We start from the raw sequence: 60,948 nt of genomic DNA, 5'->3' as shown, positions 1-60,948 counted from the left end.
AATATGTACCAAGTTCTTTCCATCTTGGGTTTTTGTACATGCTGTTTCCTCCACCTGGACTCCTCTGGTCATTGACCGTCTTGTAGTTGATTCCGTATCATTTAGTTCTCAGTTCAAATATCAGCATCTCCACGCAGCCTTCCTTGATGGATCTAGATCCACCCCCCCACCCTAATACTCTCGTTACTGTGTTTTATTTTCTTTATTCTCATCACTCTGAGTGTGATGTTACTGTAATTTATTGCTTACTTCTTACCTGTTTCTTCCCTACGTGAATGTGGACTTCTTGAGAGCAGGGCTTCTCCTATGCCTAGAAAAGCGTGCCTGGCACATAGCAGCACAATTAAAATTTTATTGAATGAATGAAAAATTTCATGTCACTTTAACATTATATTGTGAATATTTCCCCACAGTCTTAAATATTCAGAAGAGAAGTGGTAAACTCTTGATCTATAGTCCAGATCTGGCCTAAAGGCGCATTTTATTTGGCTTATTAAACAGTAGTGGTGTTTGAGGTATAACTGCCATTCAGTCAAGTGCACAGGCCTTAAGTGTACAGCTTCATCATGAATCATCCTGTTGTGTGTGCCTAAGTAGCCATCTCTCAGATCAAAGCGTAGGTGGTGCTCTGATCTCCCCCTTCCAGCTGTTCCCCCTTCCACTGGATAACTTGCATAGTTACTCTTTTTAATTAGCATCTAATATTTAAAAATTGGGAGATTTCACATAGAAATCCAGAATTTCAACATTTCTTAAAAAATGGAAAGATGTATCAGCATGGGAATTGCTTTCTCTTTTGGCCACAATTTATTGTGGCTGGGAAGCAGCTGTCCAAAATGTTGACATGTGTTCTCCAGTTTGCCTGCAGTCTTTACCTCTCCTCTTCCTATACCTGACCTTGAAATCAATTTCCAGTTGCTGTTTATAATTTCATTTGAATTTTTTTTATGGTGGAGAAATAGTTACTACTTCCATTATCTCTGTAAAAAAGTAGAGGCATCGGGCTTCCCTGGTGGCGCAGTGGTTGAGAGTCCACCTGCCGATGCAGGGGACACAGGTTCGTGCCCTGGTTGGGGAAGATCCCACATGCCGCGAAGCGGCTGGGCCCGTGAGCCATGGCCACTGAGCCTGCGCGTCCGGAGCCTGTGCTCCGCCAACAGGAGAGGCCACAGCGGTGGGAGGCCCGCATACCGGAAAAAAAAAGAAGTAGAGGCATCAGTGATAGACTAAAACGGTTATGTGTTACTTAGTCTACTTTATTCATATGCATTTCTTAACTTTTGTGTATTTGTTAGCCACCCTAATTCTACGTGGCTGTGTTTAAAGTTTACATGGTATTCGAGCGTATAAATGTATTATTTATGTAACCAGTCTCCTACTGTGGAACATATATGTTATTTCTGGGTTTTTTTTTTTTTTTTGGTATTGTAAAGAACAATATGTAGGTGAATCTTTGTGAAAATTGTTATTTTATTAGGATAAAATTTTAAAAGTGGAATTCCTGGATCAAAATATATTTTCATTATTAAGACTTTTGGTACATATTGTCAGATTGCTTGCTAGTAGTATAAATTGATCTAATTTTTCTGGAGAGCAGTGTATGGGAGTATTCATTTCATTACATCTGTGCCAACACTAGGCGTTGTAATTAAAAGTTTTGTTAGTATAGTTAGTAAAAACAACAACAAATGGGAATGCTGGCCAAGAAATTTTTCATCTTTTCATCTACGTAAGTAGGAATTGTACTTTAAACGGTGTAGTTTGGAAATATTTATTACTTAGTACAATTCTGTACCTTATATTGTGAGTCAGATCATGTACCATGTACTTTGTGTATGAAGTAATGTGAATACCTTAGTATAACTCGAGAAGCCATTTACCTTGATTCAATGTACACACACACACAATTATTATTATTAAGCTCTACCATATTCTGTATGAGAGTACAGGAGAGTAAATAATGCAGAATCCATCTGTTTTGAAGTACATACAACTAATTCTTACACATTGGCTTTATATTTGCTTTCATATTTTTAATTAGATGCTGTTATTCTGTGATTTGTTTTCTAAGGAGATGCCTACATAGAAGAGTGACAGCAGCTGGGCTGAATGTTTCACTGCTGAACTGGTTCCTCAGGTATCCTGGCTCTGGCGATTGCTATGGGAGATTGGATGACTGTTACAGATCCAGGTCTGTCTTCAGGTAACTGAGTTTAGAATAGTTGTAAGCAAAAGCCTTAATTATAAAGGTTAATTTTCAATGACACTGTAATTACCAAAAATATTGAAGATGTAACTAGAGAGAGATATAAATAGTTGTAAAATATATAATTTTCATCTTCAGTAAAATTATCACAGAGAGCTAAGTATTGTGCCTAATCAGTGGGGTTAAGTGCTTTGGCTGAATAGTTGATTACTTGAGGAGGAGACTTTTCTGCATTTGAAATAAATTCATTGGCTACTTCAGTACATTTCTCTGATTTATTCCTTTAATCACATAAACTTTGAGTGCATAGACAAGTGGGTTTTATCTATTAGTTTTATAAATCTAAAGTGTTGTAAATTAAGATAGTATATTGTAGCTTAACATGCCTTTTCTAAGAGCACCACTTTATTAGTTGTATCTTTTTGGAAAAAAATTATATAGTTTTCATTACAAAAACCAGCTTTGTCCTAATTTGAAAAAACTTAAAAATATTTCTATAATTCAAAATCTTTGGTAATGGAGATTATGTTGTTAGCTTTGCATGCATTTTTACAAATTATTTACATAAATGCCTTTACTGATTCTTTCAGAAAGCAAATATATCTCTCAATATACCTCAGAAACAAAGATGTCTCCATCAAGTTTATACTCACAGCAAGTGCTATGCTCTTCAATACCTTTATCAAAAAATGTGCACAGTTTTTTTAGTGCCTTCTGCACAGAAGAGAATATTGAACAAAGTATTTCATATCTTGATCAGGTAACATGTTTTGTTTTTGTAAGAAGCAATAAATAACATAAATCATGTTATATAATAGAACATATCAAAGGTATGAGAAAAACTTGTCGAGCACAAGTATGTTACATATTGGCCCGGGACTTATATTAGATTCGCAGAGAACCTTGGTGACCATCTAGTCTAGATACACGAGGTAAACGTTTTTGTCTGGATCAGGTTGGCTCCCCCATCACCCCAGGGGCTCCTCCACGGGGAGTCTTTCCCTTATTTTACTGATGCAGAAACCTAAGTGCCTTCTCCAGATCACAGGTGATTGTAGAGCAGAGGCTAAAAGAGCCCAGTTCTCTTAATTCTTTGTCCTTTGGCATAGGTGCTACTTTCTTAACTATCTCAGGATAGCTTTCTTTCTCAGAAAAGATATCTGTCTTTTGTTTATTTATTAAGTTGTCCGGTAACCAACTTTTAGGAAAACATTTTCTCCTACTAGGAATTGACTACTTTCGGTTTTCCTTCATTATATGAAGAATCCAAAGGTAAAGAGACAAAGAGAGAATTAAATATAGTTGCTGTTTTAAATTGTATGAATGAGCTACTTGTACTTCAGCGGAAGAACCTTCTAGCTCAGGAAAATGTGGAAACACAGAATCTGAAACTGGGAAGCGATATGGACCATCTGCAGAACTGCTATGCAAAACTTAAGGTAGAAATTACATCTCAATCTGTATTTCATTGCCATTGTTATGTAGTTTGAAACTATAAATTTTCATTGGATTTATTCAGCAAACACATTTTAGGGTTTTTTTTTAAGTTTTAGGATTTTTTAAACTGGAAAGTAAAACTGAATGTAATTTGTACAAATCAGTTGTGCTGCTTCCTAATACTGTCTATATCGAAGGCGATGATTTTATGAACTGTTTAGCGTCTTGCTGAAACTGTAGAAAGTTAGATTAGGAAGTACTTATATCTGAGGAAAATATAATAAGGATTCTCCCACTCCATCCAGTCTTGCTTAATAAAGTAGTTGCTTAACTTAAAATAGTCTTATTGTGAGAGATTGCATCAGTAAATTTCAAGAATATTCTTGAGGGCATCTATGCCCTCTAGGAAAAATCTTGAGTTTACCACTTGCAAGGCAGAACTGGTGTCATGCTGTAGTCCCACCCTTTTTGACCTGAAGTGTTCTACTTTGCTTGGTCACCTGTCTTCTTCATACTTAGCTCCAAATCATTTTTGGCTCTTTCTCAGAGTGTGCTGTAGAAGTGTTAAAAAGTATTAAAAAAGAAATTATGAAAATGTTCAGTGGCAACATCACTGGAATAGGTAAAGAGTCTTTCAAGGGATCCACTTTGAAGGTCTTTTGTATATACATTAAAAATTGGTATTTAAATTAAATTTGATATTCAAATTTAGGTAAATTTTGTAACACTATAGTATCAAGCTTTATAGTACTTGCTTTAAATAAACATTTTGTGTGCTGCTAAACTTCAATTTTAGGTAACAAACCCTAGTTTATGTAACTTGTTTTTACTAATCTTTTAAGGATTCAGTTGCTCTGAATCCTATGTTAATTTTAGTCAAAATTGCATATGAATGTTTTAGGAACAACTGGAAACCTCCAGGAGAGAAATGATTGGTCTTCAGGAAAGAGACAGACAGTTACAATGCAAGAACAGGAATTTGCATCAGCTACTGAAAAATGAGAAAGATGAGGTGAGTTGTCAGTTATTGCAGATAAAGTTTAAGTGAATTTTTTTTTTTTTTTTTTTTTTGGAATTTGAGGTGACCATAATGGTCACGACTTTAAAACAAGATAGAACCATTTGTTCACCCTGTGTCACATTGGTCTGGAGGAACTGTGCATATAGTGTCGTATCGCATTTAACTGAGAGGCCAGGAGCCCTCCCCACCACCCTCTCCCCCGAGTGCATCCATTTGCCCTACTAGGTTAGTCCAGAGCTCGTGACATCCCAGTGTCCTATACCATCTGTCGTGGACTCACATGCACTGTTAACTTTTTGTCAGACACAAGGGCGCTTTAAATGCAGATCTTTTATTCTCTGCTATACCTTTACTTATATCTGGAATGCCTCTTCTTGCACTGTCTTAAATGTCAACACTGTTCATCCAATCAGGCAATTACTTGACTAAATGGATACTCAACTTACTGTTTAAAAAAAGCAATTCAAATTAAAAATCTCATTTTTAGGCTGAAGACATCATAATTCTAATCTCATTTTTGCTTTAGTGATTACTTAGGATTTGGACCTATAGAGTTAATGCATTTGAAATTATCTTTCAATTTACGTAAGAAGAAATCATTATGTTTTTATTGCTCTGCAGTTTGATTTCTGACCACGTGATAACTATAAAACCATAACATTTTCAGTGTTGTATATGTTGCTCACTATAATTAAAGACTTTTAAGGGAGCGTATTTCTTTAAGGACCTTGTAGTGATTTAGACAGATTTGTTTTACCATATTTGATTATTTAGTAGTATATTTAGTAAGTGGGTAAGAAGTATCTTAACTAAACCACAAGGTTACTTATACTTTTCCTTGAGTTATTTCACAGAAAATTTTGACTTAATCTGTTGATTATACTTGAAATGGTTTGACTATAGTTCTTCCTCAGTGAGGATTAAGTTGAACATGATCATCTCTAGCAGAGATAAAGAATGTCGGTATAGAACTTCTTCTTTTCCAGGGCTGCCTGAGAAGTCTTAGTAGATATAAACATTGACCAGTAGTGCTTGGCATATAATATGTACTCAGCAAATGTCTGAACTGGATTCTCTCTGCTGTTTGTCTCACTCTAATTTGAGAACTGTTTTTGATCAGAGAAAAATGAACCTGTTTATCTACTGCCACGTGTCATGACTAATTGGCCTTGTCACAGATTGATAAAGGATAAAGTGATTCAAGTCATTAGTAAAAGGAAGTCATTACAAATGATCAGATGAAATCTACTTGCTTCAAATGAAGCTTTAATCACATTAATACTTCCATAAGAGTTTGTGGTTTCTAAATGATCAGAATCTGTATGTAGCGTGAAAGGTGTAGACGATAATTTAGAGAGTTAGCAGCTCTGGAAATTTCATAGTTAAAACATAAAAACTTTATGTGCTTCATTTAATGATATTTTAAAGAGTGATTCCCAGTGGTTACAGAGAAGGAGGAATAATCCTAGAATTCTTAAACTATTATATGAGGAGCTGAATTCTAGGACTTCTTTTCTCTATTGAATTTGTAAATTTTAACTGGGTTTACCAGTCCTAAAGGGATTTACTTAATAGAAAATGCTTTTTTTAGGTGCAGAAATTACAAAATATTATTGCAAGTCGAGCTACTCAATATAATCATGATATGAAGAGAAAAGAGCGTGAATATAATAAACTAAAGGAACGTCTACATCAACTTGTTATGAACAAGAAGGATAAAAAAATAGGTAAGGAGCAGCTGGCTAAGATAAAGCAAAGGGAATAAATAAGCTAGTATTACACTAAGAAATAAATGTAGAGGGGTTGAGCTCAATAATTCATGAAGTGTCCTTTTCATGCTTTATACAATTGATTTTAGATGGTATATATCTATGTAAACTAGAAATTGAGACAGCTGGTTAGTTGAAAAATAGTAATTTTGCTTTGCTCCATTAGTTGCATATAAGAATTACATATATATTTGTTAACATGACAGATGTAGGATTAATCCACAGAGAAAAGCTAAGCCAGGGGACACTCTAACCTATCATAGCAAAGAACTGATTTTATTAAAAATCAGGATCAGTTTCTGAGTACCAAAAGTGTGATTTTTGAGTTAACTTCATAAAATGGTTCATCAGGCCAAATCATTCATGTCAGTTTGAGTTCTTTTAAATTAGTTTAGCTGTGCATTTTTTTTTTTTTTTTTTGCGGTACGCGGGCCTCACTGTTGTGGCCTCTCCCGTTGCGGAGCACAGGCTCTGGACGTGCAGGCTCAGCGGCCATGGCTCACAGGCCCAGCCACTCCACGGTATGTGGGATCTTCCCGGACTGGGGCACGAACCCATGTCTCCTGCATCGGCAGGCGGACTCTCAACCACTGTGCCACCAGGGAAGCCCTAGCTGTGCATTTTTGAAGTACACCTGACTGAAAGTTTTGTTTGTTAAAGTATACTTTTTTTCTATTATTCTTTTGAAACTTAATTTACAACTTATTTCATTCAAGTTTGTGCATAATTTCAAGTAAATAGTGTAGATTAAAAAGTAGAACTACACTATTCAGCCATAGAAAAGAACGAAATAATGCCATTTGCAGCAACATGAATGCAACTAGAGATTATCATACTAAGTGAAGTAAGTCAGAAGGAGAAAGACAAATACCATATGATATCACTTATATGCGGAATCTAAAATATGGCACAGATGAACCTATCTACAAAACAGAAACAGACTCACAGACATAAAGAACAGACTTATGGTTGCCATGGGGGAGGGGAGGAAGGAGGAGGGGTGGACTGGGAGTTTGGGGTTAATAGATGTAAACTATTAGGTTTAGAATGGATAAACAACAAGGTCCTACTGTATGGCAAAGGGAACTATATCCAGTCTCCTGGGATAAACCATAGTGGGAAAGAATATAAATAAAGAATGTATATATGTGTAATAACTGAGTCATTTAGCTGTACAGTAGAAACTAGCACAACACTGTAAATTAACTGTAATTCAATAAAAATAAAATAGAACTACACACACACAAAAGTAGAGCTACACAGAAAAGTTTTGCTGGCCTGCCAAGATTCAGGGAACAGGAAATATGTGCATTGATTTATTGAAGAGTTGTTTCCAAGTGGGCTATAGACTGTCATCTAACCTACATTATACATTATTCTGAACTTGGACTTGCATACAACAGCTGATGAGCAGATGTTTCAAGCTGTCACATGGCGGGCTAAGCCTGTTACCAGCAAGCAGTTCAGTGTTCACTGTGTCACTGTCATTCTATACAGCAGCGCTGTTGCAGTTTTTTGAACATTTTATTTTAAAATTATTGAAAAATTTAAGTGTGATAATTGCAGTTAAGACAAGGTTAGAAATCTAAGTATTCTGAGATTATAAATCTTAAACTTGGACACTTATTGGTTTTTAAGATTGGTTAACCTTGTGTTCATTCATAAAGGGAATAGCAAAATTAAAGAGCAGATGAAATGCTAGAAGTATAAAATGTAACAGTTAGAGAAGTTTATTAAATATTTAACCCTATAGCAGAGCCCTTATATTATGGTCGTATGGCTCTTTTCCTGGTCCAGACCCAACTGGAAGTGACAGTTCTGTAATGATTTTTATCAGCTCTAAAATTATAATAACTTATTCTCATCTTTCTTCCTTCTTATGCCAACTGCTTTCATCTCTACCTGGGGCAGAAGAGACATTAATACTGTCAGGAGCCTTGTCTCCTTTGATGATGAGGATGATGGTGGTCATGATACAGGGCATGGCAAACTTTTTCTGTAGTGATCCAAATAGTAAATATTTTGAGGTCTGTGGGTTCTGTGGCCTTTTGTCACTCTGCCACTGTAGTGCAAAAGTAGCTATAGAAAAGAGATGAACAAATGGTGTGGCTATGTTCTAATAAAACTTTATTTACAAAATCAGGCAGCTGCCCACAGGCCATAGTTTACCAACCCTGATGATAAAATTAATAATAATTAAATGAACACTTATTAAGTGCTTACTGTGTTAAGTACTTTAACATTTCTTTCACTCTTCACAACTCTTTGATAGATACTTTCATTATTCCCACCCGATTAATGAAGAAACAGGCTTAGCAGTTAAGTAACTTGCCAAGATCTCAGGCTTATGAGTAATGGAACTGGAACTTAAATTCTGGGCTGTTTGAGCCTAAATCCTAATTTGTATACCAGGTTGACTTACGTCCCTAATGCATATAGACCGTTAGGGTTTTAAGCACTTAAACTTGTATGGTAAGAATTGGTTTTGTTCTGTGTGTTCATGTTTGTAGCTATGGAAGTTTTAAATTACGTGGGGAGAGCTGATGGAAAAAGAGGCTCCTGGAGGACGGGTAAAACTGAAGCCAGGTAAGGCACGAATGAAACTGACACATTTAATCAGACTTCCCTTTCTATACTGCATTTTCATACTGACAGTTTCTTTCTCAGGAACGAAGATGAAATGTATAAAATTCTCTTGAATGATTATGAATATCGTCAGAAACAAATCCTAATGGAAAATGCTGAACTTAAGAAGGTTCTTCAGCAAATGAAAAAGGAAATGATTTCTCTTCTTTCTCCCCAAAAGCAGAAACCTAGAGAAAGAGCAGATGATAGTACAGGAACTGTAAGTGGCTCTTTCCTCTCTAATACAGTCTTCAGATTGCTGATTAGAACAATTAAAACAGTAGATAGGTATTCTGAATGGGGACGCTGTTGATATTTTGCGCAGGACACTCACTGCTGTGCTACCCCCAGTCACTCTGACAACCAAAAAAATGTCCCTGTAAGTTTCCAGACATGCCCTAGGAAATGATGGAGGTGATTTTCTCAGGACTTAATCTGTGCCAAGCACCATGAAAAGCACTTTATAAGCATTGTCTCATTTTAGTCTTGTAATAATTGATGCTTTGGGTACTATGATTATCCGTATTTTATAGGTGAGGAAATTGAGGCACAAAAGCTATCTCAGTATCACGCATGACAGAACTAGGATTTGAATCCAAGTCTGTCTCACTCCAGAGCTCATGCTTTTAACCACTGTGCCAAATATCCTTTAAGTAGCTTAAATGTTGAGTAACTTTAGCAGGCTCTACTTTTCAGAGAGTGAAACTTTTAACTTTGGGAACCAAAGAATCACTTAGTCCATAAATTTATTGAATGTTCATTATGTGTTCTAGTCCCTGGAGAGAAAAAGCTGAGAAGATTTTGACTGTTTCCTTTGCCTTAAGTTCAGGCTGCTAAAGCAAAGTACCATAGACTGGTTGGCTTATAAACAAACAAAAATTTATTTCTTGCAATTCTGGAGGCTGGAAATCTAAAATCAGGATGCCAGCAGGGTTGGTGTCTGTGAGGGTCGTTTTCATGGTTGGATTTCTGACTTCTTTCATCCTCACATGGTGGGAAAAGGTGAGAGAGCTCACTGGGGCCCCATTTATGAGGGCTCCCACCCTCATGACCTAATCACTTCCCTAAGATCACCCACCTCCGAATGCCATCACGTTGGAGGTTAGGATTTCAACATAAGAATTTTGAGGGCTTCCCTGGTGGTGCAGTGGTTGAGAGTCCGCCTGCTGATGCAGCGACATGGGTTTGTGCCCCAGTCTGGGAAGATCCCACATGCCGCAGAGCCGCTGGGCCCGTGAGCAAAGGCCACTGAGCCTGCGCGTCCGGAGCCTGTGCTCCGCAACGGGAGAGGCCACAGCAGTGAGAGGCCCACGTACCGCAAAAAAAAACAACAACAAAGAATTTTGAGAGAACACAAACATTCAGACCATTGTATCCCACAGGAACCTTTTTTGAGAGAGACAGGCATATCGAGAAGTAATTATTATACATGTTAACAGCTATAATAGGGTGGTACAGTGTGTAAAATAAAACAATTATGGCAATCAAGAAAGGCATCACAGAGGAAGTCACATTTGAATTGGCCCTTAATAGGTGTTTTTTGAGGTAGAAAGCCTGGGGAAATCATTTGATGAGGGCATAACATGTAGAGGTCAGAAAAAGAAGTCACGTAACGGTGAAAATGTTTTTAAACTTAGTTCTTTACATGTAAATTTAAATTCTGGATTCAAGCAAGTTCACATTAGTAACTAAAATCTGAAAATAACAATGTTGATGAAGAGTAGTAATTACCAGTAAGTCACCAAACATGTTTTATTAACATATATTTGAGGATTATTTTGTGGTTTCGCAAATCAGTCCAACTGATAAGCTCATCTCCTGCCTTATTTTTTCTTCTTTGAAAAAAGAACCTGAATGCTCTTTTTAGACTCTCCAATTTGGGGTCTGCTTGACATATCTTATATTCAGTTAACTAACCTTTTCTCTCAAAGTCTATCACTTTGGGTCAGTTCTTAACACTCACTAATACCTTGCCAGGGTTAGCATAGTTTCTGTAACTCCTGTGGTTTCTTCAGTTTTGCACCCAACCTTTACTAATGTCTCATTACCAGCTTTTAGTCAGCAAAAGTAGGTAGTAAATGAAGGAGATCTTTTTCAGATGATAGTATCCTGTATAATTTCTCATAATTCAAATGTTGAAGTTTGGAGAAACAATAATATCTTGTGTATTTTCTGTTTTTTAAAAGATCCTTTTTTTCTAGATACGTTCTCTCTTAAAATTTAAGTAATTCACCCATTCCTTACTTGTAAGGAAAGATTTTGGCCCATTATAGCAAGAAGGGTAAGACATAACCTTGGAATGCATAGGTAGCGTCCAAATTTTCATTTATTATTTTGCTCAATTGTAGCCAAAATATATACCCAAAATTCAAGTTAAATTAATTTTTAATTTTTTTGTGGTTTTAGAGTTTCACTCAATCTGGCAATTATTAATGTGCAGCAGTTAATTTTAATAATGAATTTGTAGTATTCTGGTATGCCTTGAAATGTATAGCAGAGAAGGTGTAGCTCCTTGGAAGAATTACTGTCAGGTAGCTCCAGAGTGTTGATTGGCAAGAACCAGAGTCACAATGAGCCACACCCTGGGTTTTTCCCCATCTACGCCCCCTGGGAGACCTAGACCTCTACCAACCCATTGCTGACCTCAGACTATTGATACAGTTCTTCAGACTCAGTCACTCCTTCACTCCTGCTGCATCTATCAGTACATGTGGGAACAGTCTAATCAGCCCTTCTTTCTTTTCATCATCTCTTTTCTTCTTTTGTTTTCCCCAGCAACATATATTGTTCAAATTAGTTAAGTATATATATCTACTATCCTGCATGTTAATAACAAATTAGGACCATTTTATGTAGATGCAGGTTATTATGACTTGTGTACATTTAGTATTGCTTCCCTATGTTCTTTATCCTGCTTTGACTTTATTTGATCATATCAGTAAAGGTTGCTACATTTTCCTGTGATTTAATGTCTTGGTAGAATGCAGAGAAAAATATCTCCAGTTTTATAAAAAAAATTATATGAGAAAAATAGGATTAACAGTTGCTTTTACTTTGGAGATTATTTCACAGGTTTATTTGTCAAAGCAACCAAAAATTGGAGGCAAGTTGGACTGGAGCTGTGTGACATCAGGAAAGTTCGTCTGCTTCTCTAAGCCTCAGTTTCCCCACGTGGTAACATGATTTGAGGACTAATTAACATGTGAAAGCACCTAACACAGCATGAGGCAGGTTCCTCTTCCTCACACAGTTCCATGACTTTTGTCACTAACTATGTTGGGCTTCAAATTCAGCTTTGAAGAGACCTGAGTTGGGGAATTTCTGTCTTCAGTATTAATTGCTTTTTCTCAAGACATTTATGTTAAGGACTGGGTCATTTATGCTTCAGATACAGCACAGAAATGATTTTGATATGTGTCTCTGACCATCAGTCTGATGACTACTGCCTGAGTGTCGCCATTTTAAGATTCTGGTCTTCCCCTCTCACCTCTGGCCACTTGCAGGTTATCTCTGATATTGAAGAAGATGCTGGGGAACTGAGTAGAGATAGTACGTGGGACCTTTCCTGTGAAACTGTGAGAGAGCAGCTTACCAACAGCATCAGAAAACAGTGGAGAATTTTGAAAAGTCATGTAGAAAAACTTGATAACCAAGGTAAGTACTGCCTGACTACAGGTAGATTGAGCTGTGGCACTCAGTAAGCTGACTTCAGTCAGTCACCTAGAAAGCCAAGTTACGGGCTCAGACTGAAGTCCTTAGCTCAGTCTGGTGGTTTGAAAAGCAAGACTCTGCCTACTTCCAGACATGCGGTTTGAACCTCACTGAGAAAAAATGCTTTGCTCTCAGAGTGAATGTCTCCGAAAAGAGGACATCATTATGTCCGTCTGCTCTGAGTGCAGAAGACAGTTGAATAAAGTGAACTGAGTCTCTTACTGTATCATGGAAATCAGGAAAATATTAATCATAATATAGTATAAATATGAACCTCTTGCTTTTTATTCCTAGATACTTGCCTATTCCTAGGTTGCTAATAATTCATTTCTAAATTATTTTCAAAATCATAGACACTTGTTGCAAAGTATCAATTAGGAAGTGTTGGGTTGGCCAAAAAGTTTGTTCGGTTAAGGAATACATTGTTCAGTAAAGTTCTTGGGTCACTTGTAGACATGTGGATGGACCTAGAGACTGTCATACAGAGTGAAGTAAGTCAGAAAGAGAAAAACAAATATCGTATATTAACTCATATGTGGAATCTAGAAAAATGGTACAGATGAACTGGTTTGCAAGGCAGAAATAGAGACACAGATGTAGAGAACGAACATATGGACACCAAGCGGGAAAGCAGGGGGCGGACGATGGTGGTGGGATGAATTGGGAAATTGGGATTGACTGTATACACTGATATGTATAAAATAGATAACTAATTTAAAAAAAAAAGAAAATTCTTTAAAAAAAACAAAACAATAGACATTTGATGCAAAATATCAATTAGGAGGTATTGGGTTGGCCAGAAAGTTCGTTCGGTTAATGAATATATTGTTCTTGGTGGACATGAAAAAATGTCTTTTATTTTTACTTAAAAACCGAATGACCTTTTTGGCCAACCCAATTTATAAAGTAGAATATTCAGGTCTCTATTCCCTATGTGTAACACCTAATAGTTTGGTGCATACTTTTCTAGACCTTTCTCTGTGTGCTCGCAAAATATTTATTTTAAGTGTATACAAACCAAAAATTGAATATTACATGTTTTTTTCCTACACTGTGCTTTTTTCACTTAACAGTCTATTATTTTATTTTATTTTATTTTATTTTATTTTATTTATTTTTTTTTTTTTTGCGGTACGCGGGCTTCTCACTGCTGTGGCCTCTCCCGTTGCGGAGCACAGGCTCCGGATGCGCAGGCTCAGCGGCCATGGCTCACGGGCCCAGCCGCTCCGCGGGATGTGGGATCCTCCCAGACCGGGGCACGAACCCACATCCCCTGCATCGGCAGGCGGACTCGCAACCACTGCGCCACCAGGGAAGCCCTCAGTCTATTATTTTAGATACCACTTCTTGTCATTATAGATAGTATAAATAGATATATGTGGATGAATATATCCTTATTTTATATTTGTTAAGATTTGCATGCTTTTAAATCAAGAAAATTAAGATTTCTGCTAAGTAAATGAAGTCTATTTAAAGAAAATTTATTCCAAATGGTCAAAAATGACAAACTCAGTGCTAATTGTCTCCAAAAGTAAAGAGCAATCAGCAAAATTATAGTATCAAAATTACTTTACATGAGATTTTATTGATTTCAGTCATCATTGTCTATTAGTAAATAGCAAGTATTTTCAGACTTCATATTTGTTGTATTTAATAACAGCAAGATTTGTAGCACTGCACTGATCTTTGAGGAAGTGTCAAAAGAACATAATTTATGAATGTTAATTTTTCTGTGAATATAGGTTGTACATTTTTAATTAGGACATAATCGTGAATAAATATGAATTACAGATTAAATGTTGACAGTAGAGCTCTGTAAGTAAGGATATCATTTAGTCCAGAAATAGCATGAATTTATAGTTGCCATGAACTCCTTAGAGCTGCTTTGTGCTTTTTAAAATTTTTTAGTGTTAAAATAATATACATTTTATTTTATTTTATTATAACTTATGGAATTTTTAAAGGGCAAAGGAAATACCTACCTTTTAGGGAACCTACAAGATTCCAGAAAGGGAAAAGTTCTGCGAGCCTTGATTTTTAAACATATGTCTCCAAACACCATAAACTAAAATGATGACTGTAAGGTTTATGTCAAATTACTGGTTTTGTGTTAGTTTCAAAGGTACACCTAGAAGGTTGTAATGATGAAGATGTAATCTCACGACAAGACCATGAACAAGAAACTGAAAAACTTGAGTTAGAAATTCAACAGTGTAAAGAAATGATTAAAACTCAGCAGCAACTTTTACAGGTAAATGCGAGGCACCTTTTAAAGCTGTTCTCCCCTGTGAAGGGTCAGAATTTTACTTAATCTTACTACATTTTTACTCCTTTATTTCATAAGATCTGTAGCATTTGACATTTTTCAGTCTAAACTAAGTTCTGTACTTGCCCGGAGATAGACCACGTGGCACTCCTTAGTAGGGGCTTTGCCAGTTAGAAGCATTTGGGAAATGAGACTCTCATTTCAGTTGACTTTCTGATTCTTTATCATTTCTCTCCTTCCCTTAAAGTTTGACCTGCTTTTCCCTTGTGTTCATTTCAACTTGTTGGAGTGTTGCAGGGACCCTCTGGAACTTACTATGTTTTAAAATTTAATAGCAGCAGCTTGCTACTGCGTGTGATGATGACACCACTTCACTGCTACGAGACTGTTACTTGTTGGAAGAAAAGGAACGCCTCAAAGAAGAATGGTCCCTATTTAAGGAGCAAAAGAAGAATTTCGAGAAAGAAAGACGAAGCTTTACAGAAGCAGCTATTCGCCTAGGTTTGGAGGTATTTTAAGCAATTGGCTTTCCTTGTAGAGCGTTTGAAGGTCCTGGAGAGGTCAGTAGAATGCATCTAAGTTCTGCTTTTTCTTGTTTCTTTGCTATCCATTTTTTTTCTCAAGTATTTTACTAGTGATTTCACAAATGCTTGAAATGGAAGCTATAACAGAAGGATATCATTTTGCCTTTACCAGATTTGGGAATTGAAAAAAAATTTTTATTGAAAAAACTATAAGCATTTATCATCCCTTTTGGGTGGCTTTATTTTATTTTGTTTTGTTTTATGTTATTTTTTTGGCTGCATTGGGTCCACGTTGCTGCATGCAGGCTTTCTCTAATTGCGGTGAGCAGGGGCTACTCTTCATTGTGGTGCATGGGCTTCTCATTGCAGTGGCTTCTCTTGTTGCAGAGCATGGACTCTTAGGGGCACAAGCTTCAGTAGTTGAGGTGTGTGGGCTCAGTAGTTGTGGCTCATGGGCTCTAGAGCACAGGCTCAGTAGTTGTGGTGCACGGGCTTAGTTGCTCTGTGGCGTGTGGGATCTTTCTGGACCAGGGATTGAACCTCTGTCCCCTGCATTGGCAGGCAGATTCTTAACCGCTGCGCTGCCAGGAAAGTCCGTTGGGTGGCTTTCTACTGTTAAGGGTTTAGCTTCACACAAGAGTTTTCTTTTGGGCATCTGTCATGTCTCCACTGTCAGTAGGTGTAGAGTCAGAAGAGAGTGCAACCAAGAACATGTCTTTTGTTTTTAAAAAAGGGAGTTAGGGGTAGAATACAGTAAAAATAAAGTTCTCTCTCTCTCTCCATCCTCTTACCCAGGGATGAATGCATTAACAGTTAACAGTTTGAACTGTGTGTGTATACACTTCGACAGGTCGCTTTTTTATTTAGCAGTGTATTACCTACATATTTCCTTTTCAAAAATTAGAGAAGTAATGTCTGAAAATGGTTTTAAAAAAGAAACTCAATCCATACAAAAAGCTACAAGGTAAGACAGTATCCTCCATGCTTACTGCCAGTTTCATTCCTCAGAAGTAACCACTGTTAAAAGTTTGTGATTCTTCTGGGAAGTACTATTTTAACTTGAAATAAAGTTCAACCTTTTTTGAACTTTATTTCAAGTTAAAATAGTACTTCCCAGAAGTACTATTTTGATCGATATAAGCCTATCGATTTTCCACTATGAAAGATAAGGAGTTTAGTGTCTTTATCATACCTCCCATCTACACTTTCTCATTTACGTATGATTTCTTCATAATATTTTTACTTTTTTAAGCTACTTTTTAAAGAATTATTTTTCCTGGTTGATTTTTTTTGCTTTAAGTAAATTTGTTTAATGCTTCCATTTCAGGTTTGCTCAACTTCAGACAGTACAGGTTTATCCCTTGTTGCACTGCTCTTACCCTTCGACTCCCCAGGTTTTGTCTGTGATATTAGTTTTCATTGTCAAGGATTATCACGTTTATATTCTGTCTTTTAATACAATTCAGGTATAAGTACTTTGTCTAAGATTGAGATTTAAGAATTAAAAACCAGAAAGAACGTTGGTAACATAGTGATTATGTAAATGTTATTCATTCTATAGCCAAGTAATTTTTTTGGACACATAAAAAATATTCTGTTATTAAGATTTTGCCACATGGAAGAAAATCTTCATGTATCACTATGTAGTAAATACTTTGACTTTCTTTGTAGCTTCCTTTATGATTTCCTGAATCAGATTCAACTTATATCTCATGTTATATTCTCTTTCTTCGGTTTCTTTTCCAATTTGCTGTATTACTTTCTTGAGTAATTTTTTCATAAGTAGTGCGTGAGTGAAAAATATTCTGAATTCTGGAATATCCAAAAAATACATTCTTACTTGATTGGTTTGTCTGGATATAGAATTTAGTTTTCCACTTCCCCTCAAAACTTTTGAGTTATTCCATTTCTTCCAGTGTTTTGTTTTGCTCATGAGAAGCCTGGCTGTAATATAACCTGTATTACTTTGTAGATACCTGTGTTTTGTTTTTCCCCCTCTCTGGAAGCTTTTGGAATTTTATGTTCTTAAGAGTTCTGCAATTTTACCAGGATACGTCTGGGTAGTTCCTTTCGGCCTGAAGACACTATATTTCTTCAGTTTAGGGATATTTTCTTCAATTCTGTATTTCTTCCTTCTTCTCTTGCATTCTGGAACTTCTATTAGACAAATGTTTTGCCTTCTGACTACATCTATAGATTGACTTTATGTTCTGAATTCAGGAATATTTTCTCACTCTTATCTTGGGCATCACGAACCTGGTATTCAGCAAAGGTCAGTTTTATTATTCACTTCATCCACTGAGTTTTTATTTCAGAATTTATCTTTTAAGTTTTCTAATGTCCTTATTTTTTGCTTTTTTTGGTATACTATTATATTTTACAGATATTCATAAATCTGTCTGATAATTTTTGTTATTTGAAAAAGAAGTTTATCTTGAACTGTTTCCCTTGGCCAGTTCTCTTTATTTATCCTGGCTGTTTTTCTTTTATGCTGTTAGTTTTCTTCAAATGTCTGGTGATCTATGATTTTGTATTAATATTTATGAATGAAAAACTATACGTTATCTTAAGTAGCTGACATGACCTTCCTCTGTAATTATGAAAGTCTGTGTCATCAATAGCTATCTTCCTCAGGAGGCAAAAACAGTTTGCACCAGCATTTCCTCCTGTCTTATGTAATCACCTGTGTTTCTGAGCCCATATCCCCCCACCACCCCTGATGCTACTCCAAGAGATACTCTTGCTGCTTTGCATACCACTCCCTATTCTCTGCCTGAGACTCTGTCTGCCTCTGGTCACTGAGGACAGTGGGGCCAGTGAAGGATGGGAAGGAAGTACCAGAGACCCAAGGGGAGAGGGAGAATTTAGGATTGCTAATTAGCTATTCAGAAGGAGGAGGTTTGACATAGGCCCTCTGTGGTCTAGTGGTGATGGCTGCTAGTACTGGGAGATGGTTGGAGGATGAGATCAGTGCTTGATGAAGTCATATCTCTTTTTTTTTTCAAGTGATTAGTTTACAATGGGGTATATGTCAATTTTTCTGTTGTTTGTAATCTTATATTTACCATGTTTTGTGTGTTCAAAAGTTATGCTCATATTCCATATGTTTAAAGTTATGCTAACATGCTTATTATTTTGTGTTATACACTTGAATTTATTCAGAATTGATGTGAAAATAGTAGTTGGCTTGTCAGGAGAAACAGGTGAATTTTTATTTTTTAAACATAATTTTCTTAAATGAAATTTTTCTTAGTTTTCTAGGGTTAATTCCTTTGACTAAATATATAGAGATAATCAGAGAGCAGACACAAATAGCTAGAGAAATCGTGTGAAATGGCAATTGTGTGAACGTTGAAGTATTGATCGGTATTTCTTTGGTTTGCTTGTGATGGTAGAGAAAGGCATTTGAAGAAGAAAGAGCCAGTTGGTTAAAGCAACAGTTTCTAAATATGACTACCTTTGACCACCAGAACTCAGAAAATGTGAAAATTTTCAGTGCCTTCTCAGGAAGTGAGTATTTCATAAACTCTTTAATCTGAAAATGCATGTAAATAAAGTACTGTAGATTATTATTAATATATAACTTTAGCAGTCACCAGTAAGAACTCTCTTAATTGGAACTAAAAATTAACTTTGATATTTTATTTACTGTAGTCAAAATAGAAATGACGGGAGGACTTTGCATGCCCAGAGCAACTTTTGTTGTGAATGTAATAATGTCAAATTTTGAAAATTCACAGTCTAGAAATATTTTTTAAACTAGATCCTTCTAAATGTTTGTGGACTGTGCATAACAAAGATCACCGGATTAGCTAGACTAGACTCATAGGGCTACAGTGGATATTTAGATTAATTTGTTCTCTCCCACCTCACTTAGAACTGCAAATGAATCTAGTCTAGGACCCTAGTTAATTACCTTCACTATATTTAATGCTTTTCCATATGTAGTGCCTTCTTTCCTTCCTTTTTTTTTCTTTTTTTCTTTTTTAAACAGGTTCTGATCGGGACAACCCTACAGTACACTCGAGGCCACGGCAAAAGAAGCCTCACGGTGCGCCTACTGGGTCTCCAGTTTGCACGTCTAAACTTACTAAATCTCTTCCTGCTTCTCCTTCTACTTCAGACTTTTGCCAGACGCGTTCCTGTGTATCTGAACATAGGTACTGGTCTATAGGTGATCTTCTCACATATTTGTTAAAGTGCTAGAGTTGCGTCGCAAAGGAAAAGTTGGCGTGTCTAGGACGAGCAACAGTAGAGACTCTGGAGAGGAATTGAGTAGATTGACTCATTCATTGTACAAATATTTATTGGCTATCCATTATGTGTAGACACCTGTTAGGTGCTGGGAATACAGTAGTGAACAAGGTAGCTCTGGTCCCTGTCTTCTGGGAGCTAAGTCATATAATGTGATTCTTTTTATTTCACATGTAAAATACAATTTAAAATACAATCTTATTTCAGGAGTTACTTAATAATTTAATTGTATTGAATAGAAGGATAGTGTTTTGATAGTTTCTGTAGAGTACCTATTTTAGAGTTTCTTGTGGTATGCCCATTTAATTGGTGTGGAAGGACAAAGACCCGAGAAAAGCCCCCTCCCCTTGACTGGTGAAGAGGATCTGTGCCCAAGGATGACAGGGTAGACAAAGTTGCTCCCCACCCCCAGGAGAGCCAGATACTGCTTTTAACTGATGCATTGTGGTATTTTCCTCTGTCTTAAGTTGTTACATCATTTTCTAAGGTATAATATCAGTACTCTACCTCAGAGCCTATTCCAGGATTGATTTTGAACTAAACAGATAGAACATTCCTAGGGAGATAGAGAGGAGTAGCAAAGAGCAAAGGGACATGTCGCAAAGTGTGGTGGTGATCGCTCTCCTCTTCATTAACGTAGGAGACAGTGGCACGAGGGCCTTCCCAGGTGCCTTAGAAAGCAGGAGCCAGGGCTGCAGCACAGTTGGCCTGTTGTAGTGAGAGAGAGACGGGTGTGGAGCTAAGTGCTGAAGACACCAGCTAAGCCCTTGGACCAAGAATTGTGAAATAGATAATTTTTTTTTTTTTTTTGGTGGTACGCGGGCCTCTCACTGTCGTGGCCTCTCCCGTTGCGGAGCACAGGCTCCGGACGCGCAGGCTCAGCGGCCATGGCTCACAGGCCCAGCCCCTCCGCTGCATATGGGATCTTCCCGGACCAGGGCACGAACCCGCGTCCCCTGCATCGGCAGGCGGACTCTCAACCACTGCGCCACCAGGGAAGCCCGAACTAGATAAATTTTTAAACAAAAATATGAAGTTTTAAAAAAGGACAACGCACTCTCATTTGTAGTTGGCCTTTAAAAGGATTAGGACTCTAAGTAAACACTGGGGGGCAAAAAAGGAGCTGGGGGAAGAGTCCTCCAGGCAAGTGTAGGAACCTTGAGGTGGGACACGGGTGTGTTTGTGGATGGCGAGTGTAGTTAGTGAGCACGACCAGGAGGTGTGAGGGTGGGAGGTAACATTATGTAAAAGTTCAGATGTATACACAGGTAGAGGGAATGAGGTCAGGGACCCTGTGTACCCATCACCCAGGTTCAGCAGTTATCAACTCACAACTAATATTGTTTATATATAGCCCCACTCTGCTTGTGCTCCCACCACACACTTGAGATTTCATTTGTCAACTATGTTAGTCTGTACTTGTAAGTCGGATATTTTTCTAAGGGCAATGGAAAAGCATTGGAGACCTTTTAAGTGAGATAATGATTTTTTTAAAATCCAAGGTTTAAAAAGATTACTTCATTTTATTATATGAGAAACAGACTGTAGGAGCACAAGCCAGGAGAGCCAGTTAAGAAACATCAGTGGAGTTGAGGTGAGAGATGTGGTAATTTGCACCCTAGGGTCATTACATGAAGACAGAACTGTGCTTGGATTTAGGCTGTGTTTTGCAGTTAGAGCCAATAGGTTGATGTGTGAAATATGGGAAGTTAAAGTTTGTTTAATTTACAATCAAAAGATAATATAAGCTCAGAGTATTTTCTTACATAGAATGTTATTGAAGCCCCCAAATTTGACCAGTCAGAACTCTATGTATAGATTTAGACAGACATTCTGCTCACCATTTACAAGTACAGGCAGCCCTCGGAGATGTTGCAGATTCAGTTCCAGACCACTGCAATAAAGCCAGTATTGCAACAGAGCAACATACTCAAACTTGTTGGTTTCCCAGTGCATATAAAAGTTACGTGTGCACTGTACTGTAATCTATGAAGTGTGCAATAGCATTATGTCTAAAAAAACAATGTACGTACCTTAATTAAAAGGTACTTTATCACTAAAAAATGCTAATTCGTCTGACAACCCAGGGTTGCCATAATCCTCTGTTTGTAAAAAAATGCAGTATCTTCAAAGTGCAATAAGTTGAAATGCCATAAAATGAAGTATGCTTGTAATGCATTCTGTACCTAAAAGAGAACATAGCTTAGTTGCCTCAATTATTTTTATGTATTTAAAATTTTTACTTTTTTACATAATTATTTTTAGTTATAAAGTATTTAACATAAATATTCCTTGAAGACTTTGTTTTGTGTTTAATAAAAATTCCAACATTTAGTACCTACATCCTAGGGTACTGTGAGATTCAGTACCAATATATGTAAAGCACTTAAAACAGTACTTGGTCCATTGTAAACCTTCAGTAACAGGCTATAAAAATAAAAATATATGTAAACATAAGTGGATTATAAAAATGCTTTTCTGTTTCTTGTGTTCAAGGGCTACACTGAACAATGTCAGTGGCATAGAAACAGTATTTTGGAGCTTAAAGAAATTTCATTAAGCTATTCACAGATACTGGCCACTGAGGGTAAAACAAAAGAGTCATGTAACTGGATATCAGGAGAGAAGCTGTGCAGCTTAACATCGTTCTTGAAATTTTTAATTATTTGGTATATTTGGATTCCTGCACCTAAAGCACCTTGGATCTGGGTTCGTAATAAGATTATGACAAAATAATTAGGAATATTTGTAGCTAATTTCTACAGCAACATCCTCATTGCTCCTTCACTGTAGAGTGGAATGTTACATACGGGCTGTGCCTGGATTCCGTGCAAAGTACCTCTTGTACTAAGTTACGTAGAGAACTTAGTTCATCATTGATCTGATCTCATCTCATCTGAGACGGCAGGGATTCTGAATCTGAATTATAAGCAAGTTCCTTTTTTTTTTAAGCAAGTAAGTGTAAGTAAAATTGTCAATTATGGGGCTTCCCTGGTGGCACAGTGGTTGAGAGTCCGCCTGCCGATGCAGGGGACACGGGTTTGTGCCCTGGTCCGGGAAGATCCCACATGCCGCGGAGCGGCTGGGCCCGTGAGCTATGGCCGCTGAGCCTGCGTGTCCGGAGCCTGCGCGTCCGGAGCCTGTGCTCCGCAACGGGAGAGGCCACAGCAGTGAGAGGCCCGCGTACTGCAAAAAAAAAAAAATTGTCAATTATGTTTTTGGTTTAGCGTTTTAGAATTAAAGCAACTTAATTTTTTTTAGGATTGCCACATTATAAGGTTGAGTTAGTTAAGCAAAGTCACACGAAAAAATGAACATTTAGGCAAAAGAAGTTTTGGGGAAAAAATTACGTAAGATATTCAGTTGATAAAAATGTATTGTTCATTGGTTCAATCCCATGAATTGCAAGTAATCACTTAACTAAATTTCCTTGTTTTGAGGCTGGTTGCAGAGCATACCTCAGACTTATCTCTGAAGCTAGGGACTGTGTCTGTGTTCAGACACTTAGATTGTTACTGTCCGACACTTAAAGTTAATTGAGCATCATCGTTAAGTGCTTAGTGTGTGTTAACTCATTTAGTTCCCACCCCAACCCTGTGAGGTGTAGATTCTATTATTATTTCCATTTTACAGCTGAGGAAGCTGAAGAACAGGGAGGGTTAACTTGCCAAAAGTGACGTAGTAAGTGGTCCAGCTGGGATATGAACATAAACCATCTGTTCAGGGTCTGGACTCCTAACCACTTTGTAGGTAGTCATTAAATATCTGCATGAGTGAACACATGGAGGATGAAAGCATGCATGAACAAATGGATGAGTGAAGAAAGAAACTATAAAGAGATTAGAAACTAGTGACAGAAAGGCAGGGGTATGGGGAACGTTAGCTTTCAAAACTCACATGTTCTCTATCTACCTTAGGCTCTAGTTGGGTAGCATCCTTCACAGTAGACTGAACAGATAAATAGATGGATAGATAAAAGTGACCATGTTGAAACACTTCTGTGTTCTTGACCAGTGTGTCCTCAAAATTTACTTAGCATGAGACAAGGGAGTAATCAGATTTTAGACATTCAGGCATATCAAAGGTATGAAAGGAGGAGATGATGATTAAGATCTCCCTTTTCTTTCCCCAACAGTTCAATCAGTGTACTAAATACAACCCCTGAAGAATCTAAGCCAAATCAGGTTGGAAGAGAATGTACAAATCAGAAGGGGAGCGTGGCATCAAGGCCTGATTCACAGGAAGCTTGCTGTAGTGGATGCTCCTCGACCCACGCAAATGCTCACGTAGAGAAGGATGACTTACCTTAGACATGTGAACTGGGATTTTTTTTTTTTCATTAACATGTTCATCAAATTTCACATCTGAGTTGAAACAGGGTGTGTTATAAAGTCAATCATCTCTAATAATTTAAAATGGTCTGTGTTGTTTGTTTGGGCTTCCCTGTTCCTCCCCCAAAGAGCTAAAATATTAAATCTATTTAAAAGGATATAAAAGCTTTGGATATGTATTTTTAGTAACAGAAGCACCTGGTTCTGTGAATAAAGGAATGTATAAACGTTTGGATGGAAACAAAGCACTAGAATGAGTTTCCTCTTATAGGTATTAAAAATAGCACTTTTAGGAAACTGATTATTGTAAATGTTTAATTTTGTCTCATATATAGTTGGCATTGGAAGTTTAGCCTTTCCTTGAATGTAAACTGTAGCTTTTTAACAAAGCAAGTTATATATTTATTATGTTTAGTGTGATTTAAAATACCCTCTTTCATATGTTTTAAATAAAGTGAAATTTATGTATGTTTTGTACATAGATATACATGATTATGTTAAGAGGCTTTAAGATTTAAAGATTTTACACATCCATAATTATAGTATTTCATGCCAATAAAATTTTTATTAGTGATATTCTGTTTACAGATGTATTAGAGCCATTGCCACCTTATGTTTAAGAATTTTTTGAACCCATCTGAGCAATAAATACTGAAAAGCTATTCCATGAAGCCAAGTTCTTTAGATCATTAACATTACTAATGTTACATTTTGGAGATTTCTACAGCATTAGGTTTTTTTAATATGTAGGATATTACAATTTTTCAAAGGATTATTGATTTTGGCATAATAGAGGTAAGACAAGAGTACCTTTGGATGAAACAATTTAAGAATATTGGCTTAGGATATTTGGATGATAGAAGATATTAAGATATTTCAGATGTTTGGATGGTGATATTTTCTCTACCAGATGGGTACCCATACCGTAACACCTATACCAGCAAAGGCTTTGTATAGTTGCCAATAATTCTTTAATAATTTTTCAATGAGATATTTACTGATAAGGAAATCTGATAACATAAAAGCATCAGATTTTATAGTCCAGATATGATACTCTGGACAAACTTGTCATTTCACTTTCAGGACTGATTGCATGATTCTTCATGGTTGTTATTGTTATTATTATTGATAGTAAGAATAATGTAAGTGTGGGCCCAAGCACTTTCCTAGAATTTTCATCAGAAAGCTTTAAGTACCTAACTCTATTTGTCTCTGCATGTAGAAGCCTACACATATCCAGTCCTTGCTATAGGTATTGTAGTTTAGGCCCATCTGCCTTCCCATTTTCTAGCAGTTCAACCATTTGTATTCACTCACCTGGTTGTGGCTGTTCAATTTAAATTTGTCATGTTAAAAAGTACTTTTGCCGGGCTTCCCTGGTGGCGCAGTGGTTGAAAGTCTGCCTGCCGATGCAGGGGACACAGGTTCGTGCCCTGGTCTGGGAAGATCCCACATGCCGTGGAGCGGCTGGGCCCGTGAGCCATGGCCGCTGAGCCTGCACGTCCGGAGCCTGTGCTCCACAGCGGGAGAGGCCACAACAGTGAGAGGCCCACGTACTGCAAAAAAAAAAAGTACTTTTGTCATCCACTCACTCACTATATATATAACTCTTTGGAGTTGCGTAGCAGCAGCCATTTTTTCAGGGTTAATAGCATATTATTGAGTATCTTGTAAGACATTAGTGAAAGTACTCATGAGAAAGTACAACATTTATAGTCTCAAAAAGCTGGCTCTTGAGCAAAAGCAAATTAGTCACCACATTCAGCTTGGTGCATGCCCCTTCTTTACCATTTAAAAATATTAGAAATGATGCAGAATTTCAGAAGTAGTACCATACTCCATAGGAAGAAACAGCTGTGATATCGTTCTTTTGCTATTGAGCAATAACGTGATCAAAGAAAAGCAATCAAATTTTCTAAATAGGCAGTGATATATTTGTCAAGAATTGGGGTTTTTTTTCAGGGGGTTCCATGATATACTTGGCTAGAAACAGTGTTCTAATTTTTAGAGTAATCTCTTATTTTAGGAATATTGCATTCCACAATGATGAATTTCTACAAAGCAGCATCAGTTTTTTGTTTTTTTCATTTTAAAGTTGGTTGAATTCTCATATTGGAGAGAAAAATTCCCTTGAGACTTACTTTGAAATCTAAGGTGTGAAACAGTAAAATGAAAGCCAGGATCATTGTGCTTTTGATAAAAGATCTGCCAGTAGTTATGTTTTACTTAACAGCGTAGAGTTTGCTTTACATTCCAGCTCCAATGATGATTCCTAGTCACGCTAAACTTCTTAGAATGTTGAAACGTTTTCCATGCTGGATAACTCCTGACTCCACACATAAAACTCCTAGATTTTATTTGCCTTCCCTCTCTAGGTGTTTGCAGTTTACTAGTAATACAGCCGTGCTGCAGTCTTGCATTTAGCCACGATGAGGTGAGAGAGCACCATGTTCACTTTTGCTTGAAAGTCTTCCTGACCATTTTCAGTGTCTTCTTTATCAGGATGCAGATCTGAAACATTCTGTGCCTTATTTGTTTTTATCCATTTTGAATTTTCAAAGCATAAAAGTGGCAAAGAAAATTTAAGAGATTTTATTTCCTACTGTTAAATTTTTATATCTTCAATTTATGATGAGAAACTTAATAGAAGAACAATCCTACCAGAAAATTAAGATTAAAATTAAACTTAATAAATAGGTACTTTCTTGTACAAGCAATGTATTAAATGTTTAGATTCACGGAACAATCCACGGCAAATTGTTTTCCTCATGGTATAATTAAAATACTGTCGTTACTTAAGAGTTGCATTTTTCGTACCTTTGCTGACCAGACTTGTTCATAGACCTGTGGTAACACTTTTTGTGGGGAAACATATTCCATGGTACATGGTGAGAAGGAGAGCGCCCTAGAATCCAGTTTTGACCTGCCCTGGTGGAGCATTTGAAAACATCCGGAATGCCAGGAGAGGTTTTGCAGTGTGTACGCACAGAACGCTGTGAGCTAGCAAACCCGTTATGTGATTGCCCTGTTGTAAAAGTCTTGAACACCTGTTGCCTGATGTAAATCATGTTCTTATTTCTAGATTGGATTTAAATTAAGTATGGGTCTTGGAAGTCTAGTAAATATACTTCTCCCTATGTTTGTCGTTAATTTTTTTCATTCTTTTCATAAGCATATAAAGTAGCTGCTGTGTGTCAGGGCTTATTACTACCTTCTAGTTACTGGGGAGAGAAAGACAACTAAGCACGTTCCCTGCCACTGAGAATCTCTGGGTTGAGTGGAAGACCAGCTATATAAACCTAAATTGTCATAAACAATGGGAGATGCTGTTCAGACATTCGGTCTGGTGATAAAACTTGGACTCATTGTTCTGCTCCAGGACCACGTATCCATCTCCTAACAGTGACGTGGCAAGCTTCTAGTTAAAGAGTCTTTGCATTATTTCCTATGGGAAGAACTATGTAATTAATATATTACTGTTTTGTTTTTGTTGGGTGTTGGGTTTTGTTTTTGTTTTCTACAATCAAAATACCTGCAAAGCAGCATTAAGAATTTCTGCCCACAAGAACATGTATTATTATCTAATAGAAAATTTACAAAGATTTGGGCCATGTAGATAAGGATAATGAGATAGGTTATTCTAGTCATTTCTCTAAATATGATGTTTTTTTTAGGTTGGATGTAGATTATAGTGGAATGGACTGATTAAATTATTTGATTTATATAAAAATACTTCACTTGACTGGTTTTTTTTTTAACATTTACAAATACCTGATTTCAGAGGTCTTAGGAGGTACTGTAATGCTAGTGATACATAAAGATCGTGGTAGAGATCCTCTTATATTTTAGATTCAGAAATACTTATACCTCATATGATGCTTAACCCATAGTGAGCACATAATATTTATTAATGAGAGAGATGAAATACTAATGAAACAAGTAGCACATCACTTCATTGGCATGAATGGACTAAATTTCAGGTCAAAATCCTGAAACTCTTCTTTCTCAGGAGGGTTAGGAGCCTTTTGTTTTGGTTGATTTCCAGCCCTATCTAGCTTGGTTCCTCGCACAGAGAATTGGAATAGAGTAGGCCATTCTACAATGAAAAACACCAAACTTGTGTGATTCAATACAAAAATTGAATTCTTGCTCATGAAATGATCAACGTGGATTGGGCGGTCTGCTCCATGGCCCACAATGTTGTCAAACTGGGGAAAGAGCAGACTGGCAGGTGATGGTGGATATTAAGGACCAAATCTGAAAGAGACACGCACATTGCTTTGTCCACAACCTACACCTACAGCCTCAACCTAACAACAAACAAGACTGGGAGATGCAGAAAATGAGGCTATTTGGTGAGCACTGATGCTCTGCTACATAATGTGCTTGATGTGTTATTTACTTTAAAAAAAAATAACCAGCAAAACATTACTCTGTGCAAGGGGTTTTTTACTGATTATTTATTAAAGCTTCAAATCGTCTTAATTTTTGGAAGGAATGTATTTTAAGGCTTCTCTTGCCTTCTCTAACCTTTTCATAATACGAAGTTTTTTAATGTTTAAATGGTAATTTTACACGTTTACTAAAATATAGTATACTGAACACACATTTTCTTTTGATTCAACAACCCTGCAAAATAGAATATTAACCTTCCTATTTTTAGAGAGTTGGTAACAGACTCAGATGTCAAGGAACAAATGCAAGCCCACATAACTATAAGTGACAAAATCAGAACTGAAAAACCCAGATCTTATCATCCCTAAATTTCAACTTATTCCAGACTGCTGTAGTGCCTTTTGGTATGGCTTTCTCAGTGAAATTGTTCAATTCTTAACCCATAATCTGTCACCCTGTCATCTTCTACACCAAAGGTATTGATCGTTTGATCCACATACGAGGCTCACCCTTGTTTTTGTTAATTTAGGTAACCATGGCAGTCCTATTCAGAACTGAATCTCTCTACCTTTTCAAGTTTAGGGCATTAAGGATCTAACTGAGATAGCTAATTTAATAGCAAATAATACTCTAACGAAAGGTCACTGAGTAATGCCAAGATATACCTAGACAGCCTGCTTTTTCTGCCGTGTCTTTTGTTCTCTCGTAGTGTGTGCACCATGTCCCTCTGTGACTACAGTCACAGTGACCAAAAACATTGTTTTGTCCAATGGTCCAGTAATCTTTTGCAGATATCACCATGAAAAATGAATGTTAAAGAAGTAGAATTAAGTAACGTGTATGAATATTTTTACTCAATTTAGAAAGAACAGCTGCTTGCAGGGCAGCTGGAGATTTTCTAGTTTCCCTGCTGTGTCTGCATTTAGATATTTAGTTTTCTTGTTTCTGGTTTGTCAAGACAGTTTCCTGGTTACAGTGCTCCATTAAAGCAAACCACGCCCCAGCCCAGTGTACTGATTAGAAAAATGCAGACTTTTGCACGTTCCCTAAAGCCCTCAGACTGAGACCCCAGAACCTGCCCTCCACTCCAGTTCTCTGGACCCAATTCTCTAATATACCTGGTGTCTAAGCTGAGGCGGAAGCGTCCAGCTAGGGATGGGGTCAGACACTGCTGGTTCTCAACCCTAACAAGTGTCGGCACCTAGTCCTCTCCAGCCCCTAAGTGTGGTCATTACTTGATTACAACATCATAATTAATTTACCCCGAATACCTGTAACTCTAACTCTTTCAGGATAACCTTTTTTCCTGATTTTATATCAGTGAAAGGGTTCAATGAAACAGTTCTGAAAGAGTTGCCCAGGAGTGCAGTGCTTTTATGGAGGATCAACTAAACTCTTTTCACCTTTTTATCAGTCACTTTTACCTTGAAAAGTAACTAATTGATAGATTATTTTTGGTCGTTTCATCCCTTTTTAAGCAAAAGGAATTAAACAGTGAAAATCTCTATAGATTATTTGAATTTAGTGAAATCAAACTTTCCCAAACAGTTATTTCTTCTAGGCTTAATGCCCTAAAGAAAAATAGAAATCCGTCAACAACTAGCCATACAAAACAATGTCATATGTTAGTTTTAAGAAACTATTTTGATCTTAAAGAAACCATGGGAAATTTTAACTGGAATTAGAAAATTCAGCTTTGATCCTTTATTTCTGATACAGGATTGCTCATTTTTATCAAAGGCAAAGATTTGAGGAAATGACCAATTCATGCTTTTAATTTAAAATCTATAAATTATTGTCCAAACTGAGAAGTTTTCAGTAGTGAAAGGGGAGCTGTTCATAATGAGGCCCATACCAGAGGTGTAAAGTGGGATGAACGGTCACCTTACTTGTGGCTGAAGGCTCCTCCAAGTAACCAGAACTCTGACTTGAGTTTCAACTGTTGAACCCTAACCCCTTCAAAACTACTCCCTTTAATTCATGCCTCAGGTATGGTTTCTATCAATAAAAGATGGAGTCAAGTTGTTGTTTTCTATCTTAATGTACAGTCAGTTCTCCTAAAACACTTGGTTTAGAAGTGCAATGCAAAAAATCAAATTTGTCCCAGTGTGATTGATACATTAGGGGACGGTTTAAGCATAGTGCAAAATTTGCATTTGCTAATGCGTGATTCTGTCTGTGAGAAACACCAGATGGATATGGAAAACTACACCCAGCTGAACTGAGCTGGGTAGGGACACATAAAACACACAGACACCTCAAATATCCACCAGCAACTTCAGTTTACCACGTGTGTTACAAGCAACACCCACCCCTATCTGGCATTACAACTTTCCCTTCCATTTCAGACAACTTCCTGTCGCCACTTTACAATAACTCACAAGCTACAACCTTCCAACACCCCTTCCATAAGCAAACTTCCAGTCTTTTCCAAGGTCAAGTGCCGTATTTGTTGTGGTGTTTATGTGTTTCTTAACCATTTAACCTGTATAAAACTCTGCTGCTGGTTTTATTAGGATTTTTTTTTTTGAGTCACTGATGAAGTTTTTGAGTGTTGTGCCCATAATCCTATTTTCTCCAAACACCCTGTGTTATTTACTGTGCGATTTTGCATATGGTGGTCTTAGGAGTGCATTTGTTGTGTGAGAGCAGAGCTGATAGAAAAGAGCAGTCTTCTGTCAACTCATTTATAACTCAGGCTGCTGGAGAGCCTCTCAAAATTCCATGCCAGCTTCCCTCAATCTACACATCTGTGACACAATCAAACTGCTTTTTGTGGGTAGACACTTACCACATTTCAAACAGCCCTTGCTGTGTTCCAGACACCACACTAAAGCCATAATAAGCAATTTCTTTTATTTTTCCCAGCAACTTTATAGGTAGGAGCTATAGTTATACCCACTTGACAGATGAGGAAAGTGAAGCAAGGAGAGAGCAATTTGCCCATTGCCACACAGCTAATATATGGTGGAGCTACAGTTGAGCAAAAGAATCATAAAAATTATTTTATGGCATTTTTGCTCAATCTGATAATATCTATTTTCCTTTAATAGTAACTTAAATGTTATGTATATAAAGCTTTCCCTGATTCTATAAGCAGGCAGTCACCTCTCTGCTTTCAGAATTGAACTTTCTTTTATTCTCTCAGCAAATGTTTATTGAGTTCCTAGTAGGATTGCAGTGCTAGGTGCTGGGGCTGTAACATTGAAGGTGACTTGGTCATTGTTGTCAGAAACTAACAATCTACCGGGGAAACAAATGAGTGAACTATTGAAGGCGGTGGGACAAGCACTACAATAGAGGTGTCAGAGCGCTCAGAAAATCAGAGAAGGGGGGGCAGCATCTTTGACTGGGAGGTAGGAGATCAGAGAGGATGTTTGAGCTAAATATTGAAGAGTAGACATTCCAGGTAAAGGAAACAGAACAGTTAAGGTCAAGGGTGTGAAACCACAGAACCTTTATTGAAACTACAAGTGGTTCTGTTTGCACAGAGTAAAGAGTATAGGAGACCAGTGGGAGAGTAGGCAGGGGCCAGGTTAAGAGGGCCTTGGATACAAGGGATTCTGAATTTATCCTAAAGGCTTGGTGATGCTATTGAATAAATCAAGCAGGAACGTGACACAAGCAGACTGTTCCTCCTCTCTCCTTGTCACAGCACCATGAGCATTCCTCTATTATAGCATTTATTACAAATGACTTGATTGTGCATACCTCCATTGTAGGATTTATCACGATCCTAATTTCCAAATGGAAGCAATATGGAGAATTGCTGGAAGGAAAGCAAAGTGGAGATGAAGCCAGTTTGCAGTAACCCAAGTGAGAAGTGATTGAGAAAGGGGATGGATTTACAGGTAGATCTGATTGGATGATGGAGTTAAACAAAGCACTCTAGGCTGATTTCCCACTCAGGTAATGGCAGATGATAGAGTGTAAAGTAGAACAGCCTTGGGAGGTCATGTGGGAAAGAGTTAACTCAGTAGCCCTGGGCTACCTGTACATTACTCCCAAGAAAGTTCTGTCTTTAGGATTGGCCCTTGGCTGCCTCCTTGGAAATAACCTCTGAGGCCTTGGAATATTCTGCCCAAGAAGAATGTTTTTATATGCCTGAAGCCTTGGGCTGTGCTGTATGGTGTGACCACATAAGTTCATTCTCACAATGTGACTCATGGTGAATGCCTGCTTTTGCCCCATGGGGCTGGCATCTGAGTAGCTGAGGTCATTCACATGGGCGCTCCACGCCTATGTGACTGACTCCCGATAAAACCCCTGGATGCCAAGGCCTGGGTGAGCTTCCCTGGTCGGCAACACTTCACAGGTGTCACACGTCAATGTGACTCCACTGGGAAAGGATACCTGGAAGCTTGTGCTTGATTTCTCCTGTGCCTTTGGATTTTGCCCATGTGCCTTTTCCCTCTGCTGATTTTAACCTGTATGCTTTTGCTGTAATAAATCATAGCTATGAGTGTAACAGCTTTTCTCAACTTGCGAGTCCTAGTGAATCATCAAGCCTAAGAGTGGTCTTGGGGATCCCTGATGCAGGGATAATGAATTGTTCTGGGCATGCTGAGCATGTCTGAAGCATCCAAGTTCATGTGTCCAGTAGGCAACTGGAAATATGGGTTTGGAAATCAACAAAGAGGTCTGGGCTAGATACTGAGTTCTGAGAAAACATACAGGCACAGATGAGGTCCAAAAGGGGAAAGAATGAAAGGCAGAAGGTAGAGACTTGGATATCACTGGCATCTAAAAGGCACATGTGTAAGCAGAAGACCTAGGAGTTTGGTTATCGACCACCCCTAGGAAGGAGAGAATTTTAAGGAAGTTCAGGCAAAGAGGCTGAATTCATTGAGAAACATCAAGTCTTCAGCAAAAGTGAATTTACAAAGCCATTCAGTATTCAATAACAGTGGATGAAGGTGGTTCCTCCTGCTTTGAAAAGTTTCAGTCTTGGTCCTGTGCTCAAATAATCACAATGAAACTTATCCCTGCTAAGCCACTAAACTGCTGTGTGGCCAAGAAAGTTGGGATAGCCAGTTCCTATTGCTGACAAAAATTCACAGAATTGACCATGTTTAAGTCCATGTGAATGAAGGAAATTCACCACTGGGACCACTGGTTCTATAACAAACAGCTCTTGTGTCATTGCATAATAAATTCAAATAGATTTACATCTTTCTGCAAAGTACCTGCTGCTTCACACATTACCATCACTTGTTTTAGCAGATTCCACTTCGAATTGTACTGAATTCGTGTTTTCTCAGTGTCTTTGAAAATGTCCTCACCTGTCATTGTTCCAGGCCAACTATTCAGAGGCTAATTCTTCCATCACTTCAAACTTGCTGTTGACCCCTCAAATAACAACTGGGCAGTATTTGTAACATCTGTTGACTCATCAAGAGCCAAGGAAAATCACTTGCCTTGGTTTTTAAAATTTACTGTCGATGTTTCTCATAATGTCCTCAGTTCTTTAAGTAACTTCTTGCCAAAACAGAATAACACATGTCTTCAGCTGCAGTAATCAAATACTATCTGATTAACTCATCATTGGTAAACACTTCTTGATTGGATAACAAATGAACTCCTTGGAAACTTAGTTTGCTTGCAGACTCGTTTTCATTTTTTATTTTTGTGAAGAAATTCTGCTATAATAAGAGATTCCACTTTAAACTTAAAAAGTTTTCTGACCACTGCTTTCCTGTGATGAACGTTTATCTAATAATGTTAACATACATTGTATTCCTTCAGCACAGCTCATATCCTTGCATAATAAAGCCATGCTTTTAAAAAATATATTTTTTAAATTGAAGTATAGTTGATTTACAGTGTTGTGTTAATTTCTGCTGTACAGCTAAGTGACTCAGTAATACACATATATGCACTATTTTTTATATTCTTTTCCATTATGGTTTATCACAGGATATTGAATATAGTTCCCTGTGCTATACAGTAGGACCTTGTTGTTTATCCATTCTATATATAACAGTTTGCATCTGCTAATCCCAAGCTCCCAATCCATCCATCCTCCATCCCCCCTCTCCCTTGGCAACCACAAGTCTGTTTTCTATGTCTATGAGTCTAAAACCATGCTTTGATGTCTAATTTGATAGCAAAATTCTGTTAAGAATACAACATTCAAAGTTCACTCCTCTTGTCTCAATTTGTCATGTGAGTATACACAGGTAATAAAAGGAATTTTAAAATTTCACTGTATGGTGTAACCTGTGCCACTTGAAATGTGGACAAGGTGTGACTACAGTCTGCTGGGCCCAGTTATGACTGAGCAGCCATGTAAAGAGAAGAGGGCATCACATACGGCCCATCACATCTCCTTGACTCTGCCATGTTAACATGAAGCAGTCATAATGGTGGATAAATGAATAAATATGGTGGTGTTAGTATAAAACTTAGGTTATGGTCACTGAAATTGAATTTCATTTAATTTTTACATGCCTCAAAATATTCTTTTCAGGGAGACAGTAGTGGGCTTGACCAGGTTTGGGGTCACCATCCCAGCTGCTAGACTGGTCCTCAAGGGGGTGTAACCAGCAGTTCCATCATAGCAAAGTCATGTCTGATCCTGTCTATAAATGATGGAAACCCAACTGGAAGTGACTTAGGCAAAACAATTTGGCAACTCATGTAAGCATTGAAAAAGTGTTAGCAATGTGCCCCAACAGAACAAGATGCCAATCTGTAATTGGAAATACAGAGCAAGGGGTCCACCTCACCGGGAGAAGGAGTTGGCAAGGCCTATGGATGTGGTCAGGACCCCAGGCCTATGGGCAAACTCCAGTCCCCAAGGCATCTGAGCAGAAAGCCAATCCCAGGGACAGGTCAGTGGTTCTCATCCACAGCTATGTGGCAAGAAATTAGTTACAATAGAGTATAAATGCTTGCAAATGAATTCCTTTTAAAAATGTTATTTGGAGCAAATTTAAGCTTATCTTTACTATCATTCCCACGTACTTGCATTTCCTTAGGTTTCTTGAGAGCAATAGAAGGGTGTAGGCTAACTGCTAGCACAAAGGGTGTGTGCTATGTATGTGGATGTCACCATTCCTGCTGGGCAGCAAGATGGCTTTCAAAAGGAGACCCACTGCGGTAATCCATCCCATGGGAGCCCAGAGCCCACCGCTGCAGAGACTGTGGTGACGGAGATGCAAGAAACTCTAACCCCCAAAAGCCCTTGATCTCAGGCTACCAATGGGCTGCCAGTATTGGTCAGGTTTGCTCCAGAACTCGATGGTTCTCAGCGGACAGGTTGAAGTTTATCACTTCTGCCTCTAGGTTACAAAATATTCTTTCCATTGAGGTTTGGAAGGAGTTATCCAAAGCTCTTCTTCTGGCTACATTTTCTCCTAGAGTTCCTCAGAAAATGTTCTGCCTGATCCATTGCTGCCTGACCCTGGAAAGGGGTCAGAAATGAGGTCCCCAAAGCCAGGATATATTGGGATTTACTTTCTGGAAGCTGCCTGTGCGTGTCGCCCTCCCGGTAGACCTTTCCTTATGCACTGTGGCAAAGTAAAGTGACAAGAATGGGGGCGATAATACTGATGCCAAGAGTGATAGAAGCAGCCTTGGCACTTCTGCCTTCAAACTCTACCTTTTGCTCTGCCTACGTGCAGAGGGGAGAGGAGGGCTGTCTCCTCAACCTCCTGTGCAGAAATCATATCTCCACCTCCCCAAAGCTAAGTGAATTTTCAGAAGATGAATTATTGTGTTATGTAATTGGCTCCCTTTAATATCTGGGGAAATAGGGGGAAGTAGTATTGGCTCAGTTTGGTGGGTCGTGTATCCCGTGATGTCTTTGTGCGGGCAGAGTTCTCCCTCCCAGCTGTCACCGACCACAGCTAGAGAAGGAGCTCAGGAGAGGGGCTGCTCCCAGAAGCCAGCAGCGGAAGGGCTGCCCCCAGGGACCCTGCAGGGTGGCTTGAGCTCCATTTCCAGTGGCTGGGTGTCCCAAATGGTCCTCGAACCTGTGGTCATCGGGACAGAAGCCACAGCCTGCAGGATGCACCCCTGAACACAATGGAGCCCTTGACAGGGGAGTAAGAAAGCTGTTTATCCTCCCCTGCACCTGGGAACGAACGTACATTTTCTGTTTCACAGACAAGACCCCTAAGGTGAAAACTCTCACTTGAGGTGAGTTAATGAAATAAACAGGCAAAAAAAAAAAAAAAATCCCCAACAGGATTACAAAAGAACTCTCATGTCTATTTTTGCTCCCAGGGCATTGCATTTTCACCTTATTCTGTTCCCCTACGGTCATCTCGAAACATTTCCGGTTCTTGTTTTCAGGTTTGGAAGGCCTGTCTCCCCCCTGTCCATGTGCACCCCAGGAGAAAGAAACGTGGGTGTGGGGGAAGGTGGCAGATTACAGGGGCCCTGGTGGTCCAGTCAGACTGCCCTTTAGGATAACACGATCAATCATGCTAACAAGAGGGGGGGGATTCCCGTATGTTTGAGTGTGTACTGTAGGAACAGCCACGATGTACATAAATAAGAATGAGGCAAGACATAAATTATGTGGCTTAATAGAAAAATTCTTACTGGTTGCTCAGGCAGGTCAAAATTAGATGATCTCTTCTGTGGGATCAAGTATAAATATTCAGGTCTTACAGATTGCTTCCATGTCCTAACCCACCTCAGGGCTTAGTCTCTGAAACTGACCAAGAAAGCTGCAGTCTGCAGACTGGAAAGTATTTAGCATCAAACTGGCCATTCAATATTTATGATGGTTCAGGTCAGAGCATCTCCACAAACACTCCCTGACAGAGATAATCATCCCACCAGTTCTGAAAAATAGAATGTTAATTTCAAGTGACTCATTTAACATCGAAGCAAACTATTAAGCTGTCTATTTTGAAATTCCAATATATAAAATTTTCAAAGGGCTTTAGAAGCCATTTAGGATGCATGTTCAGCCCTGTTATGGAACATGAAGAACATTATTAAAAGAAAAAGATTCTAGGGCTTCCCTGGTGGCTCAGTGGTTGAGAGTCCGCCTGCCGATGCAGGGGACATGGTTTTGTGCCCCAGTTCGGGAAGATCCCACATGCCGCGGAGCGGCTGGGCCCGTGAGCCATGGCCACTGAGCCTGCACTTCCGGAGCCTGTGCTCCGCAATGGGAGAGGTCACAACAGTGAGAGGCCCGGGTACCACAAAAAAAAAAAAAAAGAAAAAAAAAGAAAAGAAAAAAAAGAAAAAGATTCTAAATGTATGAAGAATAAGGGGCTCATTCTCCCACTCCTGAACATTTAGAGCAGAGTCTGAGAACCTCTATCCCTTTCTCCGTGTCTCCTGCATGGGGAGAGGCACGCCCTGGAACAATTCCAAGGAGACACTTCTTCCCTTTCTTCTTCTGTTGGAGATGATGCATGGACAGGTGGGTTAGAAGCTTATGGGCTACAGTCCAGTCCTGTCATGGTCAAGCTGTGTGCCTTTGCGCCAGTTGTTCGGTTTCTCCAAGCCTCTGCCACTACATGGTGGAGGGATTGTCTAGTTGTTGGGAGGTGAAGATATTGAATAATATCCTCTGAACTGAGAAGGAATTTTGAGATGAAAAAACGAAGCGGGCAACTCCGTAAAGTGCAATATGAAGCTTATTATGGGTAACTTACACTCAGGCAGGAAGGATGGGGCGGACAGATGATGCAGACATATTAGCAGTTGCACTCCGAACCACCAGGGGGGTACAGGAGGATTTAAAGGAGCCAAAGCTAAAAATAGAATCTGACTACCCAGTGAGAAGCACAGTTGGCACTGACTGGAACTGGGGATTTTTCCTCCCCCTGGGAGTCTCATGACCATTAACCATCTGTGTTAGCAAAAGGCATTCTTCCAGTTTTCATATCAGATGAAGGTGAGGGCAAAAGTTGATAGTGAACTCATCTGGCTTGGGCACAATCCTTGTGACTAGGTTAAAGTTTAGTGCTCAGGGAGGGGGCAGGACTGGGGGCCTGCGACGGAGCTGACAAACTGGTCAGCCACAGACTAGTTCAATGCTGAGTCATGTCCCCCATCAAGCTCCCCATCCTGCTAGCAGGGGAGGCTTCAACACCGATGGAGGAGGACCAAACATAAGGAGGTATAGCATTTCCAAGGTTAGAAAATTTGCAAATGCAACTTCGATTCATTTGAGTCCCGTAGCAATCACAGAAGCCAAACCTCCAAGCAAATATTACTCTTCCCTACCAGAGATGAACAAACTGAGGTCAGGTAATTTCAACAAACTGGGTAATGCTATTTGAGGAGTCAGCCCTGGTGTTGAAACGGGCTCGTGAAAAAGAAGACAGAAAGGCCAAACGGCAGAGTAAGGGCCTCCAGCCCTTAGAAACTAGGCCTGGCTGCCTCTTGGCTTATCTTATACATAATATCGTGTATAGAAAAAGACACTAGAAGAAAAGAAGTACTTTAATCATGTGCTTATTTCTAAAATGATGGGATTAAAGATGTTTTTTTTTTTTCACCTCTACGATATTTAAATGTTTTCCAAAGTTTTTTACAATGAATAAGCATGACTTTGGAGAGGAGAAAAAAAAATAAGTGGTATTGCAAAACACAAAAAACCAAAACAACACAAGTGGAGGGAAATATGGATGGAGAGGCAAGAAGGTGGGAAATGAAAATCAAAACCCAAACCAAAAACTGGTCTCGGAAAACCAGGGCGGGCCCACTCAGACTCGCCCCACCTGCATCCTGGCTTGGGGAGCCTGAGGCCCCACCGCCGCCTCGCCCCGCCCCTCGGCCCCGCCAGAGGGCGCCCTGGGGCCGGCCCGCCGCATCCTCGCCCTTCGCGTTTCCCTGGGTGCTTCTCCGCTGGGTGAGGAGAGAGCGCTCCCGGGCCGCGGGCGAACAGGAAGGGCCAGTGCACAGTGACGCGGGATCGGGATGCAGCACAGCGCACCCGCGCCTCACCCGCCGAGCACCGCGGCTCTACACCGTCCAGCCCGGCGCGCGCACGGCCCCGCCGTCTCCCCGCAGAGAGCGCGGCGGGCAGCCTCGCCCGGCCTGGGTGCGATGCCCACAGCTGCGGGTGGCCCTCGGGGCAGATCCCGGCCCGGGCTGCCTCCTACCCGTCCCCGTCAGGCTCCTGCGCCCGATTCCCCTCCCGGGCGCTCCAGCCTCGCCCAGAGGCCACCCTGGGTCACCTCTGCGCACCAGGGCACACCCAGGCGAGTGCATGACAAGATGCCACTTCCTCCAAGAGTGATTGCATTGTTTTTCACACTAAAACAAAAACAAACTTTAACAAAAAGGGAAGTAATACACACATAGTAATATGTAGTTGTGAAAAATCCAAATAACCCGTGTGTGTATTTTAAAAAATCAGTCTCCTTTCACCACCGTCTTACCAACTCCCTTCTCCGTAAACAGTTACTAGCGATAGGTTCTTAAATGCATTCATATACATATAATAAGTATACTGTTGTGGATATTAGTGTTTGTCCATCCGACCATCAGTCCATCCATCCATACTTTAATGCATGCATCCATCCACCCATGGAAGAATATTAATCAAAATGTTAACGGTGGTAATTTTTAGGTGGTAGAATTAAAATGATTCTTATTTCCTGAATGTTCTACAATGAAAATATGGGTGCAGGGGGAGCTGTTACTATTTTTAAATCCATTTTCTTTCTTAAGGCTGTCCCCACCTCTACAATAAATGAACTAACCCTCAAGGGCATCTCTGAGTCTCCCCATCTTACTGGAGAGATCATCGTCATCACCATCTCCCAGCTTCACCAAGCAGCACTCTGGTCTCCTGGTAACAGACCTGAAGCTTTGTGTCTCGGTGATTAATGACTACGATGGACTTGGCTACTGCCTACGATTTTACCAGTTTCAAGAGCAGATTAATCGGAAAATGTTCGCTGCTGGCTTCTGGGAAATAGCAAGAGAATCACGATGATAGTGTTATCTGTGGATTAAGAACTTATATGAAGGGGTATGTTTTTCTTTGTGATTCTTGAAAAGTGATTTTGAAAATTTTCTTTGATTTTTAGAGGCCAGAGAACCCAAGTTCTTATTTAAAAGCTTGTTCTAACCAATCCTGAATCTTTATTGTCTTTGGGAGTTATGTAGCTTAGCCATTACAAGGCTCCTCCTTTCCTTCCCAGTGTTTGAAAAGCAGAAAGGGGTTTGGTGCTCTAACCTGAACACATGGCACCCAACATCCATTTCTGCGATGTTTGTGAGGGGCAGACATACAAAGCCTGAGAGGGTCCCCTGCAATGTTGCCACGCAGGGGTAGTTTGACTTCTGTATGTGTAATAGATTTATTAAAAATACATGTATTAAAAATCACAATTTTAAAAGTAAATCAAAATGTTCAACGTTTTGGTAATAAATGGAGGAAACAAGTAAGAGCCCTGTTTAAGCCATTGATTCTCTGTGCATCAACCATTTCCAATAAATTATTATTGAATAAGCACCTGATTCACCACCAGTCAATTTGACCTGGGCAGGGAAAGAGAGGATAGGAAAGCAGACCCACCCAACCCTCAGGGAATTGACAGAAATCCCAGTGTATTTCCAAGCTTGTGGGAAATGCATTACTCCTGGGATTCCTAGACTTTTACATCGCACAGACAAATAAAATTCCAAAATAAATTTAGGGATGGTGAAGCATGCCAACTTTTAATTTTGCCAAGTAAGGTCATTCAAAAAGAACCTGTCATCTACTGGCACTACTGTTTTTTATAAAAGAAAGGACACATTGACAACGGACATGATCTCAGAATAAAGGAGTGTCTTTTAAAAATTAATTTTGCATAATAAAATATTTTACCATATTTTCCTTAACTTTTCATTTTTTGCCCATTTTCCTGTCTTAATTCCAAGAGCACAAGGACTGTAATTTAATCTTTGTTTGATGGGGGTTATTCTTACACTGTTTTAGGGCCATCATGATGACTATTAGTGAACAATATAGTACATTGAAGTGAGAAATATTAGCTGTTTGGCCGAATTTATACTAATCCTGAATTTATACTAATCATAGGATCCTATACCAATCCTGCCCCCAAACTTTCCAATATGGGTAAGCATACCACCATTTATTTTAATTTTAGATTGTTTTTGTTGTTTGTGTTGAGTTTGGATTTATATACTTTCTAGATGATTGAAGGTCCTTTTACTTGGATTCTTGTCAGTTGAAGACTCTCTGCTAGTGACCACCCAAAGAACTGAGCACTTTGATACCATATTCTTTGGCCTAAAGTATTTTCCAAATTATAATTGTTGAATTTCAAGAAACCAATGCTCCAAAGATGGGTTATACTAGCCAATGCCTTAAAATGAAATGGGCGAGGAGGAGACGATGGGAGGGAGGAAGATGGGGAGGGCAAGGAAAGAAAAAAGGGATGGAGGCAGAGGAGAAGGGGAAGGACAGCAAAAATCAATTGAGATGAAAGGGGTGCTGTATACAAAGATTTTTTTTTTTCCTTGCGATACGCGGGTCTCTCACTGTTGTGGCCTCTCCCGTTGCAGAGCACAGGCTCTGGACGTGCAGGCTCAGCGGCCATGGCTCACGGGCCCAGCCGCTCCGCGGCATGTGGGATCTTCCCAGACCGGGGCACGAACCCGTGTCCCCTGCATCGGCAGGAGGACTCTCAACCACTGCGCCACAAGGGAAGCCCCAAACAGATTTTTTTAACCTTTCCTAGAATTGCAGCAGATCCTGGGACCAAGAATCAACCTCCTGTTTCTTGAAAGCAATCAGAAAGGCATTAAATCACCCAGAAGTTGGAAGTGGTTTGTCAGAGAGGATTCCCTGATCTGTCAGTGTTTACGACATATATCTCAACCTGCTGACATTGTCCAGCCCCAGGCCTGGTGGAATAACTACAAGGCAGCTCCCTGGATAATGAGGGGGCAGGAGGTTTTCAGGGCAGAGGCTGTACTGTATTACAGAGTAGTAATGGAAACCTCAACCTTGAATATGACTGTTTTTTTTCAAACTGAAAAGTTAAAGTATGTCAGCCATGGAAATGAAAAGCCTTTAGCAGTTTTACCTTGTCTTGAGACCCAGAGATTTGACCCAGGTCCTGGATGTCTGGGAAAGGAATTCATTTGCAGCCTTGAATTTCTTGAGCTGCAATTCCCAAAGAACCTTCCATCAGAATGGACTTTGCAGAGAATTCATACAACCTTGGCACTTCCCCAGGCTTCATCCTTGACTTGGTTCCCCCATTCTTTTCTGGTCAAGTTATCCCAGATTTGTGTCTGCAGCTGTCACTTAGACACACACACTACAGCCCCTGACTTCTCTCCAGAGCTCCAGACACATATTTTTGTCTCCCATCCAACAGGCGTCTTACACTCAGCAGATCCCCAATCAAATGGACTGCATTCTCCCCACCCCCAGCAGCACCCTCCTTCACTTGCTGTACTCCTTTCTTTACTTTGGGCAGCTGCACTGTCATTTACCAAACTGCTCGAGCCAAAACCTGAGCGTCACCCTAAACTCCATCTTCTACCTTCACTGCAGTCTCCCCATGGTCACCGAGGTCTGTCCTCTCCTACCCTGCCGTGCCTCGCTCTTCCATCCTCTTTGCTCCATTCCCCTGTCCAGACCCTCAGCCCCTCTCACCTGGACCGGGGCAACTGCTTTCTAACCGGTTTCTGGGTCACAGTATCACCCCACCAGAACCTGTCCACATAGATGTAAGGAAGATCTCTGTAAAACACAGTTCTGTTTCCATCTCTCTTCTGCTTAAACCTACCTGGTAGTTCCTCATTGTCAGTAGGATAAAGTCCAAAGTGTTAATACTTGCAATGTCAGATCAGGTCCTTCCCATCTGACTCCCATCCACCCTAGTGTCCTCCTGGGACCTTCTCCACCAGGCATCCTGTGGGAGAGACCATAGATAATCTGCTGATTTACATTCTCCCCTCCTTCCTGATTAAAATAATAATTGTTAATTATATTTTCAAGTGTTTTGTGAGGTTTGATGTGGCCGAGTGACAAGTTCTGGATAGTGGAATGTTAGCAGAAGTATCATGAGAGAATTTCTGAAAACCTTTTCAGGGGATGCTGGTGAGCATCTTTTGTTCCATTTCTTTTGCTCCCTCTCCACCCTCCAGCCTGGAACTCAGATGTGATGGATTCCATCTTGGACCATGAAGATGAGGGACACACCCCAGGGGAGGAAGAGCAGCAACCTCGATGGTGCCATGGAGCAGGACTGCCAGTGATTAGTCCTGGTTAATATTCATATTATGGAATATTATGCAGGAGTTTAAATGAACGGGGTAACGCTCTATGTACTGGGAAGGAAAGAAATCTAAGACGTATCATAAAATGAAGGAATCAAGTTGCAGGATGTTACTTATGTAAAAAAAGAGATAAGAAAAACACACAAACCTCTTTTGCTATCTGTAAATATGTATGTACTCAAATGTATGGAAAAGAGTCTGGAAGGATTAATACTAAACTCAAAGTAGTAGGTGGGGGATAGGGCACAAGGAGGGTTTTCACTATACCTGTTATTTCATTGTTATATATTGAGAATATAATCATGTACTACTTGTATAATGGAAAATAAGTTTAAATTGTCTCTTACTGATTTTAAAGAGGTCCTGCCAAATTTAATTTTGAAAATAAACACAGAATTTCAATCATTAGGTTGCTTTGGGATATGGAAGGGGAAATACCTTTTCTCACAGGTATTGACCTCAAAATTCTGGACCAAGAAGGATCTTACAACGCAGATAGCTTTTTGTATTCATATTTGGGGAGAGTATACTCACAGCTTCTCAGCCCAGCAGTATGCCTTCCATATACTTTCATCAATGTAAGAAACAGAGTTTCCTTGGAAATTTCTGTGAAGAAACACAGTTCATATCCTTGAATAGGAAGGAAAAGAATGTAGAGAATAAGGAAAAGAATCATGGCCACCGTGTGGGGAGTATTCAAATGCAGAAAAGACCAGCTTTCTAATTCCCACAGCTTATCAGCTTCCCAGTGTGCACAATTAAGAAAAATAGACGGTGAGGCCACTGGCACAAACAATGAGGCATCTCCTCAGAACCTGAACTTCCTATCTGTCCAATTTCTTGGATTCATAATGCCAATTACTTTTTTTCCAAAATCACTTATGTGTCTAAAATGACTCATACAAATCAATGAGAAAAATGGCAAACATTTATCAATATCAGCAAATAAATATAAAGAAATCCTATGCCAGGCAACACCAAAGCTTTGGCTCAGTGCCCTCAGAATCTCTCCAGGTGTTAGAAGGATACGGGCAATTAGGAATTAGAGGGACTAATACGAAAATATCTCTTAAACATATTGCGTAGGGAAAAGCACAAGTCACTGAGGAAGGAGTAAAGTTATTACCTCATTAGGGGAACAAAATGCAAAGGAAAGTGATCGGAAGGAAGGACACACATCAAAACAGTAACAGGAGTTACCTTATTGGTGGTAGGGAAGGTGGGGTGGAATTTTCACATTTTATCCTATATACTTCTGTCACATTTCTTTTTTTAAACAGTGAGAATGTATCCATGAATTAGACATGTTTAAGAGAAGCTGTTAAATGCCTGAGGTTCAGTTTCAACCACTAACTCAGTGGATGACTTTGAATCTTTAGCTTTAGCTTTGTCCTCTTCCCTCAGCAACAATGTAACTATTCAGTTTATATGCACATTTTTCATGGGAGTCAGAAAGAAGTCAAAACGGATACCTGTCTGCCCATCTGCCTGAGGGACATTTCCACTCAAACAGAGCCTTCTCATTGCTTTATAATTATCAATAAAAGATGCCTAAGACTGAACTTATCTCCCTCAAACAGACTCTGATTCCCAACTGCTGTATTTCCACCTGTTATACCAACATCATTCTGCCCATCAACACATGTGAGTTTTCTCTTTCCTGTTACAATCCCCCAACTCTAGTCAATTACTACATCTTGTCAGTTTTTCCTCTGTAGTACTCTCAGGTTTTTCTTTCTACTTCCATCACAACCACTCTAATTCGGCCCCTTCTCACTTCACTCCTAGATTTTGCTAAAGCATTTTATTTGGGCTCCCTGAATCAAGCTTTCCTCTCTAGATCGCTCTACATATGAAATCTAAAATAAGCCTTTTGTTTTAATAATAAGTCTCTCTTGCTTGAAAACTTGCAGTGGCTCCCCATATTTTACGGCGTAACTTTCAAACCCCCATTGCCGATAGCCAAGGTTTTTCATAACCCTATATTTCATTGTTGCCTAACCCAATTCTTTTCAGCCAGACTTATCTATTAAATTCTGATCATCCCTGCTGTCACACCTTTGCCTAGACTGTACTGCCTATTATTTTTCTGACAGATCAGAGCCAATCTTTAAGTCCCAGCTAAAGATTTAGCTTATGCATGAAGCCTTCCGTGAATTCCACACCCCTGTGATTACACGTTCTGGTGAATTATAGCACCTATCTGTATTTCTCTTAATACTTAATTACATATTACCTCCCTTTTAAGGCATATCCCCTTTCTTCCCACTTGTCATTGTCATGTTCTGGAGACAGTGCCATATACTTCTGTGGCTCCCACAGTACTTAGCCCTGGGTTGGGCACAAAATAGGTGCCACATATAGAAAGCCAGGGGACAAAGTTGAGTTCTAGATATAACTGAGGGATTAAATAATAATAATAGCTATCACTAAAATATATGCTAGGCCCTGATAGAAGAGCTTTACCTATATTAGCTCATCTAAATCTCCAAAAGAGATTGGAATCATTGGGAGATTTAGGAGTCATCCTATGAGATGATGACTATCATAATCCCCATTTTATAGATGAGGAAATTGAGTCATAAATCTAATTAATGACAGACCTGGGTTCAAACCCAGGTAGTCTGGTTCTGGAATCTCTACTCTTAACCACTTTGTTGTATTACAACCAATGAGATGGGGAGAGGGACATGTTGCTGTAAAGAGGATGGAATAAAGATGGGAGAAGAGTAGATGTTAAGGAATTAAATAATGGGGTAAAAATGGAGAAGGAAAAATAAGGGCAATTAAAAGTAAAAGACTGGAGGAGAGGGAAAAATAGTAAGAAGGAGAATGAAGATAATAAATCATTGACAAACAAAAGGTGGAAACAGAAAGTCAGTCAATGTGGATTGGGGAGATAAGGAGGACCCAGGAAGACCTGAAGAAAGGCTGCCATGTCAGGCAGGATGCAGAGAACAAATGAGGAAAGGCGATTCTTACATGATGGTGAAGGTGCCGTTGTAGGTGTTAGGCTCTGGCTCAGACACTCTGTGGAGCTTCTGATTTGGGCTGAGACCAACACACGACAGCGTCTCATTTTTGCAGGTACCGAGATCACATATGCTGATGTTTGTGGTGGCATTCTGTTCTGGCTGCTTCTTTTCTGGGGTATATTTTACACCAGGAAGTCCTGTGGATACTGCATACTGAGTCGAAGGCAAAAGAACTGTCTCAGTTGGCCTTGGTTGCTGAGATATGTTAACTCCCAGGTCCACAGGTGGAACTGTGACTTGAGTCATGTTTGGTTGTGCAACTGTCACCTCAGAGTGTTTTGGAGGGGGAGCTGTAGTCTGCTGTAGGGATGTAGAATGTTGAGCCTCCATAGTGGGTTCTGGAGTTGTGGTTTGCTCTAGGTCCACATGATGAAATGTGACGCTGGATGATGTTGAATACTGAACTTGATCCTTACTTGGAGTTGGAACTGTCACCTCCTGCTGGAATTGAGATTGAACTACAACCTCCTGAGGTGCCTCTGGAGGCTGAGTTGTGGTCTCCTGCATGATTGGAGAAGGTACAGTTTCCATAATAGATCCTGCAGTAACGGTAAGTTCCATATCCATAGGTTGAATTGTGACCTGAGTCAGCTTTTGTTGTGCAAGTGTCATGTCAGGGTGTTTTGGAGGGGGAGCTGTAGTCTGCTGCCAGGCTGTAGAATGTTCAGACTTTGTAGTAGGTTCTGGAGTTGTGGAAAGTTCCAGGTCCAAAGTTTTAACTGTGATACTGGGTGATGTTGGATGCTCAGCATGATCCTGATCTGGTGCTGGAACTGTCACCTCGGGATACAATGGAGACTGAGCTACAACTTCCTTAATGAGCTCTGGAGGCTGACCTTGGGTTTGCTGCATGGTTGGAGAAGGTTCAATCTCCATACTGGATTCCAGAGTTAACATAAGTTCCAGGTCCAAAGGTTGAACTTTGACCTCAGTCAAGGTTGGATGCTGAGCCCGAACTTGCTCTGGATTTGGAAGTGTCACCTCAGGGTATGTTGGAGGAACTATAGTCTCCTGCAGGGGTGGGGCATGTTCAGCCTCCATAGTAGGTTCTGGAGTTGTGGTAAGCCCCTGGTCTAAAGGTTGAACTGTGACACTGGGTGATGTTGGAGGCTCAGTGTGATCCTGATCTGGTGTTGGAACTATTGGGTTCTGATATACTGGAGGCTGAGTTACAAAAACCTCCTTAGGTGGTTCTGGAGGCTGGGTTAAGGTATCCTGCATGGTTGGAGAAGGTACATCCTCATTAGTGGATTCTGGCCTTATGGTCAGTTCAAGGTCCAAAGTTTGAATAGTGCCCTCAGTCAGGGTTGGATGCTGAGCCTGAACTTGCTCTGGATTTGGAAATGTCACCTCGGGCTATGTTGTTTGAGTTGGAGCTCCCTGCTGAACTGGAGAAGGTTCAACATTTTCAGAGGGGGTTGGATGCTGATCTGAAACCTCTTGCTGGACTGACAAAGGTTGCAACTGCTCAGGGGACACTGTAGAGCGAGCTGAGGTTTCTTGTTGGGGTGGACAAGTTTCAACCTCATTAGTGAACGCTGGAGTTACGATAAGTGCAAGATCCACAGGTTTAACAGTGACATCGGGCCGCTGCTGAAGCTGAGCTTGATCCTGACTTAGAGGAGAAACTGTTGTCACGTCATGCTCTGGAGAGAAAACTACAGTCACATTAGAGAGCTCTGGAGACTGAGTTGGAGAGGATTGAACCTCAACAGGGGACTCTGGATGCTGAGCTGTGGCTTCCTGCTGAGGTGGAGAAGGTACAACCTCAGGAGCCTGTGGATGCTGATCTGGAGTCTCCTGCTGGCTTGTGGCAGGTATAACTTCTCCAGGATGCTCTGGATACTGAACTGGGGTCTCCTCTTGTACTGAACGTTTATTATGTGTACCAGCTTCTGGAGATTGGGCTGGAGCCTCCTGTTGAACTGGCAAAAGTTCAACCTCCTCAGGTGGCTGTGAAGGCAGCGTGGGGGCCTCATGTTACGTTGTAGAAAATTCTGCATTAGTAAGGGTCACTGAGGGCTGAGCTGAAGGCTTGTGCTGATTGGGAGAAGGTCCCACTTCTGGAGTGGGTTCTTTTTTTATGGTAAGCTCCACATCTGCAGGTTTGACAGTGACACTGGATACGTTTGAATGCTGAGCATGAGGGTGACTTGGCGGTGAAAGTGTCATTACATCATGCTCTGGAGGTTGAGCTGGCTGATGTTGTTGAGTTGGAGAAGGTTCCACCTCCCCTGAAGAGGGCTCTGGAGGCTGAGCTTGTTGCTCCTGCAGGGTTGCCGAAGGTTCTATCTCCTCTGGAGACACAGTTGGGATCTCCTGCTGGGTTGGGAAGATTCTGCCTCATTAGGGGGCTCTGGAGACTGAGCTGAGGCTTCCTCCTGTGTTGCAGAAGTTTCAGCTTCTCCAAAAGACTCTGAAAGCTGAGCTGGGGTCTCCTGCTGGGTTGCTGGTTTCACCTTCTCAGGAGGCTCTGTAGGCTCAGAAGGCTGAGTTGGTTGTTCCTGTTCATTTGGAGAAGGCTCAGCTTCCACAAGAGGCTCTGGAGGCTGACCTGTGGTCTCCTGCTGGGTTGGATAAGGGTCAAATTCCCCAGGAGGCTCAGAAGGCTGAGCTGGCTCTTCCTGCTCACTTGAAGGCTCAACCTCTCCAGGAGGCTCTGGAAGCTTAGCTGAGGTCTCTTGTTGGGCTGCAGAAGATTCTGTCCCCTCAGGATGCTCAAGAGGTGGAGTCAGGGTCTCCTGCTGAGCTGTAGGAAATTCAGCTACTGTAGTGGGCTCTGGAGTGATGGTAAGTTCCAAATCCAGAGGTTGAAGTGTAATATTGGGCAAGTTGGAATGAGCGTGACGCTGAACGCCAGGTAGAGATGCTACCTCATCACTCACTGGAATTTCAAGTACATATTCAGTAGGCAACCCTGGAGCCTGAGTTGGGGCCTCTTGATGGAGTAGAGGAGATTTAACCTCCTCAGGGCTTTCTGCAGGCTGACATGGGGCCTGCTGCTGGACTCGTGGAGGTTCAACCTCCTCAGGGCTCTCTGGAAGCTGAGATGGGGTCTCCTGCTGGACTGGAGAAGATTCAACCTCTTTAGTGACCTGTGGCGTTATGGTGAGTGCCAGATCCAGAGGTTTAACAGTGACATTGTACAAGTTTGACTGCTGAGCTTCATTTACCCCATAATGTGCTACAAGTCAAACTACAAGCTCCTTAAATGTCTCCAAAGGCCGGGCGAGGGCCTCCTGAGGACCCGAAGTTTCTAGTTCCTCAGGGGCCTCTGAAGGTTGAGATGGAGCATCCTGATGAAGTGCAGGTGGTTCTACCTTTTCAGTGGGCTCTGGATGCTGAGTCTGGGCCTCTGCCTGGCATGAAAAAGATTCAACCTCCTCAGGGGTCTGTGGATGCTGAGCAGGAGCCTCTTGCTGGGGTAAAGATTCAGCCTCCTCATTGACCTCTGGATGACGAGTTTGGGCCTCCTGCTGGGATGGAGAAATATCTCATCCTCATCAGAAGACTCCCTGTCATGTAACTTTTGTGCCATATTTTCCTTGTGTGTGGCGTTGAGAGGGCTATATGCATCCCTAAGCCAAAGTGGCCACCTTCTCCTGAAAAAGCCCTCCTAGAACACAGAAAGCGAAGTATTAATTCTGCATCTCCCCTGCTTTCTCTGGCCATAGTACTTTATCCTCCTCAAATTTACCTGACTCTCACTTTCCCCTGAGCTTCTCTTACGCAGCAGAAATCGAAAAAAGCCCCTTGGAGGAAAACACACAGTTAGTGTTGCATGTCATTTTTCATCTCTCTCACAATGTGTTATCTCTGGTCTTAGGACTAAATGGGTACCTCAGTCCATAATCACAATGAGCAAAATCACCATAGACCCGGGATCTTGAAAATCATTCAGTGCATGCTGGCCTTCCAGAAGTTCTGTGTCTGTCCAAAATGCTCCCCCAGTGTCTCTGGGGAGACCTTTGCATGTGGCTTAGCATGGAGTATAGGCAGGATTTTCAGCCCCATTCACCTTTCTTGACCCTTGGCCAAGTGCCCTCGTGCAGTGAAAACACTGCACAACGGCGCTGGGGAGAAACACGTTACTCTCTAGATGCACTTCACACCAGTCCGCTTCGGACTTAGTCACACATGCAGCATTTGCTGGGAATGTGGCTGTGGGGAGAAGGTGCTTTTATTTTCCTGGCTGCTCTATCCTGTAAGTTGAATCACAGCAAGGAAACAGCTGAACCCAACAAGCAAAGTTATCTATAGCTCTCTGACTTTCATACTGCAGGCTGTCACTGAGGTGTCAGTGAATTGTGGAATCAGTTTAAAGGCCATGACCAGCAGGGAAACACAAAATACTCTTTTTGAATACAAATAGAATAGAAAAAAATCAGAGTGAACAATAAGTTTGTTTCAGAAACTACTTATGTCCGTATAGTATGTGTCTACTGAATTGTGACATAAAACATAGCTCACAGCCCAAGCACAGTGTGATCAGTAGAGAAGTCCTCAGTGGAAAGGGACCATCTTCTTTTTGATAATCACTAGCAGTATGACCGTGGGGAGAGATATCTTCCCTTTCTCTTTCTCCAGTTCCTTATTATAAAAGGAAGAGACAAACTACTGTTTAAAGTTTCTCCCGGTTAAAATTCTATGAGGTTTGGATAAAGGGAATAGAGAGTAGGGGCCTGAAAAACAGGAGGATGAGAAGGAAGTTTTCTTGCCACTTTACAGAAGGGACTCGTATGTTCTACCTTTCGTCAGCTTTGAGTGAGGCCTGCTCCTACATCACCAACCATGTGGCCCTCCCTACCCCAGAGCCTCCTAGAAGGCCTCTGGCCTGGCCTGATGCCTAGGAACCAGGCATCAGGCCAGCAGGAACAGGCACAACCAAAACCTCTCCCTGTCCACCCTCTTTCCTTAAAGGACTAGTGAAAGCAGATGAATCTGTGCCAGTCTTGTTCTAACTCAGCTTGGGCTGGGGAGCTAATTCTGCTGGTAAATAAATTAGGGTAAACCATTAGGGTAATTAAACATTCTTCCTGCCTTTGGTGAGGAAATTGAAATAGATGAGTTCTAAGTTCTCCTCTAGTTGTAAAATTCTGCTTTAAAAGACCAATATTTACCTTCTGCCTCTTTTTTATCTTCCTCTTTTGCAATTCTATGAGAATAAATCTGTTTTCAAAGAAAACATGATCATGATTATTCATTACAACTATTTCCAAATCCTTATTCATTCCTTTTTACTTTAAATCATACCTACCCAGTGAGATGATAACTTTTTTAAAGAAAGGAACTCTACCCTGTTTAATAATCCTTTGACTCTTCCACAGTACCTAACTTAGGGTCTTGCCTGCAGCTGGCGATATATTTTATTGACTGTTTTAGATAACGTTCAACAGATAATTCCTAATAAAAACTCTTAGAAGTAGGAAAAGAAAATAAAAGTATCTAGCAGAAACCTAAGCATTGTTTTAAAGTCAAGAACAAGAGTAGGATGCCCATCATTACTGCTACTATTGATCATTGTGGAGGAGGTCTTAATCAGTACGATAAGAAAAACGAAGTATTGGAAAGGAAGAGACAAACATATTTGAACATGAAATGAGGGACCTAAAAATACCAAAAAAATCAACCGAAATTTTATTGGAAGTAACATGAGTAAGATGGCTCCATACAAAATCAAGAGGTCAACATATAAGGCTCAATAGCTTTCCCATGTAACACAAATAACTAACTAAAAAACAGAAGAAACATCCCATTTACTATATCAATAAAAATGCATAAAGTACCTAGGAATAAACTTCACCAAAATTTTGTAAGACTTATGTGATGAAAATATTAAAACATTTCTGAAGGACATTAAGAAAAAGTACTTACATGGCATGAGATACCATCCTCCTAGAATGTTATAAAGAGGTCAATTCTCCTCAAATTAACCTACAAATTCAATGCAATCCATTGATATCCAAAATAATTTTAAAATAAAACCAGCCAATTTTATTTTTTAAATAAAACTGGCCAGCTGACATTTGGTAGAGAATATATGTAAGAATAGTTATGAAATGTATGAAAAAGAAGGTCAAAGAGTAGGACCTTGCCCTACCAGATATAAAATAAGTTATAGAGCAACTGGAATTAAGCAGTGTGATATTGGTACTGGTACAGGACAAGATAAATGGATCACAGAATAGAGTCTAGATGAAGATAGTATATTAGACCAGGGAAGAAAGAATAAACCATTCAGTGAAAGATTTGAAAACAATTAGATCTACATGTAGGGGGGAAAATTTAGATCCCCTACGTCAACCACACTAAAAAACAAATACAACAAATTCTAGACAGATTATAAAAGTACTTGAAGAAAATATTAAAGATGATTTTTACATCATGAGGTGACAAAGGCCTGGCTAAGAAAACCCACCCCCCACCATGAGCCATGAGGAGAGGACAGGCAGATATGGTGGCAGACTGTCAACACACCTCCTACTCCTCAAAGCCCTTGCCCCCTTTTCCCCTGGACTGTTTGTCTTCTTCTTGCTGACTTATAAAACTCTTGGGAGTTCCCTGGTGGTCCAGTGGTTAGGGCTTGGTGCTTTCACTGCTGTGGCCCGAGGTTCAATCCCTGGTCAGCGAACTAAGATCCAGCAAGCTGCACAGCATGGCCAAACCCCGCCACCCCCAAACAAACAAACAAAAAACTCTTTATAGTAAAGAAATACTGGCTTTCATTGAATTTCAGTGTTTCAAATCTTTCCAGTGTTTTTGTCCCTAGGGAGACAAAACAGTTGAGTAGGGAGCCAAGCTTTGCAGTGGGGTGAAACTGGCTTCTGCTTTTGGTTTGGCCACTGGGGCCTTACATTGACCTCCTTCATCGATGAAGGAGGGAGAGTAATATCATCCTTACAGGACTGTGGGCATTAAATCAGAAAATATATGGAAAACTCTTCATCTTAATGCTTGGCATGAATCAGTGCTAAGCTGGTGTCACAGACAAGATGGTGGAATATATCAAAGGTTCTGCTTGTGGCATCAGGCTCTGAAGGCTCCTTCCCACCATAAGATTATAAAAATATGGCTTTTCTTTTCTTCTAATACCTTTATGTGGTCTTTTTTCACATTTATGGAAATATGTTTATTTAAGGTGAAAAACGGGGATCTGCTATTGTTTACCCCCCAAATAGTTAGGCAGCTATTCTATCACCATTTATTCATTTTCTTCCACTGATTGGAATATTAAAACATGACATTTCAAAAGTCTTAAGAACACATGGGTCTATTGCTGGACTCTATGCTACTTCAAATAAATATTCGGTTGCATTATTCCTCACTGTGGAGTTGACATAACGCCTCATCTCTCTTTCGTTGAACACCATTATTGTCTACCATAGGAAAACACTGCATGGCCCTTGTCCTCAAAAAGCTTATCGTATAAGTGGGGAGAAGAAATAATGGTTAGGACTCTTCGCTTTCACTGCTGAGGGTACAGGTTCAATCCCTACTTGGGGAACTAAGATCCCAAAGGCCTAAACAAAACAAAACAAAACAAAACAAATGCAAGATTAAACTACGTAGAAGTTAAAAACAATAAGAAGGGGACTTTCCAGAAATTCTAAAAAAGCAAAAGGCCATATGCCACCTGGAGATGTAGAGGGTACAGTCTGGGCAATAGCCAAAGACTAGCAAGCTGACCCCATGCTAGTCCCCAGCCTCCTAGGCTCAGAAATCATACTCTTCCTCACCAAGAGAGAACTCACGCCTTCCAGTTGTGGCAGTCTCACTTTATCAATATCAAAGGATTGATCAAAAATCAGAATGCCAAATTACTACTTCACAATGAGAAATACATCTGTTCTACACACAGGGCATCCGTGTCTACACAATCAGATAATTACTTTCTGTGGAGACAGGCCTCTGTGACACACTAAAGCACAATCACGCAATCGAAGGCTACTTGGTGAGAACAGAATTAGAAAAGGAATCAGCTGAATCCAGAATTTAATGGGAAGACCTGAGGTAGCTGGATCCATCCATCTCCTCAACAGGCACAGCCTGGCTAGTGGGCCTGACTCTTCAGTTATGGTGCCATGTCTACTCTCGAGCAATGTGAGGATGGGCAGTGCCCATGTTGGTCTCTCCAAACCTTTCCTATGCTTTCACTACTGACCAACCCTCCTGCAGATAGACACATTTCTCTTTAGAAGTTAGTACATCATGTCAGGTTTTATTCAAGTCTGATAGGCCAGGTAGCCAATGGTCCTTACACATCTCTGCTCAGCTCCATGATGTGCTAACCTTGGTGTTTCTCTCTTGGGGGGCTGCCTTTTAAAAAATCGCTTATCACTTTTGTGAGTTCTGAGGGGAGGGGACTGCTTTGCTATGGCCCCTAAGAAATGGTGACAAACCTCACAGGACTAGGATCAGAAGGGCTGGAGTATTCAGGGAAAGCTTTATGAAGAAAGAAATCTGAACTTGAGTTGGCTTTTGCGAGATTCATAGGACTTCCACAGGCAAAGCAAAATAAAGGAATTTTAGATGGGCAAAGGCACAGACAAAAGTAGGAATGGGTATGGTGTAACTAGCATATAGTGAGGAGCTGCTGTGGCTGGAATGGAGGGCTGCCATTACAAGAGAAAATGTAAATAAAGTAGGTTGGATTGGTAGGGTAGAATCAAGATTGTCAGCTTATTAAAATCACTCTTTTAATGTTAGCAACTGCCTGTTGGGAAAAGTAATAAACCATTATGTAACTGAACAAAAGGTAAACAGGCTAGCTCCAGGAATAGGCTACTATAAATATGACATACTTTAGGGTAGCCTGCTGCAGGATTTTACTTGCAGTGTGTTAATGGAACCTATCTACACAATTCCTAATAAACCGGAGAAGAAAGCTGCTAAGTAAACCTCAGGACTTGACGAGATTACACTTCTATCTTTTAGCCATGTCCTTTTAGCCCTCCCAGGGTGACTGATAGCTCCATGAGTATGGAGATCCTATATCTCTCATCACTTCAGCCAACAAGGAAAGAAATCAACAGTAGAAAGAGAGTGATTGGTGAGTACATCAAATCAGCATAGTTTTTTGAGTTGAAGAAATTTTACTATCATGTCAACTCTGGCCTTCTTATAAACTTAACTTGTCAAAACAGTCCAATGGCTTGTTATCATGAATCTAATTCCATAGAGATCTCCTGGGAGTGGAGTTCCTTTAAAAATCCTGTGGGGACTTCCCTGGTGGCGCAGTGGTTAAGAATCCACCTGCCAGTGCAGGGGACACGGGTTTGATCCCTGGTCTGAGAAGGTCCCACATGCTACGGAGCAACTAAGTCTGTGTGCCACAACTCCTGAGCCCTCGCGCCTAGAGCCCGTACTCCACAACAAGAGTAGCCACCACAATGAGAAGCCCACAGACCGCAATGAAGACCCAATGCAGAAAAAAAAAAAAATCCTGGGAATATAATTTACAGTAAAAGAACAAAGTGTATCTCAGTCCTCATGACTAAAGAGAAGAATCAAGTAGTAGTAGGTGGAAAGGTGGCTTTGATTCTCAGGTTGTGGGCTCTGAATCTAAATTATTGTCCTTACCTCAATGAGACAGAGAATTGTAACCAAAATTGTCACTACTACAGTTACAGACACTGCCAAGATGAGTTTGTTGTTATAGCCATATCCTGGAACTTCTTTTGTGAGCTAAAAAAATAAATAACAATTTTTTTTTTTAAAACAAGGAGATGGAAGGGATGAAAGCTAACTATTCTTAAACCTATTCTAAAAAATAGCTAACTGTTCTTAAACTACTATAAAACCCAATCCTTTCAGGTGAGTAGCTTCCATAAGAACAAGCCAAATTTAATATGATTTATGTTATCATTAGCATTTTCTTTTACAATTTATTTATCTACAATTTATTTATCTTGTGTTATGTCCTTTTCTCGTCTACCCTAGGAATAGTGGCACACTCTCTAAATGAGCAAAGTGGGAGATCACTGTCTTAGTCAGTTTCATGGCTGAAGATAAGATACAGACTAGGAGCCCGTGGTATTCCTGCTTGGGCATGTTAATGGCATGTCCTAAACTGAGGAAAAGTCCAGGTCCCATGTGTCAGGGCTTATCCTCACCTCACTTGACTCCTGCTCTTTCTGCTCCCTCTGGGCTTCTGTGCCCTCACTGATATAGTTGTCAGTTTTCCACTGGTCTGTATCCCATCCCGCTTTGGACACATTTACTTCTTGCTTCTTGCTGAGAAGCTTCATCAGGAGGCCTGTTCTAGAGGTGAGGTTGGCACAGGCCAGCTGCACGTGGGTCTCCGAGCAGTCCATTTTCAAAGTCTGGATAACATGAGAAATGAGCCTTCACATGTCATTGTTGGGGATGAGGGACCGTAGCTGCTGGTTTAGCTGAGTTTCAACTTGATCAACCGGGGATGTGAGCCCTGGGAAAGTGAAGCCTGTGGGCTTGGAGGATAATTCAGTGCCCGTGTTGTGGTACTCCCATTGTGTTTTGTTGGTGTGTTGAACAGTTGGCATACTGTTGTCTGCAGCAACAGTAGAATGTGCAGTGGAGACGTTCCTATGGGTAGTGTTTCCAGGACTGGTACCTCCTAGAAGAGTAGAGTTTCCTGTAGAAATAATTTCTTCAAAAACATTTTGTGCAGTATTGTTTTCTGAAGTAGTATTTTCTGTAGAAAGATCTGAAAGATAAAATAATTCTGAAGAAGGATTTTCCTGAGAAGCCACTTCTCTAGAAGGTGAAGCAGCCTCTCGTGGAGGAGAATTTATCAGACTCCTCACTACAGACAATGGAGGGCTTGCAAGCATGATTCTATTGAGTGAACTTTTCTTTCTGAACTTTCGACTCCTTTTGACTTTGGGGTTTCTGTGGACCCGATGAGATCTAATTTTATGGAAGATGGATTTTTTCCCAGAATGTGAGATTAGTTCAAAAGTCTTAATATTTCTAACTCTAGACTTTGCATCTTCTAAAACACGAAAAGTGTTGGATAACCCTTTTGATTTGCTTTTAACCTCAGCTGGGGATTTTGGAGGGATGGAGGCAGAAGGCCTGCCCTTGAAGTACTGTTTCAGGGAAGAGGAGCCTGCTGCCTTGTATTCCTTTATGAATGAAGACTCTGCATTGGAGGACTTTCCCACCATCTTCCCCGGCCTCTGCACCATGAGAAGCTGTTTCAGCTTTCTTGGGGATGGCCTCCTGAGCCTTCTTTCTTCGGCAGTGTTCACCACAGATGGCTGGGCATTCTGTTTCCTCCTGACAGCTCTCATCTCCCACTGCTTTGAGGTGAATTTTCTGTATGCCCCTTGGGCCCTTGTGGACCCTGTTCACTCTCACCAGGTTTTCCTCTGTACTCTCAATCTTTGCTAGGCTGTCTTTCTGTTTTTGGGCTGTTTCCAATTTCTTTTGAAAGATGTAGCGTTTAAACATGGCACTTAAAAGGTTGGAATGCGTACATGTGGCAGGATTTTCTTCCTTTTTAACTTCATCAATTTTTTTCTTGAGTTTCTGCATCTAACAAATTTTCCAGAAAATGGAGTTTCCTCAATTTATTTTTATTAGTTGAATTGTAGGGTACAGGTTTAACAGAAAGGCTCCTTGTATTGTTTTTCAAAAGGCCCAGCGGCATATCTCCACCTTGTGTATTTGAAAAAAGAAGTTGAATGAATGGTAATAATGTTGATTCCACATCTCCTAGATATCCCTCTGAGATATAAGGCAGTATGTAATTTAGTGCACTGATAATATCACTTTTATTATTAAAGTCCAGCTGCTCATTCATGAAGCCTGACAAGCTGACAGCGCTTTTATCTGAGGATGCCCTCTCTGACTCAATAGTCAGCTCGGTGCTGTTGTTCTTCTTCCGGGCTTGTAACACCTTCAGCAACGATCCTTCTGCACTCCCTATAGATGTTGCCTCATCTGTCAAAAAAGAAGGGACTGTTTTTGATCACTGAAGACTGATGGGACAGCTGTTGTCAGTCCACAGCCAAATAAACTAGGAATCAGTCAATGTTTGAGTGCCACTTAGGAGAAAAAGAAACCCACATTTAAGCCTATGACTGGCAACAACAAAATGTGAAAAAGATATCTCGTGAAAAAGTGGCTATCTACTCAGAAAATTCTGTAGCGTGAAATATAGTAACTATATTCAGGATTACTCCACTGGTTCCCAGGGGCCAGTACTCAAGAAAAGCCAAGGCTGGAAGTCAAATATTCCCCTACTCTGCTGGGCTCTCTGCAGATCTACTGTGACTCCTCACATTCATATACCCCATCCTGCCCTGCCTCAGAGGCACAGGAGTGTGAGGCTTCCTCTCTCCACCTATTCAGTGTGCTTGTGTTCTTGCTGCTATCAGAGATCTCCACGACAACAACCACCGCTAACAGGTCATCATCTGGACATGTCCTTCTCCACCCACCCACCGAGTCCTTTGCTCAGTCCCTGCTTCCATATATCCCAGCCCCCATAACAGAAGGCTCTATACAGAAAAAAAACGCTATGTCCGCCCTGGCTCTTTGCTAAAATTTGGGCAGGGATCTGGGGTATAAGTTAAGAGATTTGCCAGATTGTATGCGAATGTGGAATGTTCAACAAATCAATGGAAGAATACTTGAGGTCCTAAAATGCAGAAGGGAAAAAGCAACTTCTATCAGATGGCTAAATTGCTTTCATTTCATTTTACTTCTAACATTTCCAGCTTTACTTGGGGAACCACCCAAATCTTCTGACTGTGTGAAGGTAATGTGTACCATTGCGTAGCTCGGCTTCTCTTCCAAAAGGATTAAAAGAATTTTTGGTGAGGGTCAAAGGAGGAGGGAAGGGTCATGAGAAAGGAGGAGCATGGGCTTGCAGAGAGCCCCAGACTGGGGACAGGAGACCGGGGCACTAGGGTCATACCACCTAACACCTCTGATCTTTTTTTCCTCACCTGTAAAAGGAGATTAAAATGCCTTTTCTGGGGCTTCCCTGGTGGCGCAGTGGTTGAGAGTCCGCCTGCCGATGCAGGGGACACGGTTTCGTGCCCCGGTCTGGGAAGATCCCACATGCCGTGGAGTGGCTGGGCCCGTGAGCCATGGCCACTGAGCCTGCGCGTCCGGAGCCTGTGCTCCGCAACGGGAGAGGCCGCAACAGTGAGAGGTCCGCGTACCACACACACACAAAAAAAGCCTTTTCTGCCCACTTCTTGGGGAGAAGGGAGCAATGTAATTAGTAAAAAAAATTGTTTGGGGGAGTTCCCTGGTAGTCTAGTGGTTAGGACTCTGCACTTTCCCTGCTGTGGCTCGGGTTCAATCTGTGGTTGGGGAACTAAGATCCCACAAGCTGTGTGGCACGGACAAAACAAAAAAAAAAGTGTTGAAAAATCAGCAATATTGTCTTTATATAAGTAGCAAAGTGCTATTATTTACGATGTGCTCTAGATCACTGAAAGAGACCTGTATTCAAGCTACCTGGGCATGAAAGCACATTTTGGAAGTCATCAGGTCAGAGCCAATAAACCTAATATATAGAAAAATAGTTGAAAGCCCCTGAGGGTTTTGTGGAAAGAAAAGCTTGAGATTCAGAGCAAGTTCAGAGCTGGACAGTCTAAGAATAAACTAGCTCTCCCATCCATTAGAAGGGCTAGGTAGCAGCTTCTGGTTATGGAACCAGAAACTCTCAGGCTCCAAATAGGACAAAAAACAGCATCATTGTACTCTTTATAAAATTGCAGAAACAAACAAAATAAACAAACAAAAAAATATTTACACCTGTCCTATAAGACAAAGGGTACTTCAGAACTAATGTATATAAAATCAGTTTACAAACTGTGATGCACTATATGAATAAGTTCTCATTTGCAGAGAGCACAGCATGGGATATGTGGTCATTAATGTTAATTCCCTTCCCCCTTCCATTCCTTTCACTTGCCCCTTTATGTATGCGGATCAGTTACATTATTAAGCTAATAATGTAACTGAGCTATCATTAGCTTAATAATGTAACCAAGAATCTGATTTTTAGCAAGGGGGTAATTCTTAGAAATTTAGGGAGCTGGAACTCTGAATGAATGAATTAAAATAATGCAATTATATCATTAATTTTAAAATTTATCATCCTTGATTAAAAATAAAAATTAAATTAAAAATTAAAAATTTATTATCCCGC

At 40.2% G+C, this 60,948-nt stretch overlaps 1 protein-coding gene across 3 annotated transcripts; it reads left to right on the top strand.

The window, feature by feature from the left end:
* Positions 1-2,160: 2,160 nt before the first annotated feature.
* SSX2IP (SSX family member 2 interacting protein) lies at positions 2,161-24,216 on the top strand (the record flags this gene model as incomplete). Of its 3 annotated transcripts, none has more annotated exons than XM_079698187.1 (13): positions 2,161-2,203; positions 2,797-2,966; positions 3,433-3,645; positions 4,545-4,655; positions 6,256-6,391; positions 8,944-9,019; positions 9,101-9,278; positions 12,562-12,712; positions 14,884-15,020; positions 15,377-15,544; positions 18,955-19,069; positions 19,554-19,719; positions 23,949-24,216. In XM_079698187.1, the coding sequence occupies 13 exons, from the start codon at positions 2,161-2,163 to the stop codon at positions 24,121-24,123; spliced, it is 1,839 nt and encodes a 612-aa protein (XP_079554313.1). In that variant the 3' UTR covers positions 24,124-24,216. The 3 variants fall into 3 exon arrangements, with proteins under 3 accessions (XP_079554313.1, XP_079554312.1, XP_079554311.1); XM_079698186.1 differs by having other exon boundaries at positions 15,374-15,544; XM_079698185.1 differs by having other exon boundaries at positions 15,371-15,544.
* Between the last annotated feature and the right edge of the window lie 36,732 nt (positions 24,217-60,948).

The sequence above is a fragment of the Hyperoodon ampullatus genome (assembly GCF_949752795.1).
Source record: "Hyperoodon ampullatus genome assembly, chromosome: 2".
Classification (NCBI taxonomy): Eukaryota; Metazoa; Chordata; class Mammalia; order Artiodactyla; family Ziphiidae; genus Hyperoodon; species Hyperoodon ampullatus.
Note: the sequence above shows the minus strand (reverse complement) of the source record. Positions and strands in the feature narration are given on the sequence as shown.